Raw genomic sequence first — 72089 nt, forward strand, 5'->3', positions numbered from 1 at the left:
TTGTGAATAAAAACAGAATGCAATGATGTGGAAGTTTCAAATTTCAATATTTTATTTAGAATACAACATAGATGACATATCAATGACATTAATTTTCATGGCATCAACACATCTCAAAAAAGCTGGGACAAGGCCATGTTTACCACTGTGTGGCATCCCCTCTTCTTTTTATAACAGTCTGCAAATGTCTGGGGACTGAGGCTGCAGGCTGGCCATTTCAGTACCCGGATCCTTCTTCTACGCAGCCATGATGTTGTAATTGATGCAGTATGTGGTCTGGCATTGTCATGTTGGAAAATGCAAGGTCTTCCCTGAAAGAGACAACGTCTGGATGGGAGCATATGTTGTTCTAGAACTTGGATATACCTTTCAGCATTGATGGTGCCTTTCCAGATGTGTTGTCCTCTTTAGTCCAGATGACATGGTGTCCCAGTTTTTCAAAAAGAACTTTGATTCTTCTGACCACAGAACAGTTTTCCACTTTGCCACAGTCCATTTTAAATGAGCCTTGGCCCAGAGAAAACGCTTGCGCTTCTGGATCATGTTTAGATATGCCTTCTTTTTTACCTATAGAGATTTAGCTGGCAACAGCGAATGGCACGGTGGATTGTGTTCACCGACAATGTTTGGAAGTATTCCTGAGCCCATGTTGTGATTTCCATTACAGTAGCATTCCTGTATGTGATGCAGTGCCGTCTAAGGGCCCGATGATCACGGGCATCCAGTATGGTTTTCCAGCCTTGACCCTTATGCACAGAGATTGTTCCAGATTCTCTGAATCTTTGGATGATATTATGCACTGTAGATGATGATAACTTCAAACTCTTTGCAATTTTTCTCTGAGAAACTCCTTTTTGATATTGCTCCACTATTTTTCACCGCAGCATTGGTGGAATTGGTGATCCTCTGCCCATCTTGACTTCTGAGAGACACTGCCACTCTGAGAGGCTCTTTTTATACCCAATCATGTTGCCAATTGACCTAATAAGTTGCAAATTGGTCCTCCAGCTGTTCCTTATATGTACATTTAACTTTTCCGGCCTCTTATTGCTTATTTTTTGGAATGTGTAGCTCTCATGAAATCCAAAATGAGCCAATATTTGGCATGACATTTTGAAATGTCTCACTTTCAACATTTGATATGTTATCTATATTCTATTGTGAATAAAATATAAGTTTATGAGATTTGTAAATGATTGCATTCCTTTTTTATTCACAATTTGTACAGTGTCCCAACTTTTTTGGAATCGGGTTTATCAGGTTTGTATTTATTTATCTGGTAATTTATCTCATTTTAATTGTAATTTATCTGGTCTTTAATAGGCTAATGTTCGAAAAAATATTACCACAAAAAATATTATTTAGATATACTGTACATTGTTCTTTTTTTTTCCTGAAACATTCAGAGAACATTCAAATAACGTTTCCATTATGGAATGTGCCGTTGAAAACAAAACAACAACAAAAAACACTTTTTTAAAACTCTTTTTTTTTTTTAAATGGATGTTTTAAAGGTGCAATGTGTAAAGGTGAGGTTGCGAACTGCAACTAATGGCGCACACCCCTCGCACCCCTCCTTTTCGAAGAAGCTACGGTGGCCGTCTGACTGACACTACAAATATGTCATCATCTGAGACAGCAGAGAGTACATTAGTCAGTGAAGCAATGAGGTTTGTTCTTCTAACAAAGAACGATTTCTGCTTCTAATAAACCAGATGACAACTACTACTACTACTACTACTATGTGCATATTCAATGTAGTGACGATGCAAGTTGCCTCTAAAAACACCAATGAACACTGATGAAACGCGATCTGTGAAGCAGTTTGTCCATTTAGGGTTACTGTAGAAACATTCTGCGCATAATGGTGACTTGACATGGAGGGGGGACCCGTGGCGTATGAGATAGAAATGGCTCATTCTAAGGTAATAAAACATAACGGTTCATTATGTAAGGTCTTTATACTGAAAACATAGTTATGTATATTATATTGCATTTCTGTCAATAGATCCTCCCAAATTATAAACACTGCACCTTTATACATTCAGGGCAAATTACAAATATTGTTGAATAATGAGAACATTAGCAAAAAGATCTTAGAATATAGGCTAGTTTTGTTAGCTGAACAGAGATAGATCTAACAAACAGCTGTAGAGTGAACAAAAGCCCTGAATTTATTTTTCTGTTGGCCAAAATGTTCCCTGGTTTAGCTCCTTTTCTCAAGGAAAGATGATACGACCATCACCAGACATCTCACATTCATCCACAGCTTAAAATTCAAAGAACACAGGCTGTGCCGACCACAGTGGAAATGCTTTAAAAAAGATCAATGTTCTTGCTAAAGTGCTGGACTATAAATAAGCTTTAGAGGGACTGTTTTTCCTCTGTGCATTCCAAGCAGCAGTCAGAGAGTGATACCCGTGTCAGGGAGAGGAACCAAAACACTCTTTATTCGAACACCTTTTCCAGCTGTGCTAGAAATTTATCCTCGTTGATTACATACACCCAGGAATAATGAGTCAGGTCAGAAAGCCCGTTGCTTTCCTTTGCTGATAACCACTTAATGTGGACTTGTGAAGCATATGGCTTTTAATCAAGACTCTCCAGCATGATAAATGGAGAGTTTGCATATGGCCGCACATTTTTCAAGCACTGAAAAAATTAGCCCGAGGGCGTAGAGTCCTGTTAATGTGCCTGCTTGCATTCAAAAACAGTCTGTGGCAACAAAGATATTAAAGCTTGAGTGTATCGCTTTGTCTTAAAGACATTGTCCTTTCCAGCCATTGTATAACTGGCAAGGTCAGACCAATGTTAGACAGAAGGAAATCTAATACTTGGTAGACAGGGACTGATGAGAAAAATAATGAAAATTAAATTTGTGTAGTGTTTAGTCTGTTAGGACATTGTCTTAGTACTTAGAACAGTCTATTATTATTCTTAGTACACATTTCCAAGTGTTTATATTTATCCTCCAATGAAAAGGGCTTTTGACATGCAAGTTTTTAATGTAGTATTTTCTATTACTGTTTCAGTTCATCTTTAGGAGGAAATGAAATGGCAAATCTAAATTAAATGTAAAACAGAACAACAAATATTTATAATAACAATATCTAAATCTTTCCATACACTCTAAAAAATGCTGGGTTAAAAACAACCCAAGTTGGGTTGAAAATGGACAAACCCAGCAATTGGGTTGTTTTAACCCAGCGGTTGGGTTAAATGTTTGCCCAACGTGCTGGGTAGTTTTATTTAACTCAACTGTTGTATAAAAATTACTGTATTGCTTGCTTAAAATGAACCCAAAATGTGCTGGAAATTAACATTTATTAATATGTTTAATAAATGAGCATTTATTAATAAGATAATGAATAATAAACAATAAACATTTATTAAATTGCTTATTAATAAATGTACACCTTTTGATTATTATTGTTGCCTCTAGTAATTATGTGTCTGATTTTTCATTTCTCACCTATTTTGGATTCATTTTAAGCCAGCCATATAGTCATTTTTAATCAGTAGTTGGGTTAAATAAAACTACCCAGCAGGTTGGGCAAACATTTAACCCAACCAGTGGGTTAAAACAACCCAATTGCTGGGTTTGTCCATTTTCAACCCAACTTGGGTTGTTTTTAACCAAACATTTTTTAGAGTGTAAGGTGAAGGATACAAAACCACACTCATGCATCAAGCTCTGTACTCTTGCCTGAGAAGCCAGTTGTAATCTGTTCTGCCTGATGCCAGCGATGTGTTTAACAGCGAGTGGAAATTAGTTTCCCAGAATTCCTGTTCATGTCATGTCATTATGTACCACTGCAGCATGTAACACATCTATCCAAGAGATCTTAGACTAAAAATGCTTCACAATCATAGTTACTATACCTTATACACACGTCATTTTAGCTTTTAAAAATGTTATTTTACTTTAAAGTCCAAAGCAGTCTGTCCAAGTTAAATTTACATGATTTGAGATTTGCACTTCTAACAGTGTAATTTCTCACAATGAATCACACATGCTAATGCAAATACCCTGATCTTGCCACACTTTTGTGACTAGTTTTAGCCTGACTGATTGGTTTCTTGAAGATGATTGACAGTGTTGCTTTAGTTGTGTTTCAATCTTATTCTACTCAGTAAATTCATTCAGTAACACACTTGCTCTTGGTATTATCTGATGGCAAACTGCAATGCCTCATTACACATTACAGCTGTGATGTAGCTACCAGCAGTGCAAACAGTTTCACAATTTTAAAACTGAATTCAGCTGTGCTCAGTGAATGAACTCTATCCTGGTATTGTTACACTGTGGATTTATACCTGGGATCCAACCTATATTAACTACTCCTTTTTCTCCTTAAATGGTGCAAAGCATCCATCTATTTGTCTGAATGGAAATGATGTGTCCTAAATGACATACTATACATTATGCTCTTATACTATGCTATATGTACTCAACTGTCTATTGTATGAATTTTAGTTGGAAGCTTTGAACCTTTACAAATCTTTTGTTTCGAATCAGTGGTTCGGACCGCGTATAAAACTGCCAAAATCACGTGAACTATTGAAATTTCGAAACAATTATGATGTAATGAAGCCTCATTTACTGAAATCACATGATTTTGGCACTCCAAAATACTGATTTGAAACAAAAGATTCGTAAAGCTTTGAAGCTTCATGAAGCAGTGTTTTGAAATCGCCTGTCACTGGATATTGTTGAATAAAGTCGTTATTTTGTTTTTTTGCCTCACAAAAAGTATTCTCGTCTCTTTATAATATTAAGGTTGAGCCACTGTACTCACATGAACTGATTTAAATATGTTTTTAGTACCTTTCTGGGCATTGACAAAGGAAATAATCTTGCTGGCAATGCAGGCCTCACTGAGCCATTGGATTTTATCAAAAATATCTTAATTTGTGTTCTGAAGATGAACGAAGGTCTTACGGGTGTGGAACGACATGAGGGTGAGTAATTACTGACTGAATTTTCATTCTTGGGTGAACTAACCCTTTAAAAGCCTAGGCTATTTTCCCCTCACTCCACAACAAATCCTTTATATTTAGGCCTAACGGTTTTCAGTACAGAACAAGAATGAAAAATAAGTAGCTTTAAATTAAATAAAACACAAATTAGGCAATAGTGGCATTCACAACATACAAATATCAAGCCAAAATTTGTTTATTTATAACAAAACTGAAACGACATTGGGCTCACGTCTCATTCGGCAAGAATCCAAATATGTTTCCATATTTGCCATGTAACATTCGTTTGCTAAACTATTATTCATTATGTAAACAAGGCAATACAAATACAATGCGAGTGTCACAAAAACAAGTGTAGCTTATACTACTTGTCGTTGTCACACAGTTTTTTGTTAATCTGTTAATTTAAGTTAAATAAATTTTGTGTAATCCTATTTACTTTTATAGCCTATAAATTTTATTCAGTTTTTCTCCATTCACACAAACACAGCAGGTGCATGATGTGATGATGTGTGAATTCTCATGTTCTGTTGTTATGCTGCTAATTGAGCATATGAAGCTAAACCCCTGGGAAAAAAAAACCCTGGCTGGGTTCTGTATTGGGGGACAGACGCTCTCCTGACATCAGATGATGGCTTCCGTCCAGTTCAGACCGGGGGTGTCTGGGAGGTCAACGGGATGGTGATAGTTCGTCCCACTCAAGAACAATGACTTCAGGGTCACGTCATCGAAGGCGCTGATGAGGGTGAGATGAAAAAAAAAAAAAAAAACTCCCAGAAAAAGACAAAAAGTCATGGCTCTTCTGAGCCACGGCCACAAAATTTGCAGTGTAATCCATTGTCAGCTCGATTGTTCTGTAACACTAAGGATCCACTGAAGACGAAGATGAAATAACATAAGATTTATTACAAACTAGAATAACAAGCTAACGAAACAGTGTCCTATTGCGCAGACACAACAACCAACAATGAACAGAACAAAGGGAGGAACTTAAATACATGGTGATGATTAACTCAAAGGACGAACAGATGTTATGAATGGTTAGTGACCATAGTGACTGATGAGTGGCGGCAAATGAACAAAGAAGGCATGTGACAGAAAACAGAAAATAACAGAAGATAACTGTGACAGTATGGCTATATACACTGCATTCTATGTTTGTTTGTTTGTTTATTTATCCATGTCTTTTTAGATAACGTAAAAATCTCAGACAAAATAATTTGCCAGGTCTATGGAAACCCTACTTGCAATATGGGGAGGAAGAAAAATCTTTCTGAAGGTGAAAAGCATGAAATGGTGCAATGTTGTGCAAAAGGCATGAAAACAACTAATATTGTGTGAAACTGAATGGAGATTATCGAATTATCATAAGATTTGTGAGTAATTTAGAGCACAGCAGAACTCGGTCAGATAAAGGCTTATTAATGAAAGTTCCTATCAAAAAAATTTATTGTATTAAAAGGGCAGCTATAAAAAAAGCCAGTGTTGAGCAGCTTTCCATGCAGGTTGGCAGTTGTGTGTAAAGATGCATTTTAGACACCACTAACCAAACCTAACAAAGAGAAACAGTGGGTGTAGAAATACATTTTCAAACTGTTTTATTGCTGTGTTTTTTTTTTTTTTTTTTTTTTTGCAGCATGGGATAGTGCATAGTGCATTGTACAATAGTGCATTGTACTATGCACTATCCTCCTTTTTATACCATAGCTGAAAATGGCCAGTTATGAACTCCACATATCTTGCAAAAGTCATTTTAATACCCTCCATCTCACTTCCCAGTATTCCAGCCCAAATCATCACCCACCAGCTCCTTGCTGACGTCACAGTCTTGCTGGAATGTGGTGGCCATTCACCAACCATCCAAAAATCCATCCATCCATTGTAGTACGGCATTAGTCAGTGAATAAAACTATTTAAAAATGAGTCTTCATGTATTTCTAAAACCACTGTAAATGTTTCTCTTTGTGAAGTTTGGTTTGGAGTGGCTGAGATGTAGTGATGGGCATTCCGGCTCTTTTTTGTGAGCCGGCTCGTTTGACTCAGCTCACTGAAAAGAGCCGGCTCTTTAAATAATAAATGTTTTAACTATGTCTTGGACTATGATAGGTGTGAAAACTATTTGTGAAATTGTGAGACATTGCGAGTATGATTTCATTTAATAATTTAATTAGAACTGTTTTCACACCTATCATAGTCAAAATCATAGTTTATTATTTAAAGAGCCGGCTCACGAAACGAGCCGGCTCTTCAAACGAGCCGGCTCACGAAAGAGCCGGAATGCCCATCACTAGTGTGTGCGCCTAGGCTTATATAATTATATTTTTTTGTGTTATTCTTTGAATTATTAGTCTATTGTTTTAAATAAAATTTAAATCATTCATTACATAATGATTGAATTTCTATAGGCTTTGTTTTTAAAAATAGAGTCGGCTCTTCAGATATGTGAGCCGGCTCCCGACGTTCACGTAAAAGAGCCGGCTCTTAGAGCCGGCTCGTTCGCGAACGACCCATCACTACTGAGATGCATCTTTATGCACAACTGCCAGCCTGCATGGAGAGCTTCTTGAGACTCCAGAGGCACCAGAAGCTTCAAATACCTGTTTGCTGCTCAACACTGGCTTTTTTTTTTTTATAGCTGCCCTTTTAATACAATTAATTTTTTTGACAGGAACTTTCCTAAATAAGCCTTTATCTGACCGAGTTCTGCTGTGCTTTAAATCACTCACAAATCTTATGATAATTCGATAATCTCCATTCAGTTTCACACAATATTAGTTGTTTTCATGCCTTTTGCACAACATTGCACCATTTCATGCTTTTCATCTTCAGAAAGATCTTTCTTCCTCCCCATATTGCATGAGAACTCTGACTTGCTTAATAATGTGGAACAACCTCTAAGTAGGGTTTCCATAGATCTGGCAAATTATTTTGTCTGAGATTGATACCAGTTATCTAAAAAGACAAAATAATTTGGAACGCAGTGTATTGATACATATAAAATATTTAGAAATGAAGACAAAAATAGCATTACATATAATATTCATAAAGTTTTATCCTTTATTGTGTACATATATTGCACATACATGTTCCCATATAAATGTGAATGTATGGACATACACATATATACACACATTCACAGAATGAGTTACAGCAGATTTTTAGGTCCCAGCATGCTTTGCTTCTGATTGTTAAAGGAGAGTATGTTAAAATGAAGTGTTATTTCATGTGTTTTGCACAACACTAATATAGGGGGAGATCGGTTAGTGTTTAATGTTCTATTATTTTGAAATTTAAAATGTTTTCTGGTATGTCTGAGTTTTTGGGGTTACCATTGTGCTGAAGAGAGCTTACTGGACATACTAGAAACTTCCATGCAGGTGTGTTGAGTGAAGCTGGAACTAAACTCTGCAGGACAGTTACTATAGCTTGAAAATATGAAACATTTATAATGCAAATAATTATAAAATATATTACATTTCTCTCTCTATAATATGTTTTTACTGAATGAGTAAATATATCTGCAATATATTTATACACATGCAGTACCATATTATTCTGTATATTTTCAAATATACCATGAAATGAAATGAAATGAATTATACCATTAACCCAATTTTACCACCTCATTGAATAGTGGAGGCTTTCACTATCTTTCAGAAAATGTAAAAATATAAGGGAATTTGATACTCTATCTTAGCCTTTTAACTAGGTTGCATGTAAAGATATTGTAGGCTATGTAAAGATATTGTGAGAGATTCACAAGTTCATACACTTCCTTCTTAAGCCATAAAATGATTTTGTGTGAGGAACTGGTCCAGATTAGAGTGATTATTCATGGAAAATCTTTTTCTCAGCTCTGCTCATATACTGATACAACCATAAACTTTAGGTGTGTCCCCCATGTACTTACGCACTTAATGCACTTATGCCATTGTTTAGTAGTGTGAGTAGTGTACTGGGTTCTCAGACTCCGATACAGGACGACATAATAACCTAAACAAAGAAACAACTTACAGCTTCCCCTGAAATTCATCAGTCTGGGCTATAAGCAGGAGAAGGTCAGGCTCTTGTTCGAGCTAAGAGACTCAATTGATCCCACAGTCCAGAACTCCAAGGTTCAAGTCTTCCTTACGAAAAGAAAATATATTTCCCTATGTATGAATGATCAATATATTAAATGATTTAATTACACATTGAACTTTCATAGTTTTTGAAAAGACATGCCTTGAGACCACAATCTTGGTTAAGACTGTAAACCGGTGCTATATGTAATCATAGCCTGTAAGGGGTAAGGACTATTAGTTACGAAACTGCATTACATCTTCATACATCCCTTTAAGAATGAGTCCTCAGAAATGTTTTAGTCTTGAATGGCTGTGGTTTTGGTCAGGCCAGCGGGCTTGTGTTAATTTGTCGAGGGGTCTGACACCGTCACTCCAACTGACAGTGATCTGAGACCATGCTTGGCATTAAGCCTATTCTTACTTCATTGGCAACACCTCTGTGCTGTTGTTTGGTTATCTCTCTGTTGTTCTTTATTAGAACGAGACAGATTGCATCAAGGAATTGATCATCCTGAGTGTAAGTGAGAGTCTGAGGGCAAAAGTCTCTGGTACACAATGCATCACCTCAGTGTGCACTGACTGTCAACCATGAAAAACAAACAAACAAATGAAACCCAGTTATGATTCCAATGTCCTGTCCCAGTTCAGGCACTTTCCTTTGTGTCCTTAGATGGGGGTTATAAATGCCCCTGTGCAGCTGACTATAATCGGCAGAAATGGCTTATGAACTGAACACACTGTAATGCAGCAAACCTTGCTCTGAAGTTTTTATCTACTGTAATACTTTGTGTTTCTTGTGTGGAAACAAATTTCTGCCTCGGCTATAGTCCATTGCCGAGATTATCATCTCACCATCTGCTGATAATCCACACATAAATATTACAGCAAGAATCCAATGCATATTACTGTATTTGATCACTTTTCATCACATGCAAACAGTTTAATGAAGCCATTACTCTGTGATACAGCAAGGACATCTTAAAATTGCAATTTTATTTATTGTGGCATATTACTTCAATATTGTGTGCACTGTGTCCAGCGCACATTTTATTTCACCTTATAAAAGCTAAGTCACCACAGTTAAGTACTGGAGCTACTGCATTAACCTCTTCCATCACTTTTTACTGCAGATGTAATATGAATGTGATTTTCTGGACCAAACACGCTTAGATAGCCTACAGTATATATGTAAGGAAAATCTTCTTTGTAATGTGCCATACCATTTCTTTTTAATCTGCAATGTTTAAAATCCAAGGGATATCAGCATTTGGCTGTTCCCATTAGGCACAAGCATATCTGAAGCACACAAAGTTGTCATAAAGCGACAGCATTTTACTTTAGGCTTTCTGCATATTAGATAAGATGATGAATGAGATCTCTTTCATATCTCTGTTGTTTCTCTTAGACAGTAATGCGACCATAATGGAAACCAAAAATGTGTCCTTCTTTTCAGATTTTTATCCTAAGATAAACAACCCTTATAATCTCATGAGTCTCTTCTATATCAGGGGAGATCTCTGTCACAAATTGTTCTCAGATTTGCCTGCATACTGTTAAATTTTTTTTCCTCAAAGTTGTAAATAAAACAAAGATGATCAGAGTACGTCTTACAAGAAAATACTGTTTCAGTCTTTCTACATCAATATTTCATGTTTAATTCAATATGTTATTTGCCGTTTCTGCATTTATTTGAGAAATGTACCTGCAATTTCTGAGTGAAAATTGTTTCAGGATAAATCCTACACTATTTTTTTTTCAGTGTACATCTTTAATATTAATGCAAAACATGTCTGATCATTCTTTCAAAACCAAATCATCTGAAATTTAACAACAAACATTAATTGTATAGCTCTGCACTTGTATTATATGTCAGTTATTGTCTCATTTTATTTTTTCCTAAGCAATTATTTAACCGAATATCTAAGATAAAGTTAAGAAGACCTGAGCTATAAAAGAGCAACCAAATATACATCTTCAATTCTGTGAGGCAATGTCATTTTAATTCTTATTGATGGCCAGAGAAAGAGTGCAAATTAATCAATCAATGACAAAGCAATTATAACCAGTATGCACTTTGTTATTGTCAACTGATGTGTCTTACACGAGTGAATCTGCAACAAATCCACAGCGGGATTTTGCTGTCTATCTCTGATGTTTCCTTGAGAAGTGGATTTTAGAAGGAAGCGGAAATAAGAGGGAGCTGTGTTATTTACTTGAATGAGGGATGATTTACATCGATGGGGAAAGCACTCAGGGCCTTGTTATGTAACACATATAAATGGCCATGTCAAACACTCATTACTTTGATAGGGAGAAGAGGCCTTCACCAAGCAGAATAAAAGCAACCTGGCTCATTTTGTTTTAAAAAAGAAAAATGCTAATGTTGTGGTGGATTCTCATTTTTACCCCTTGGATCCATTTGTTTGTATAAACTGTTATTTATTCCATTGAAAGGAAGATGACTTTTCATTGTGCTTGTTAAATTTAAAGTGAGTGAAAGTCAGTTACTTGGAAGCGATAAACACAATGAATGTCTGAGTCAGTGAGAGTCTGGTTTGTGATGCCTTGCAGGCTTCCATTAAGACAATAGAATGCAGTGCTTTAGCAAGGAACAATGCCTCTGCCATTCATCAGGAGATGTGTTTAGGTAGAGCGGAAGAGAGCGGAGCAGGGTTCAGTGAAGACAGCAGCAGAGAGTTAAGAGTTATTTGACAGGGTGACGTGCATTTGACTAATGAAATGAACCATGAGTTGTACGCCAGCTGTGCTCAGTTGGTGATGCTTGTGAGAGTAATGTGTTTTTCAGCTGGAATTGGGCCTATCCTATTGTGAAGAATACATTACAGTTCATGACACCCGTGGGAGGCTGGAGTGTTTAGCTGAGACACTACCGTCATGCAGCTGCCTGGTGTTAGTGCACCTGAATAAAAAAACAAAAAAACAAAAAAAGTGCTGTTGAGATGTAAAAATCTAAACTTTTTTTTTTTTTTTTTTTTTAAAGAAACAACTTTTATTTCAACTGTGTTGGCAACATACCAATGTTTTTTTTTTTTTCCATTTTTAATTTTATAAATGAATGTTTTTTTTTTTGACCACCATACCTTTAATAAAAATAAACATTATTAGAGGTGACTAACAACCACTATGGTAACATGTGCCTTATTTGATCAAAATATATAAGGTTGCAATTTTATACATTATGAGACAAAAAATGCTTGAGAACTCAGAAGTCAGATGTGAGGGAACAGAATACACAGTATTACACACAGTCTTGTAGAAAGAACTGACATGAGAGAGCGCCTTCTTTCACATTTATGAAATGAAAAATGAGACTGCTGAACAGTTCATGCAAAAGAAAAAAAAAAGTTGATAAAACAAACAAACAAAAAAAAGTTGATAAAAAACAAAAAAAACAAAACAAAAAAAAAAAAACAATGATAAAACAATGTGATCTCAAAAGACCAAGTCATTTATGATTCAACATCAGATACTCCAGTAAGAACAATGCCAAAATTGAAACTGTAGTGAGATGGAAAACAAACAAATAAACAAACCTTATTTGATAATTGAAAAAACAAAAAACAAAAACAAATAATAAATTAAGACAGCCATGCATTTAGCAAGGCAAACACTAGTATTTGGAAACTGGATGCAGCGTTTATGGATGTCAGTTGTGTGTATGACACAGTTGTGAAGCTCTAATTCACATAGACTCATTTTAATTTTTTTGTGTTGTTTTTTTTTCATCATGCTTCATATAGAATCCATTTTACATCCAAATCTGACACAGATCTTCTACACAAGTCCCAGAAAAGAAATTGGCCTTCTCTTTATTATTCTGATATTTTAATTTTCTCCAAAGTCATAGGCTATCCCACTCCTCTCTGTGATGTGCCATAATGGTAGATATATTTATATATATTTATATATACGTAGTTATATTTTCCCTTTGTCGTTTGGTACATAAAGTGAAATCATTGCGAGTTGTTTGGCTGTGGTCTCTTAGTAGGCAAACAGGAAGGGGAGGAGCTTATGCAGGATCAGCAGAGTGATGTAAAGGAGTGGCTCAGTGGCTGCCATGGTTCCGGAACCTGCAAATGTCAGTGAGAGAGACAGAAATGTTTGTTAGATCACAGTGCACTCTAACATATAAAATGAATACCATCAGTTTTTTTTTTTTTTCTTTAAACATTCATTTACCAAGAACATTTGCATTAGTTTGACAAAGAGAGCATTTTCATTGCTTTTAGTCTGAGAACATTTATTGCATCAAAATCTGATTCAGCATGTGGGCCATATTTCACATCATTAAAGTCCTTCAAATGGCTCTTTCATAATAACTGCTCAGCAGTTTTGCTCTTATCGCCTCATGCCTCCATCGAAGTTGACAATCTCATTTTACAAGAAAAAAAATGCACTCAGCTCTGCTGGAGAATTAAAAAAACATGTCGCACAGCTCCTAACATTGTACATAAAAGCCATATTGGGCCTCCATGTAAACTACTTGCCCTTGTGTGGAAACTACATGACATTTCCTCTCTGTGACTGACAGCAAAACAGCAGCTCATGGGCCTTTTGAGCGCTAGCCAACAACGGCACAGCAGAATACAGAAACAGATTGTGACATGAACGCACTTACGCAAACACACAATAAACAAGAAAATGCCAGAAGGATGCATTTATAAGACACATCTCTCCAATATAGAGATGTACGTACATTCTCACATAACATAAACAAAGTAGTAATGATTCATTGCTTAACAGGGCTGCAGTGCCGCTGACTTTTAGAGTGTGAAACGGCCGTCTGTTTTCTGCAGTTCTGATTTTCCCATGGCCATTTCTCACGACGCTCCTTTACTCTTACTCTCCCATTATCCCCAAGCAGATTAGCATGGTGTGCCAGGCTGCTTCGTGACAGGAACATCGCACACGGCATGCTAGCTCGACATCACACTAGCTCTAGGAGCATGTCTTACAGTGGGGTCCTGGAGCGTGTCCATATGTCTTAAGAAACCACATTTATTTTGCTTCCTCTTTTCTATCATCATTATTGCAGAGGGAAGAGGATGTTGTTGTACTCGTGCATGGTTGGTTGAGTTGGTGGAGGGTGGTTGAAGAAACGGTGTGGTTTAATTTCATGCTCTTTCTGAGAAGTCAAACATTACAGCAGGGCTTATTCTTGATTTGACACAAAGAAACGTTCAGATTTTCCTCTTTATACTTTGTTTGAAGCCATAATAGACAACTTTAAAAACCTGATATACTGAAGCTGGGACACACATTTGCTAAAACCAGAGGATCGTCCTTCAAAATGTCACTCTGCACGCAATGAAAATCTCTTACCAAGGGACATTATAGATACACATGAGATTAGACTAAACAAGGGTAAGTGAATACACGAACAGACGTGCAAATCAGCTAAAATGGCAAAGTCATGACCCTGACTGCTGTGGAAATAATTACAGTCAACATCGACGCAGAGGGCTTCTGCGTCCAGCTCATTACTCACATGTCACCAGTAATCTCCTCCTCTTCCTCATTTAACCCTCTAGAAAAGGACATTAATCTGTCTGTTCGCTTAATAACATATTTAATGAACACACCCCAATGATCGAGGTCAGTGCCACTTTTAATAATGTTTTATAACCTTTGAGGGATTATGGTTCTCGTACAGTTATGTAGAAATGGGAAAGGTAAATCACATCCTAGAAAAAAAAAAAGGAGAAGGATTGTTTTTATTATTCAAACAAAGAGTTGCCGGCATCCTTTAGTTCTGGTGAATTGAATTGTAAGGATATTTAAGATATATGTGAATTTAGGCACGTCTTCAGCAGACCGACTGCATGCAGAATATTAAGTCTCTTAGATTCATTTCTGGGTCATTTGTTCCCATTGCCCCTTTTCTCACTATTTTATATATGCTACATGAAGCATCCTGCCTCAGGTCTTGCCACAACCTTGAGATTACATTTTCATGTGGACTAGTCACCATAAAAGCAGAATTCTCTTAACCGACCCTGTTCTTTTCTAGACACAAATGCTTAAATGTATCAGTTCACAGCAATATTCATTTCCGTCCAGCCCTCGGGCCATGCACAAATGACCTGACATTCTCCATTAGCTTCTCCTGATGCAATGCAGATTGTCTTAATGATGGCAAACCATCCTGATCTAAGTCCACTTCTGAATCATTTTTTTTACTGGTAATAGCATTAGTATTACAAATGCAGTGTTCTTGCTACATTTTTAAACAAAAATAAGTCACATGCCATATTTTGCTTTTATCAATTGTTTTTACCCCCTTCTGATCTCAGCAGGTGTTCTTACGTGGAGCTATAATGACCCTTGAGGGCCCACTGGAGGATCAGAAGCAGTGGACTCTAAAGATGAAGGATTAGAGGGTTACAGTGTGATCATATCTGTTGAGCTGAGGCCGTGTTCCTCTCCCTCGGAGGGATAATAGAGTTTCAGCAGCACACTCTGCACACCTCAAAATCCAATTGACTAGGATTGTCGAAACCTTGGTTTATAAGCTACAGGCATATGTTTGGCTGTCCCAGCATGCCTGTGAATGTGGAGGCTGATATAGTAAATCAATGACACCTGCAAATGATTTCTTGTTTCAAGTACTTAAGATGCTGATGGACCTATAATGATTTATAATATCAAAACAGTGGTCCAAATAGCAATGCAATTATGATATCTTCACATACAAAGTAAGCCTATGAAAAGGAAAATAAGAAACATAAAAAAAAAAAAAAGATAATGGAAATGAAAAAGGGTGGGTGACACTTGTTCCAACTGGATAAGAGCGAACAAGAAGATTTAAGCCAGAATAGCTCAAAAAGAGGGAATATTGATAAAGCCAACACACTCAATATACTGTATATTCTGGCAAATAACCTGTTTTTAGCCATTTCAAGTATGAAAAGACACCAAGACTATCAGTTACTGCTTAAATGTTATAGACCTTAGTCAGGGTAATGCTATTTTTAATTTTTGACAGGAACAAAACAAGGAAGTACAGTGCATTCTATACTGTCGTTTAAAAACCAACCGATGTCCAGTTAATGAAACATCTTTCCGAAAAAGAAAAGAAAAAAAGAAGTTCTGTGAGTTCTGAAAATGATGTGATCTTTTTACAGTGCGTGCTCCGTTTACATCCATGTTAAATTCATGTTGCATATTTTTGGCAGCAGCTAAGTACATTTACACTGTGTCCTAACCAGATCTGTGAGATCCCCTGCACTTTAAACAGAATTTTTTTTCTAACCATCCGTTCTCATAATAAACAAATTCTTTTGGTCATTTGCTTGGTTTCTCTTTCTGTAACTATGCTCCATGTGGCCAAACCCACAGCATTTATGGGACTGAAGAAAGTGCTATTAAACACCAAATATGGATGTGTTCTTGGTTTTACTCTTTTCAGCTGTAGCATGTCATGAGAGACAAGCTCTGTTTCCACCTGATATTAATATAGATTTTCCATGAACTAATATTAATATGATTTGACCAAAATTGGGTCAAAAATGTTTTGTGATCAGATCGCTGAAACCACATATGGAAGTAGTCAAAAATGCATGTGACCACATCGCATTTGTAGTGGAAATGCTCATCCATCATGTGTCCCTGACTGCGGTGAAGCACTGCCTACTTAGTCATCTAAAGGTGCAGTCACATTTACCCTTGTTCGCCAAATTTTCAAGGGTAAAATACAGTCATTTCAATAGGAATTCATGCCATCATGAATTTTGCGTTAAGGCAAAAGATTTCCCCATGCAGATTTTGCATCGGTTTCAACAGAAAGCTGCTTGGTTTGATGTACATCTACATTAACATTTAGACAAAATTGTCTATTATCAATAATGTGACCACACCTTAACATGTGAGACTCATTTGAAAAGCATTTTAATACCAGATGGAAACATTAATGTGATCGAATCACCAAAAACACATCGTAATACTAGGTTGAAACAGGGCCTGATAAAATGTCCACACAGAAAGAACTGGTGGCTATTTTGTGATTTATTGTGTTGTGTCACTATTTCTTTTATTATTATGTATTACACTATGTGTTACTATTTCGTTTGGTGTGGATGGACAAATTGCAGCCATTGGCGTAAGTGTAAAACAAAGTAAGATGCTATTTACAGTAGTAAATAGCGGCAGATACTGTGTAGCAAATAGCATCTTGTTTGCACTATGTGCAAATAATAATAGATGCCATCAACACAGGTGTAAATAGAAGTAACATGCTATTTGTCTTAAGGGATTGTCTGAACTACAGTATGATGGGCAGAGTAAGTGAATACTGCACTCATTGAAATAGCTGACAATGAGTCATAAAGCTGACTAATTTTCCTCTGGATTGTCCATTTATTCTGTCACATCCCATTTTTAAACATTTTTTCAACACCGATTTTAGCCAGCTATCATCTATCTATTATGTTCAGGCTTACCTGCATATATATATATATATATATATATATATATATATATATATATATATATATATATATATATATATATATCTCTCTCTCTCTCTCTCTCTCTCTCTCTCTCTCTCTCTCTCTCTCTCTCTCTCTCTCTCTCTCTCTCTCTCTCTCTCTCTCTCTCTCTCTCTCTCTCTCTCTCTCTCTCTCTCTCTCTCTCTCTCTCTCTCTCTCTCTCGCTGTCTATGTAGCCAAACAAAAGCTAGATTGCGACAATGCTCCCCTTGATTTCCCTAGTGGAGTCAGAAGGTACACAACTAAGCGCAGTGTCCCAACATGGCAGAAGCAAAGATGAAACAATTAACACTCGTCTATGAGTGCTGAAGTGCTTCCCACACAGTAACAAAACATATCTAGTGAATAAATGTCTGTGGCGGGGGGCCTGCAGCTGGATGAGGCTCATCAGTTAAGTGTGAAAGCTGTCCAGAAGCACTAAACACTGGGCTTCTCCCCTCAAGCATGCAATCAACCCACCACCACAACCCCCCGTGCTCGCTCTAAGGGGGGGAATGCAATTTGATGACAGGTGTTTTAAGTTTATAAAATGTGTGGGAGGCAAAAATGAGCTTAAAAAATAAGTAAAAATCAACCAGGAATGGGACACATGCATTTTGTATAATTATCACAGGCAAAATAACCAGATTGATGTCAGAGAGCATTAGATGTTGAGAGAACGTAGAGTTCTGATAACACACACGCACGCGCACACACACAAACAGAAACTAGATTAAAACAGCTGTGCAGCTAGAGTGATATAAACTTATCAAGGGCGCCAAGGTCACCTGAGGTGGAGTGATGCATTGTGGGTAGAGACATTGCGTAAGCCTGTTTGTGCCTCTCCTCTTTTCATATCTCTTTCTCTTCATTGTATTAAAAACCTTTATATAAAAAACCTCTAAGGTCAATTTAACCTAAGGACAACCACAAGGAGCTTAATTATACAACCAGAAAGCACTAGCATTAATATGAAATGAGCCACAAACGACAAAAACATCAAAAATAATTTGAATGATTGAATGAATGTTCCTTCATTAGGCAGGAATTGTTCTTTAAATACCTGCATTTTTTTAACCTTTTTGTTTTTGGGAATCTGTATCCATCTCCAACAGTGCAATGAGTTAATCTGCTCTTTCCATTAAGAACAGACATGCCACCAAACTCTGCTGGGAAAAATAACAAAAGAAGCGAAAGCAGCAAGAGGCAATTTGATGCACCTGACAGCGAGAAGGCCAAGCTTATCAGCTCCCGCCCGTGGCATTCCTTTAATATTAATTGTTTCTGCCACTCAATGAGATGACATGTGGAAAAGTGACAGATACATGTTTCCAAAAGAGGAGGTGTGTGAGAGAAAGAAAGTGAGTGCGAGCAGCGAGGGGTGAATTTTCATTCTCTCCTCAAAAGCTGATACTGTGGTCAGAACTGAAAGGTGCAATCCTTCAAATGTGGCAGATGACTCTTTAACCTTCTCACTCCAATGACACAAACTGAGCTCTTAACCAAAAGGGGGAAAGAGAAAGCCAAGATAAATCTGAAATCTTTCTGTCAATGTTAAATTATAGACACATGACAGTATGACTAGAGTTGGTTGGCTGGTTTTGAATCAATTTGTGATTGACAGGCATAAAAATCCTTTTCCACATTCATAAGTGTAATATGGAGGCTCTCCATCATATTAAATGCAAAGGTACACAAGCCCACAAAAAAAAAAAAAAAAAGTCTAAAACATTATTTTAAAATTATTTTTGACCTAAACATTAAAATTGAAATACTTTTGACCAAAATGCCTGTAAAAAAATCTGTTATTGTGAACTGCAATTGTGTAAAATAAGGGAGAAATTAGCATTGACCCAAACCACTAATGATTTTAAACCATGGTTTGTATTTCCAAGCAAAGGCAAATTACCTAATTATATGAAAACATTTTTTTTTTTTTTTTTTTTTTTTTTTAAATAAATATGGTTAATTGATTTTGTATTACAATCCTAAAATTGAACCGATTCTAAAGGGAGAACAATAAAGCATGAATAATAGAGAAATAAGAATGAAATACTGTGGAGGATCAGTGCACCGGTCCTCTTAATGTCCGACATGCTCACTCGCCAAATGGCTGCCTCCATGTCTGGCTGCACTAAAGACAGGGCTGGCTGAGCATGTTGGCACACATACAGTCACTCCCACACACACACAAACATGGATGTATATATACACACACGGTTGTCATGGTCCCAAAACAGCATGTGTCCAGAGATGTTCATAAATACATGAAAATTTATTTAAAATAAAAATACAAAATACTGTGTGGAAAAATGTATTTAAATAAAAATACAGTGTTTTGTATTTTGAAAATACACAAAATACATATGAAACTGTGAAGTATCACACCGTGAATGATAACTATAAAGATCACTATATTAGCCTATTCTAAGCATGTGCTGCAGTTATGTCGTTTGTTGCTTTAAATGCTTGAGCTCTGTAAAGTCCCAGTGTAGTCCATCATTTTATCCCTTAAAAATCATATTTGATAATCAGATTGACATATTTAAACTTTTTTCCTGTGAAGATAATATTTTTATGCTTTCATATAGCTTAAATTTAACTCAATACCCTTGATTTATTTAGTATACGTGGGTCCATGAATGTGTAGGCTAATTTAGTCCCCCGCACTCAATCACACAAGCTCTGACTAGCTAATCCGCTCGGTAATTGTAGAAAATGCTGCTGCTACACAATGGCAAGTGGAACTATTGGTTTAATATTTCCCGGTAGGAGCGGTTTCCTACTGTGTTTTTGTGCCTGTCTTTGGTACTCTGGACTTAAAAATACTCAGAAAAGGTGTTGACTGATGTATTTATACACAGTTTGTCTTACAAGCATATTAAAAATGGCACATAGACATATATTTTCAACAGGGGTCTTTAAATCAGGATTGATTCCGATTGGCTGTTTTTCAGCTCAGCTGGATGAAATCACTCTAAAAGTGATTCGAACAATAGATTTTTTTTTTTTTTTTTTGTGCCATTATCATTATTGCTGTGGTGTGGACTCTGCAAATCATTTAAATTTAGAACAAGTTCTACATTTATGGCATCTTTATTATTATCGATATAGTTATCTTTGTTGTGGGGTGCACAGAAAGCTTTCTGACAGCTTGTGAGTAGGCCTACTTAATTTGAGTTCTCTTTCATGTCATATTGCACTTAAATTAACTCTTTTTAATATCGAGCACTCACTGATTTAAGTTTAATTGGTGTTGGAAGTTTGGAACTAAACTCTGCAGGACACTGGCCCTCCCGAAGCAGGATTGGACACCCCTGCTCTAACATGTCAATTACTCCTGCCCACTAAAAGCGCTAATGCTAATGCTATTTGGGGGCAGAATCACCCATGATATCCTCACCTTATCTTATGCTGCCTTCACATGCTATTGGAATTATTGTGAATACGAGTTCGCTAGTCATTCTGTTACCACAATTCCCAAGTTGGGAGTGCCATAAACTTTAAATATGGCAGAGGGGAAATCAATTTCTGCTGTGACAGATATGCTTTATCACCATTTTTCCACAAAAGCTAGATCACCTTGTTTTGATGTTAAAGTCAAAACAAGCATATCACCATTTCAAGAATTTAGTATGTTTTGTACACAGCAAAATAGCATGTATTTGACTTAATAAATAAACAGAAAAAACAGAATCTTTAGTCAACATGCTGACTAAATAGGGCTGTAAATGCTAATATAGTTGTCAATGAATGGCACACTACATTTTATTCTAAATTAAATATCTTCAATACATTTTGGCTTTAACAAGATTTTCCCAAGAAATACGAATTCCTTCATGATTCCTATTCTTTCTGACAGCAAAGCACTTGAATGCGATGGTAGCATTATTCCTTATTTCCTTACAGGAATCCAGATAATTTGTTCACCCAATTGTAGATGCACTCATACTGCTGCAGCTCACATGTATGAAAAAGGCACATCTTGAACTAGAAATTAGCTGCCTAATAGTAAAAAGTATTTTATGTATTTTGAAAATACAAAAATACTAAGCTTAAAAGTATTTAAATACAAAATACATATATACATATTATTTCATATTTCAAATACGTATTTCAAATACATTTATTTGAAATACTGCCCATCCCTGCATGCATCACAGTTTTATATATCATCACATGCATCCTGCTGCTTTGTACTAGTTTTTTAAACATTTGAAATGTTTTATTTTATTTTCACTAGGAAATTTACTATATTGAGATCAGTAAGATTTTCTTGTTTTAAAGTAATTAATATTTTCACTCAGCAAGGACACATTAAATTGATCATAAATAACAGTAAACATTTATAATGTTATAAAATATTTCTATTTCAACTAAACACTGTTCTTTTGAACTTTCTTTTCAACAAGGTATCAAAAAGGATTCTTTTGCTTCAACAAAAATATTAAAATGGAACAAGCACTCACAACATTTATAATAATAATAAATGTTTCTTGAGCACCTAATCATCATATTAGAATGATTTCTGAAGGATCATGTGACACTGAAGACTGGAGTAATGATGCAGAAAATATTTTTTGCCATCACAGGAATAATATAATATAATATAATATAATATAATATAATATAATATAATATAATATAATATAATATAATATAATATAATATAATAATTTGTAATATTTCACATTAATACCGTTATAAATACAGCTTTGGTGAGCATAAGAGACTTAAAAAACAAACAAACTTAAAAATCATACTGACCTCAAACATTTGAACAATAGTGCATCTGTGAATTGAAAATAAATTATAATAGAATTACCTTGCTGGTCAGGCTTGTAGAATCTCCAACATGTTTTAACTAAATATCTTGTTATGAGAATCTAAAAATATAACTTACAGTCATAAAACGGGATGATCTGTTCTTGTTCACCATTGGAGTCCTAGAACGCAACTATTGACATCGACATGATACTTCACTGTGTCATTTCTTCTGAATTCACTGTAGTCCACAGTGTTCAGAAGTCACTGCATGGTAATGCATCCCTGCCACAAACTCCTCTGGCTCAGTTAGAGACTTGATGTAATCGCCCTCAGTTGTCTGCAGGAATCACTCCCGCAGTGACAGAAGCGAGAGTCAGAACACACCCAAGCCTCTAAATCGCCACTGAAGCCCCCAATAAATAAAGGCCCTGACCCTGAGGCCAGAGTTAAAGAGACAAGGTGATATCTTGATAACCTTTCTGTCACACTGTACCATGGTCATAAAGAGACAAGAAGGGTCGAGACTGATGCTCTGAGGCTGGACAGATCGAAATGCCACTTCCTGCTTAAGACAGACATGGTGTCGCCAACAGCTTTAATAACGCTTTTGTTGCTTTCATTTTCTCACACAGAGCATAGAATGTACGATAAATAAAGTCACACACACACACACACACACACACACACACACACACACACACACACACACACACACGCAGACACTCAGACACACACACGCACGCACACACACGCACACACAATTTTCTCCTAGACTGCCTACTGAGCAGACAGAGGTTTGAAAAGGCAGGGTGACAAATTAAACCTTCCAGCAAATGTGATTATTCTGAGATGCGCTTCACTGATAAGTGTGTGTGTGGGTCAACAATCTCCTACATCATGGCGACCAAATGTCCCCACTGTGATACTAAAACCTGAAAGCACCAATCCTGAGCAGGATTTTGGCAGCCAACTGTCCCCAGTGGGAAAACAGCTTAATAAACATACTAAATAATGTCCTAATGAAAATCTATATAAATGCAGAGACAATTCTGGGAGGGTTATGCTTAGGGCTAAGAGAAATAAAATATCATTAGCTCAATATAAAAACAAAAAAGTCAATGCAAGTCCAACCATGATAGAAAAGCAATGTGTAAATGGACCTACGGGATTTGCCTACACTGTTTAGGGGTAGGGCAATAAAAGTTAAATCTATTCCCATCACACACACATAATTTTTCAAACATATATCAGAAATAGACAGCTCTCTCTAGAGGTATGTCAACAGCAAAATCTGCTCAATGATATCATGGCAATAACATCAGAATTAAAGGCCTTAAGCGTAGCCAATATATCAGTAATTTGATTTAAAAAAAAAAAAAAAAAGTTCTGCATTTCAATATGAGCCCAATTACAGTATACACTAAGAACTCCAAATCAATTTATTTTACATTAAACAAATACGTAGTTGGCTTCATAATTTAATTCAATTAAAAAATATATATATAAAAAAATCTCACAAACACAAAACACCTGATTATTTTTCCTCACTCGACCGCTCGGTGTCGCTGTTGCACTGTCACTCACCGGATCCGTGCTGTTGTCTCAGGATAGATGAATTGCCTGGCCGAGGAGAAGCTGACGACTTGACTGCAGATCCCGCAGTAGTCGGTGAGGCGGGAGCGGGTCCCATTCCAACCGGCGGAGGCACGCGGGGTTTTCCCTGCCCCTGGCCTGGTTCAGAAGTAGCCCGTCCACCTGTCGCTGTGTTGCTGTTCCTCAGTGGCCATCGGTTCTGGATGTGAGACACGGCCTCCTCGGCCAGCATTCCCTCGCGCGGTGTCACGCGCAGAGTGGCCTGCACCTTGTATTCCTGAGTCTCATCAGAGTACAAGTCCAAAACCCGACACTCATACACTCCCTCATCCTCCTTCCGCACACTCGAAAGGCTGAGCTTGTGGGAAATGGCGTTGCCTTGGACCCTCACCGTCTGCTCACGAAGAGACAACAACAGGTTTTGTTGACATGTATCCATTTTTTGCAACCCAATGTTTCATATTATTTACCATTAAACAAAACATGTTCAAAATATGGGGGTGGCGGACAAATTGTTGTTATACAAAAGTACATTTTACATGCTACAATGAGCAAATAGCTACAAGCAAAATGGTAGGCCTATCATATTTTCATGTGCCGCCAAATTTCCTAGTTCTGTTCGAAATAGCGTCCGCCCGTGGAAGTAACCATAGCAACAGTATGCCGCTCGAGAACTTTGAGAACTACCAAACGCTTCATTTGTCAATCAGCCGACTGCCATTACTATCGCTTTATTATAGATTCACATCTTACATGCAGGCTAAAAGTAGCCTACTAGTCTTGAGCAATACGATTTGAGCGGGTCCAACCTCAGAAGACAAAGCCCCAAGAAATAGGCTACCTGTTGAGTTTTATTTTATTTTATTTTATTTTATTTTAGAAATAGTTGACTTCTCTGAAAGCCATTAAATTCCCTTAAGTTAACAAATTTGAAAGATGTCTATTAATCATTCTAACAAAACATGTCAGCTGAATCAGTAGGCTAATGTCATCAGATCAGTTTGAGCAATTTAAGGAATGACATAGTAGCGTTCTTTTGCCTGTTATCTGTTGAAAGGTCCTATTAAGTATTTTTATATTTTCGTTTCTTTCTTTAATCGAGATTCTGATTCTACTAAACATCACACAGCCTAATACAATTACTGTCAATACGAATTGTTGTACTCACGCTTATTTTCGTGGCGTCCCGGTGGGCAACCTGTAATAGATCACATAAAAAATAAACATGAGTAGCCATCAAGAGCAGTTTAATCAGGCTACTCGTGTCACAGTATCAATGGGCAACTTTTATTGAAGCTTGAAAGAGCATACAATTAACAACGAACGAGAGGCCCACTTATTGGCAGTAGCACCATGGACAGCAACAGTTCCCGTTCATCTTTCGGATGTCAGAACTTTTTTGTTGATTCGTATTAACGGTTCAACTGACATCTATAGTGTTTCATGTCACTGTCAATATAAAAAAAGTGCTTCATCGATAAAAGTGGAGATGCACAAGAACATTTATTTATTTATTTTGGTTTGTCTGTCCGTAATTGAAAGTTCTGATCATTGTTTTCTCGTACTACACAATGAACCATCTCAGGGTAAAATAGATTTATTTATTTACTTGTGTTTCTCTCTCTCTCTCTCTCTCTCTCTCTCTCTCTCTCTCTCTCTCTATCATTAGGCATGACATCACACTCGTATCCTTCTTGTGAATGCCCACCCACAAACACACAACCCAACTTGATTCAAAGACATAAATTAATAATTAATCGCCTCAGTGCGTTTAATTGGGATCGCTCATCACTAGGGATCCATCTGGATGCAACTGGACACGTGAAGCCCAGCCACATCCCACTGCGGCCATCAAACAGCACTCCTGGTACTCAAATAGGAACTTAAAACTAAAAATGCCTGTTTAGGCTTTGAAAACAACGAAAGCCCCGTTACCTTGGCTCTGTTGGCCGGAGCGCTAATTTGCAGTTCGTGAGCGAGCTCTTTAGGGGCCGCTTCCTTGAGGTACCACCATTGAATCTCCAGAGAGAACGGCGAGACTCCGACGGCTCGAAAAGCGCACGGCATCTCTATATCCTCGCCCTCACCGACACTCACATCTTTGGGCACTTCAGTAAATGTGGCTTATGAAGAAAACACACCAACAACAGATAGTTTGGTTAAATGAAACCCCTCAAATAGATACACTAAAATGTCTTTTTTCTCCAAAAATGTGACACATCTAGGCTACATTTTGTGTTTTAAAAGCTTTGTTATAAATTGTATCTGACTTTCTCTATGCGTAATCATAATTCATTTGCATTCAATAACAGGCTTAACATGCAACGATATGGCATGAAAAAAAAAAAAATGTTAAACTTAACCAAGTAGGCTACAGTGCGTTAATTTCACACAAGTAAATTAATAAATATAAAAAAACTAATAGATTTAAGTGGAGCATCTCAACAGATTGTGCTCCTGCTGAGTAAATACGCAACATGGGAGAGACTAAAAATCTGCCCAAGTTTACTCACCATTTACACAGAATAGCAGGGGCGCATTCAGAATGAAATAATAAAGGACGCTGTGGAGTCCCCGTTTTTCCATGTCATATATAAGGTGGTTAGATTGGAGAACGAGTGAAAGCGGTCATTTGACCTGGATATACAGGTTTTATATCATTGGCATCTCCATAACTTCGTCTCGTCCGGGTTTATTCTTTTAAAGATTGTTTCTTCCCAGAAATGTAGAATAAAAGGACTGAAATCTCCAAATAAGATACTCCAAAACGATGCTGCGTCAGTCAAACAAAATGTAAAATCCAATGTTGCGAACCAGAAAACCCCTTTTCAGTTGAGAAAACTGTGTGGAAAGTGTTAATCTCTTGAGTAAGTATCCTTTGCCACTAAAGAATCCTCTGTTCCACCATTTGCTTCTTATCAAGATAAAACTTGCTTTCAACAGTATAAAATCGGCTCACTCTGGTCTCCATAAAAAGAGAAAAAATCCGTGATTCGCTTCCACCACCCATCACAAAACAATCCTGTGTCTAAATCCGCAAACCAAATGAAAGAAAGAAAACAAAACTAAAAAAAAAAAAAAAAATCCCAACGTCGGAGGACAAGAGATTCCCTCGACGTTTTTAAGGAGCAGTTAAGCACCTAAACGAAGAAGCGGCATCAGTGGATCGTTCCAGCTCGCACCACCGGAACCCTCTGCTTTGTGTGTGAGCGCGTGAGCAGCGAGGAGGCGCTTTGGCATTTCCAGACCACTGACAGACTGACGGGGTTTGGGAGCAAACTAACAGTCTCTGTCTGTCAAATCAGCATACGGCTCGACCAATAAGAGCCAGCGGACGTACAAAGCAAATCAGGAAATAAAAGGCGCTTCTTGCGGTTCTCTCTATGGGATCAACAAGCGACTATTAAATTAACAGCCGTTGCGTCATGACCAGAATTATTTCATTTTAATACGAAACTCCGATACCTCAGATTAAGCGTATACCCTTAATCTCCCTCTCCCAACATTCGACTCTGGTTACTGATAATAATACCATGGAGGTAATCTGCATTTCTTCTCTCCCTGATGGAAAATCCAGATTAAGCTGGCAACTGTTTTGGAACATGGTAACTGTTTTTTAGCTGGTCTAAGATAGACATTAGCTAAAGCAAGACCATCTTGGACCAAACCAACTTCCATTTGGTCAAACTGATTTTAAAAGATGGTGGCTGTTCAACTGTCCATTGACCTGCTAGCACCAGCTAATGACCATCTTAGAGCAGAAGCTGCTACTGCAGTACATGTTCCAAAACACAGATTAACTGTATTTTCCAATAGGGATGGCAGTCAGTCAAAATAAATATCTGCACACTTCCTTTAGCCTTGTACATCACAGGATTCCAAGAAGTGCTTAGTGTTCAGAGCTCAGGGACATCCTGCCTTAGCAGGGATACACTAATTGGAACGAAGCTATAGGAGCAAGGTGGCCAGTGGTCAATATAAGCCAGATAAACTGTACATAAATGCAATTTCATGATGGAAAATTAGACGTTTTAAAAACAGAAAAATATCAGCTGATATGCTGGTCGATAAATATGGCTGTAATAATAATATTATCATTAGTAATAGTAGTAGTATTTGGCTGAAGTATTTAATGTAAAGATTATTAAAAAGATATAAGCAAGCATGATATAAAATCAAGATCGTTGTCAATCCATATTCTAACATTGTAAGGCATGTGTGCTACAAGTCAAATACAAACATGTTCATTCAAATGGAATTGAAGGATGCCACCATATCTGACCACTAATCCAGCGTTGTCCCTGGAGTCACAGGCTTGTGCAGCAGAGTGCTTCCCTGGCTGAATCCTAAAACAGCCCTCCCTCCCAGCTGCCTGCCTGCCAATAATGTAGCACTTGTTCACCCCTACACTCCCATTAGCACTTCACCAACACAGAAAGGAAGAGAGAAACTGAAAGAGAGAGAGAGAGAGATAAAGGGAGAAATTGGGCGAGGGCGCTATTGAAATTAGGCTTTTGCCCATTATCGAAGTATTGATACTCAAGAGATGGTGAGAAAGAGAACAGAGTGCTCAGTTTGGTTGAAAAAAAAATAAAAAAATATGACAAAGTATATGAGATTGAGAGTGAGAAATCGAGAGACTGTAAGAGGCGGAATATCAGACAGAGAGGGATTGAACAGTAATCTGTCCTTCTGTTGTAGGAAGATACTCATCAGTCAAGGGCTTTGAAAACAGTCCAATATATTTTATAAGAGGAGTCTGATATCCGTGATTAACCCATGCTGCAAAGCTGGTGTTTTTGTCTCTCTTTTCGGTCCATCCCATTATAGCTCTCTCCCCATTTTTTTTGTAAAGACACAGTCTGGTCAGCTTCTTATACTTGACAACAAGACATGTGCCAATGTGTTTACCTTTACTGTCACAATCCAAACCTTCACACAGGATAATGTTTCAGTGAATACACTTAGTACAGTATTGTACAGTATGTCCACAAACAAACACACATAATGAGCACATACTGCTAGTGTTTCTTATATGGATGTAAATATAAATATACAAATATAGTATACACACATTACTGTTCATATGTTTGGTGTCAGTAAGAGTTTTTTTTTTTTTTTGTGAGTACTTTTCTTCAGCAAGAATGCATTAAGTGTATCAAAAATGACTGTAGTTCCATTTCAAGATTTCAATTTCAAATAAATTTGGTTCTTTTGTACTTTCTATTCATCAGCAAACATTGAAATTAATAATAAATGTTTCTTGAGCACCAAATAAGCATATTAAAATGATTTCTGAAGGATCATGTGACACTGAAGACTGCTAAAAATTCAGCTTTGCAATCACAGAAATAAATTAACATTTTAAATTATATTCAAATTAAAAACGGTTATATTAAATTGCAATATTTCACATTATGACTGTTTTTTATTGTATTTTCAATCAAATAAATGCACAACATAAACACATTATATGGATGTATATAAAAAAAGATAATTAAATTATAGATATGTGAATAATTGTTAATAAATAAGTGTTTTGACAAAGATAGTGCAGAGGCATGATTATGAATGTTTCTTTAAGCCCGGGACACACTTAACGATTGTAAGGCCGATTATGAATGTAAATTGATACTTATGACTGATCGCGCTCAAATGCGTCCAGTCAGAGCCAGTTGCGTTCAGTCGGCGATTACAGTCGGTGTGTAAGTATTTAAATCTGCTTCAGTCGAAGGAAATAGTCTTTGTGTGTTGAGCTGTCTTAGAATGATTCAGCTAGTAGTTAAGTGTGTCCCCTGCTTTAGTTGCATAAAATACTTCTACATCCATGTGAGGAAATATCAGATATGCAACTGTACAGCACTAAATAATGTTGATCACAGTCACTCAGTAAATCCCCCTATATGGCACTAAGCAGAGTTGGATCTCACCAGTCTGTCACTAAAAATGAGGGCCTTTTATGGTCCTTTCGGTTTGAACCATCTGTACCCGTCACTCCTTAGGATGGAACAGAAGCCCTTTTTGATAGAGTGACAGCAGGGTACATCTAATTCCTGCTTTAATAATGACCATTATACACCACTGTCGATTTAAAATACAAGTAAATGACTAAACTATATAATGGCATGCATTATCTGCTGGCATTAATTTCTAGGTAATTCCATAATCCCAAAGATAAACCGTTACATTCAGAAAGCTGTTAAAGGATTAGTTCACTTTCAAATTAAAATTTCCTGATAATTTACTCACCCCCATGTCATCCAAGATGTTCATGTCTTTCTCTCTTCAGTCGAAAAGAAATTAAGGTTTTTGATGAAAACATTCCAGGATTTTTCTCCATATAGTGGACTTCAGTGGCCTCCAAAGGGTTGAAGGTCAAAATTACAGTTTACAGCGATCCCAGACGAGGAATAAGGGTCTTATTTTGAGAAACCATCACTTATTTTCTAAAAAATTTTTTTAAAAAAATTTAAAAAATTATACGATTTAACCATAAATGCTCACCTTGAACTAGCTCTCTTCTTCTTCTTCTCTATTTGAATTAGAGCAGTGTAGACACTGCTAAGTGTATTACTGCCCTCCACAGGTCAAAGAACTAAATTGTCATATACAATATGTTAGTGCAAGTATTTAACTATTAGTTCAAACTTTGACCTGTGGAGGGCAGTAATACACTTAGCAGTGTCTACACTGCCAGAATTCTAATAGAGAAGAAGAGAGCTAGTTCAAGATGAGCATTTATGGTTAAAATGTAACTGTATGCTTGAACAAATGCTTGAAACTGTAATTTTAACCTTAAACCTTTTGGAGGCCACTGAAGTCCACTATATGGAGTGTTTTCATCAAAAACCTTCATTTCTTTTCGACTGAAGAAAGAAAGACATGAACATCTTGGATGACATGGGGGTGAGTAAATTATCAGGAAATTTTAATTTGAAAGTGAACTAGTCCTTTAAAGATAAACAATGGTTTTATATGAATTTGTGAACAAAATACTTAATGGAGAGATTGTGTGAAACTAAACTCGGCTTGATATACTTGGTATTCAGAGTTGGACAATTGTGTCACCTTCAGTAAGAAAAGCAGAAAAGTACGCTGCAGGAGCCTATTTTCTTATATTCATGGTGAGTCGTGACGTTCTAGTGACGCCTGGAACAAGGTCTCCTCAGGTTCCCCTGTCAGCTGGCCGATGCCATCTAAAATCTCAATTCTTTTGTGCTGTTGCACAGCATTTAGCAGGAAGCACAATGAGATATTTATGATCTCTGGGAGGCTGCGTCTGCTGCTGGCCAGTCTCGAGAGTAAGAAAGCTAGTTATGCCAGGGTGACAGCAATTCTGTCTAATTCATGAGCAAGCAATGTGATATTAATGCATATGGCATGGTAGATGTAGCCTGCAGTGCAATTTAAAGCAACACAGCTGATGGAATTCTGACATTTTCATCATTTCCATGCTATTTTTCCTCCATTGAAACTTATGGGTTGAAATTTTTCTCTTATTCCCAATCTGTCTGCTTTCCTTGAGTAACCTGGTGTTAAACTCCTTGCAACTTAGCTCAGAAACTGTAGGTTCTTCCAGTGTTATAGTTTGCATGACATTACAGAGAAAAGGGCATAACATCTTATATTAGCAGACAGAAGCTTTGAGAAAACCACATTTCTTCAGTTACATTCTGTCTAATTGAATTCTACAAATTGCTTTCCAACATTCTTGCCTTGACAAATATGCAGCTACACTTAAACAAATAAGGCTGACTAATGTGTTCAACTCTGTTGGTTTTTGAACATCCAGTCTTTGGCCCTCATTAATATACTATGAAATATATAGATGAGAAAGCCTTGACCCTTTCACAAATACTCACAATATAAAGATTTATGTCAACAGATCAAAATATAATTTCATTTGCCATGGAGAAACAGGTATGCACTGATTAAGAGCACAAGTTTTTCTAACACGGTTCACATTGTGAACTAATAAAGCTTTATCTTGCTTGTTTCCTGATATTCTTTACTACCGTTCAAAAGTTTGGAGTTTTAATGTATTTGAAAGAAGCCTCTTTGCTCACCATGGCTGAATTTATTTGATAAAAAAATACAGTGATAGTAACAGTAATATTGTGAATTATTATTACAATTGAATAACTGATTTCTATTTTAATATAATTTAAAATGTAATTTATTCTTGTGATGGCAAAGCTGAATTTTCAGCATCATTACTTCAGTCTTCAGTGTCACATGATCCTTCAGAAATCAATCTAATATGCTGATTTGCTGCTCAATAAACATGTATTATTACTATTAATGTTGAAAACAGTTGTGCTGCTTAAAGGGTTAGTTCACCCAAAAATATTGTGAATTATTACTCACCCTCATGTCCTTCTACACCCGTAACACCTTTGTTCATCTTCGGAGCACAAATTAAGATATTTTTGATGAAATCCGATGGCTCAGTGAGGCCTCTATTGCCAGCAATGTCACCTAACCTCTCAAGATCCAGAAAGGTACTAAAGACATATTCAAAACAGTTCATATGAGTTCAATGGTTCTATTATAAATTCTAAAGCAACGAGAATAATTTTTGTGCACCAAAAACAAAATAACATTTTAACAGTATCTAGTGATGGCCGATTTCAAAACACTGCTTCAAAGCTTTAGGAATCATTTGTTTCGAATCAGTGATTCGGATCGCATATCAAACCGCCAAACTGCTGAAATCACGTGACTTTGTGGAAACTGATACTGTAACGATCAGCCAAATTGGTTAAATTTCAAGATTTAAAAGGGGTCAGATTTTACTGTGTGAGGTTGTTAGTGGTTAAAAGATTGAGACATAAAACAGAGATAAGTTTAATTCACATGAGACTTAAAAAACAACACAATAAAACCAGGAAAACTCAGTCTGTTAAAAGCATACAGTCCAAAGTGCCATACCCTAAAACAGTCCAAGAATCCTAGAGTGATAAGTCCCAATGTGAGTGATCACCAGTGTATATACAAATGTCCACGGTAGTGATAATCCAAGTTTGCAATATATTCTGGAAAGGTAAGTCCACAAGTAGGTATAGCTCCACAATCCAAGTTAGTGGTGTCAGTTAATGAGTGTCTGTTTGTTTGCCATGCTGCTTTCTCTATATGCATTTCTAGCTTCCTGTCATGTGACTCGCCAACCATTCATTTCTTAAAGTCATACACACTTAAAATGGTAAGAGGAATAAAATGGACTAAAAAACATGTAAACCAATTAAAACTCTATTATACATAAAATCATTGTCATAAATAGAGCGGTAAAACATGTCTTTTATGTGACAGTGTCACAATACATTTTTTTTTCCGGATTCTTTAACAACCTGTCTTTACTGTAATTTTGATCAATTTAATGCACTTGTTGATTAAAAAACAAAAAAACAAAAAACTGACCCCAAACCTTTGAGCAGTAGTGTATATTTCAACAACCTTGCAAAATGCAAATGATTTACCACATAGAGGACAGCATAATTCAAAGCCTGAGCCTTCCTTTTGCAAATTTCAGTGTAGTAGATTTGGTATATGGGTGGAGGGAGGAGAAAAAAAAGACTCAATTTATCTGCTTGTGTATCTCTTCATACTATATGCTGTTTCCCTGGATGAGATAAAAAAATAAAAAATAAAAATAAAATGAATAAATAAATAAATAAAAAGAAGAGAGCACTAATAATTTTGATGTATCACACGTTGCAGCCAGATGGTTTCATGTTCTGTCTTGAGGATGGCTCTCTACTTCTTTTGTTATGCTAAATTGAACAAGGTTGAGTACAACACTATCCCTTTCCCATTGTGACACAGGCAAATTTATTTTGTTGGCATCATTCTCCAGACAACTGTTTGATATCAAAAGATACCGAAAAGGGAAGGTATGTGTGTTTTGGTTTTTGTATTGTTCTCAGAATGCCAGATTCACACGTGTATTTTAGTTTTAGATTTATATCAGTATTGTGGAGTACATTTTGTATAACTGCAGTGATGTCAGGTGTACCAGCAATTAGGACTCGTCCATACTCATGTTTCATTCAACAGGAATATCTGAATCTGCAATAAACATTCTCAGGAAACAGAGGTCACTGTGGTAATGTAACCCTGTCGCCAGCACAAAATCCGCTGAGAGAGAAAGATAGAGAGTGAGAGACAACAGGGATTAAGGCATCTTAAAGGAATAGTTCACCAAATAATACAAATTCTGTCATCATTTACTCACCATCATGTAATTCCAAACCTGTGACATTTTTAGTTTCTCTGTGGAACAGAAAATAATATATTTATTTTGGAAGTAAAAGTAGAAGGGTTTCATAACCCCAGGTAAAAAGTAGTGCTAAACCCACTTCTAAATTAAAAAGGGAATGACGATAACCTGGGGTTAAGTGCAGTGTGTAAAGACCAATAAAAAACAACAACATGGAGACATTTTTCTTAAAAATGTCTTCTTTTGTGTTCCACAAAAGAAAGAAAGTCATATAGATTTGGAATGACATGAGTGAATAACTTTTGCGATGCCATAGAAGAACCATTAGCCGCTTTTCCACCATCGAGCCGAACAGTTCTTATTGCGTAACAGTTCCAGCCAGGCCAGCTGGTACGGTTACGGTTTCATTTTCCACTGTGGGGCTGATAACGGCCGCTCTTTGGAATGACATTTGTCTTGGTAATGCAATGGTTTACTTATGATATGAGATGTAAATAACGACCGCGTTATGGAGGATGATTAGATATTTCTTTTAATTTTATTATTAATATGTGTTTACGTCACACAAATAGAGCGCTTAACCAGCTATGGAGAAACTGGTAGCCATGCAGGCAAAAGACAAGTGACCAATCCAATGTGGCGATGTCACTTCACGGTTAGACAAACAACCGTGCCGAGAATTCCGGGCCGAGAACAGTTTATAATCGTGTCGTGCCGTACCAGGCTCCAGTGGAAACACAACTGGATCCGTTCTTTACCATTCCAAGAACCGTTCAGCCCGACGGTGGAAAAGCGGCTATTGTGGGTTCCCCAAAGAATTCACTAAACAGAAAAATAGACATTTTTTATTACCTTTTATACTACGGGGCTGTTGAATGCTCGAATCTGACTGGTTGAATAACGTTCTGAGGTGTGCAAGTATTTTAAGGGAAACGCACGCTATAGTTCTATAGGCAGGTCTTGACCGCATTACAGTGCCATATCACTTTGCCAGTTATTTCAAAATTTCAGTTATTTCAAATGTTCCTCACAGCCTTACAGCAAAAGAAACAAAACCCACAATGACACCGACCAAGCAAATAAATATAGTAAACTATAGGATGAAAACGACAAATTAGTGTCATGGTTTTTGCCATAAAATATGTTTTATTGTGTCCTGAAAGTGCATTCTCTCTCTCTTTCAAACGTACACACATACTTTATAATGTTTGTACATGGTCGCATTACCACCTTGGGTGTGCATTATTTTCTAAGAATTCAATGGCTCGTCGTCAATTATTGCTTACTTGTGCAATGTGAAGGTTCCAAAGAACAGATGCCATAAAGAACCATTATTTTAAGAGTGTTTCGCTTTAACACATCATTTCCCTATTTAAATAAGACATTCTCTGAATCCTGATTGATTTGATTAACAGGACCTGAGATTGGACAGAATGTGTGGATCTCGGTGGATGGAGACCCAGACCTCTGCTTTAGTGTGCAGACTGAGGTTTTTAGCATCTTTAAATTAGCACGTTTAAGCTGGGAGTAGAGAGCCATAGCACCCTGCTGCAAGCTCCCCAATCATCCAAAATAACAGCCACAGGAAGGAAAAAAATCACTCTGACATTAAGATGAAGAGAGATGAGAAAGAGGGTCATTAATTAATAAATAAATAGAAATTACTGCTCACTCAGTGAGGAGACTGGGTGTGCAGGGTTTTGAAGCAGCTTGCAGTTGCCAAGGTGGATTCTAGGACACATTATGAACATTACGTTCCCTCTCTCTGCCTTGATGTCAAAATACACTAGATTCATTTTCACCTGTGGCATTATAAATCCACGCAAGCAGCAGAGTTTGAATGTAGCTTGATGCTGTGTACAGCATCATCGAAGTGTCTTTAAGTGCTTTATGGACACTTAAAACGGGGCTGCATGCTGAGAGATGACATGATGACTCTTTTAGACGCTGAATTTGAAAGCTGCTTATTAATGAAGGGATGCCTCAGAAGTGCTTCGCTAGGATGTATGTGCCAAGTACAAGGTGTCCTGTTGACAGAGACTTCTTTAAATGATTAGGGAAACCATCATTTGCCATTTGTTTAGTCGTTCCATGGTGTCTCTTGTGCTTTTTTTCTTTTCCTCTCTCTTTAGAGAAAGGAAACATCATGGTATTTATTTGCACTGGAGAGGCTCAGATTACTACCATTTATTCTCAGCATGGTGAAACTAAAACAGCGGGTCCCCCTTCAAAGCCTTTTATCAGCGTCATTCAATCTCTCTCTCTCTCATTGTCCTCTTCCCTGACATTCTTTCTCTTTGTACATCAAAATCTTGCTCACATTGCTCTCTGTGTATCCCAGCAAGCAACCGTTCTCTCCTATTTTCCAGAATGCTCTGAGAAGTAACAATTTGTAGACCATGGCTTTATTTAAAAAAATATATATATAATAATAATAAATAAATAAATACTGGTACTTTATTAAAATATTCTGACAGAATTTTCTTCGATATTTATTTAAAGGTTTAGTCCACTTTCAAATAAAATTTCCCTGATAATTTACTCACCCCCATGTCATCCAGGATGTTCATGTCTTTCTTTCATCAGTCGAAAAGAAATTAAGGTTTTTGATGAAAACATTCCAGGATTTTTCTCCTTATAGTGGACTTCAATGGCCTCCAAATGGTTGAAGGTCAAAATTACAGTTTCAGCGCAGCTTCAAAGGGCTTTAAACGATACCAGACAAGGAATTAGGGTCTTATATAATGAAATTATCTGCCATTTTCAAAAAAATAAATACAACTGTACTGCTGTATATGCTCGTCTGGTATCATTTAAAGCCCTTTGAAGCTGCACTGCAAAAAAAAAAAAAAAAAAAGAAAGTTTTTATTTATTTATTTTATTGAACATTGGTGCAACAGATTGTTTGTGATAATAAAAAATCGTAAAAGTGGTTTGTTTGTTAAAACATCTTATAAATGTATGAGCCAAACTAATTTTGAAAAGTAAAGATCCTGAAAGCATTAATCCCATAATAATTTCATATATATTTACAGTAACAATAAATGATATTTTATTAGGCTATTAATATCATAACTATGATGGTTTCATTATAAATATGGTGATTATCCCAACTTTATGATATTTCTTATCTGAATCTAACCATGTCATGTCAACAAATGGAAAAGTCAGCCAGCTAATATCATGTTAATTATTGTGCCTTTAGCCTCAACAGCAGGGGCACTATTTACCCCAAATACTTTTACATATTCTTCTGTTATTGAAAAACTTTTGCTTTAATTACCTTGAACAAAACTGAAAATCATAAACAAGACCTTTGTTTCAAAATATATTCAATAATTTTAATGATTCTCATTTGCTACTTAAATCTACAACATTTTTAAAAACATCAAATATTAGATCACATTAGCACAGAATCAACTTTGCTGCTGTCAAGTGGCCTTTTACCCTGGAGCACCTTTCGCCCTGTTGTACCCTAACATACATGAAATGACCCTCTAGCAGATCTATACAGGTGGAGCTGGGGAAGGTGGAGGGTTTCTGAAAATGTGCTGCAGACTACTAACAGCAAACAAAGCCAAGTATTTGAATGTTGAGCAGCAAGCTCATTGGCTGTTGATGCGCAGCTGATTTGTTGCTGTTGCTATGTACGTAACGATGTGATCACTAACAAATGATTTAAGGAGCTGTCAGCCTGTGCTATCTGAGTGACAGAACTTATATATATTTAAAAATAAATTGAAGACAATTTTTGCAAAGGTTTTGCACCTTGGACTTTTTAGAGGTGTTAAGGAACCAGAACTGTTAAAAAGAATCAGAACCAGAATAAATTCTTTAAGATTCTCATCCCTATACAACAATATTCAGTTTATACAATTTTATTTTGTTCATTACCCTGTATTTGTTCATTTTATCATATGACAAACAAAAGGAACATCTGGGGTATGAACACATAGGGAGACATCGCTAATTAGTGGTTACCTGTTGCTGAAATTGGAAGAGTCCCACTGCAGCCTCAACCCAGAAACACACTGTCACCACTAGCCTATCCCTGTCCTCCCTGCTGTGTCCATCTGGAGAAAGGCTGGGGAGAACAGACCAAATTGAGGAGCTTCTGTTTACAGAGGCATATGGAGATGACTTCCTTTTTCATTTCAGTCATCATCAGACTAACCAGGAAATGGATGACAGAGAAGAGAGAGAGAGAGAGAGAGAGAGAGAGAGAGAGAGAGAGAAAGAAAGAGAAAGAGAATATGGGGAAGTGGTCCAGCCCTTGAGAGCAGAGCTGTGAGAGGCTCCTGGTTGTTTGTGTCATTTAGGCTTCAGTGCCCAGAAGAGTGTACAGTACGTGCAACAGCTCCGAGTTCTAAATATAATCCTTTTAGAGGATGGTGCCCATGTTGCCACTGGCTCCTCGAGTCCCTCAAGCACAGCAGTCAGAGGTCATACATAACTGAAATTAATTTACTGGGATAGGGGTGCTGTCGTCATAAGTGATGAGTTTGTTGTCATGAGGATTAGTGCCATTCAAATGGTGAAAACAACACAGGGGAACAGCGGGGGGCAAGGGTTTAGTATCTGATTAACTGTTTCACCTCTCTTATATCCGCTTCCACCCACTCAGACCTCAAATGCTCACTTCTTTGTATGTATATCAGAAACTGCTTTCAATCTATTTTCATCAGCTGTCAACCCCTAACTTCTACCTAACACTGCCCTCAATCTCTTTATAGTGCATAGACAGCCCAGACAGTAAGGAAGATTAAAGCGAACAGACATTAACCCTCAGGGGTCTGAGGATTTTTGGGACCCTGAAGAAGTTTTGACATGCCCTGACATTTGTGCTTTTTTCAGTTGTTCATAAACATATTAATGGAAAAAGTGTCATTACACTGTATTCAGCACAAACTAGGCTACAATAATATGTGAGGAACATGTATGTACATGTTTGTGTTTTTGAAGGAATAACGTTTATGCGTGGTTATTGAAAAAACAAAAAACTTAAGTCACTGAAATAAAGCCAAAAAATATATATGAAATATATTAAAGACTTTTGGGTATTGGAGGTTGTAGACTAGAGTTTTTGCTTCAGAATGATGTAAAAATTATGCTGCCTGCTTGTTCATATAAATAAATAGAGAGATTTAAATTTTCTAAAACATCTTTGGTCAAGAAACACAGTATGCGTGGAGGCGTGAATCCTCATGTATAATGGGTGATTCTCATCTGAGAAGACAAAAGAATCACATAATAATGACCTGAAATGACTTGCATAATAATGAGCTCTTTCAGTCAGGTAGGCTGTGAAAAAACCCTGTGATCATGATTCAAATCTCATCATGGTGTAAATCAAACATACAGAAAAAACAGCAATACTGTGAAATATTATTACAGTATAAAATAATGGTATTCTATTATATACTTTAAAATATAATGTATTTCTGTGATGCAAAGTGTCTGAACAATTATGTTACCTCTATGGCATTTCATATAGGCTTTTAGCTTAAAAGCATGCACATTTGGAGAAATATTGATGGATTCTCATATGTTTGTCAATTTTCTATACAGAAGAGTAATATTTATTCAGGATTTATTGTCATTACTATGAGTTCTGGATACTGTCAATTCATACTTGCAGCCGGAGGGCGCTCTGTACACCTTTAGTCCACAAATGCCTGAGCACTAAAGAAGAACAGGCAATCCAGGAACTAACCGAACTAACAGAGGACAGAGATCGCTAACTATGGCTATTCAAAACACTTTTCAAGACAATAAATACACGATTGAGACGATGAATGCATGTATTGACTGAATTTACGTCTGAATAGCGCTCCCTCCGTGGGCGTGGCCGCATTAGCGGATAATGAGCTGAATCACGGATTTCTGACATGGCTCTCTTTTCATACAGATTACATAAACACAGAATGTTTGTTTTCGATTTGGCTTACACGATTTAAAACCTGACATTTCAACGTTTTTTAGACACAAGTCAAATTTTTTTGTGATTAGTATTCACCAAGTTACAGTTCATTTTCTGAGAACTATCAGATTGGACTTCGTTCAGAGGGAGACGAGAGATCACGCATCATGTTAGTTTTCTTTATTTTACAAAAAGCACAACATTTTGTTTTTACTCTGAGTGTACACAAATAAAAGAAGATATTCCACAGATTAAAATGGTGTATAACTCTTAATTGTATGTGCAACATTGACGGAGTATTTTGAGTCTCTTTCACACTGGTAAGAAAAAAACCGCGGTGGTATCGCCGGCGATACCCTCAGACCTCAGAGTGTTAAAAAGATAAGAATGGGGTGATTTTACTCCAAAGTTTCAATAACTGTTTCTACTCTTTCTGACAAGCACCTACTGAGTCCGAAACAGTAGAATCAAGAACTGTAGTTGCTGCATTCTCTCTGGAAATGTTTTTTGAAAACAATGGATAGTCATCCCAAATGATATGGTGCTGTATGTTGGACCAGGGTTGCAGTTTTGCACCCCTGGTCTAGAGGCTTTCTCAAATCTGGCTCTCGAGGTCCACTGTCCTTTAGAATTTAGCTGCAACCCTAATCAAGCACACATAAACAAGCTAATTAAGGTCTTCAGGATTACTAGAAAGTTATAGGCTGGTGAGTTTGATCAAGGTTGGAGCAAAACTCTGCAGGACAGTGGACCTTGAGGGGAGACACCCTGCTCTAGAGCTGTTCTCTAGTCAGTCTCTGCAGCACTGCCCGCAAGGCAATCAAGGCCCAGGGGATTTGGGTCTCCAAAGCTGAAATGTCTGAAAATCACCCTGGTAATGGGATGGCCTTCAGCAAGGTTTTTTGTCAAACCGCCTGAATTGGCACAATAGTACGGCACCCTTTGCCATCGATCTATCACAGTAATTGAAAGTAGTGGTCAATTACATGCACCTGACAGTGCATGAAAGGGAAGTTTGAATGGGACAGCTCATTACAGTTCAAATCCTAGAATGAAAATCATACGAACGTTTGTTTCAGAAGTCTAATGAAACAGAGGAAGCAGCTGTGTTTTATAGTAAGCAAATGATGGAACCTGGCAAACACCAAACAATGCATATTCACAAATAGGTGCATTCTATTAACTTTCACCTCCATTCCTTGCAAACTTCAAAAGCTTCTTCTCTGCTGCTTTGTAAATACAGACATTGACATACATGCCTATTTATTCAGACCGAAAAGATAAACCCCGCCTTAGGGTGTTTTCTATTTGCCTGTATTTACTTGGGGTATCCTAGCATGCACCTCTATTCTAAAACGTGCCAAATGAAAGGAGGGGGCGCTGCCTCTTTATGACTTTAAGACAACATGCCCACACCTTTTTATATGGCCCCACTTTAGAAAATGCGCCTTAGATCTTCAAAGCCTAAGGCATCATACACAGCTCAATACCTGATCCAGCACCTCTCTCCATTGCAAGCCAGATATTATCATGACAAAACCATTCTGCAGCCTCTCGGAGCCCTGATCTTCATTTGCATTTAAATTGATGATGGCGACAGGCAGCTCTGCTAAAGCTCACCTCGCCATGAAGCATCATTCCTAAAGGTGACGGGGAAACTTGGATGGTAGGTGACAGAAATACCTATGTAAAAGGAAATGCCATTTGAACAGAGCTTCCAGAGCATTGCTCAAGGGAATATCGCAACCCATGCACATTGGAAAATGTGCCTGTGGTGGCATTTCTGCAAAGTGATATTACTTTGATTCTTGCACATATCGCAATACGTTCAAAGTGAAATGTCCAGTGAGTGGCGCTAAAAGCATGTGCAGTTTGATCAAAAACAGATCAACTTGATTCTGGCAACATTTCTTTAAAGGGTTAGTTCACCCAAAAATGAATGTTATGAAGCGACGAGAATACTTTTTGTGTGCAAAAAGAAAAATAACTTTATTCAACAATTTGAACCGTTGTCATATGTAGTGAACTCAATGCAGGGTTCCTCGTTTACATCCGAACGCCAACTCAGTATTGGCCGAAGTTGAACATGTGAGCAGCACGACGCATGCATGTGATGCTGACAAGGGATCCGGCCAATAATGAGCCGGCATTCGGACGTAAACAAGGAAGCCTGCACTGAGTTCACTACATATGACAACAGTTCAAATTGTTGAATAAAGTTATTTTTGTTTTGTTTTTGCACACAAAAAGTATTTTCATCGCTTCATAACATTAAGGTAAGTTTTCAATTACCTTTCTGGACACCAAAAGGTGCAATGATGTTGCTGCCTATGTGTGGATCAGATACCCTTTATCAAAAATATCTTAATTTGTGTTCTAAAAATGAACGAAGGTCTTACGAGTGTGGAAAAACATGAGGGTGAGTAAATCATGACAGAAATTTCATTTTTGGGCGAACTAACTCTTTTAGTTGGTTGTTGTGCATATTGTAGAAGTTCAGAGAAGAAAGGCCCGGTGAGAGGCACCAAAAGGTTGATGCTCTATTGCATTTGAAAATAACATACAATACCACATACAATAAACCCTATCCCTATTATATTGTATGGAGGGCCTGTTTTTTGGAGTTTTGCAAAAAATATATAAAGAGGCACATTTTTCCAATTAGTTAAGGTAGCAACATCGACAACCTGGAAAAAGCATACTGTACAAACTGATTCCTGAAGAAATCAGGTTCTCATTGCTTGCAAAAAAATATAATAAAGATCTTTTAATTAATTTTCTAAATATTAAAAGCAATGTGGTGTTAGTGGGCTGCTGATTGTGAAACTGAATGTCCAATTATGGCATACACTTTATTTCTGCTTTAGACATTCTACTATCTATAAGTAACTTTGCAAATACGTCAACTAACACTCATAAGAGTATTAGTAGACTGTTAGTATAGGGTTAGTAGAACAAGTTGGCATAGTTACCCTTTTTTTGGTGGTGGTGGGGGCAATAAGGTCTGGACAAAGGGATATAGGAAGTCAAGGCTCATCTTGATTAGTTGCTTTTCACTAGCGATGAACACTCAAACATACTGCTGTCTCATCAGACAAGTGTTACCATGGCACTCAATCTCCATTCAATTTGCACTGAAATTGAGTGATGCAAAGATATTGTACAACATTAGCAAATGAGGCATCTTTAGCCTAGTCTTATCTACTATTGATAGGTGTTATATGTAGAGAAAGAAAATGGGAACATATGGAACATATTTCCAATAGTGATTCTATATTATTTGTTAAAATGTGATTTTTTTCTTTCTTTTAAATTCTCAATCACCCAAGTTGCAAGAGCCTTTTAGGGTCACACAATGATCTTCTATCCCTTTGAAATTACAAGCGCGTTTTTGTGAATTGTGGGGACATTGCATAGGTGTAATGGTTTTTATAGTGTACAAACCGTATTTTCTATCGCTCTACACCAACCCTACCCAAACCTACCCATCACAGGAAACTGTGCACATTTTTAATTTCTTACAAAAACTCATTTTGTATGATTTATAAGCCTTTTGAAAAATGGGGACATGGAGAGGATGACTTATAAGGGACATTACCCCTTGTAATACCTATGTCATACCCATGTCATTATTTGTGTACCAAATTTGTGTACCAATGTGTCACAAAAACGTGCGCACACACACGCTTTTGTTTTACTATCCTTGTAGAAACTCTCCATAGATGTAATGGTTTTTATACTGTACAAACTGTATATTCTATCCCCTAACCCTAAAACTACCCCTGAACCTACCCATCACAGAAAACTTCCAGAATTACATTTGGAGAAAAAAAAAAAAAACATAAAAAAAACAAAAAAACAAAACATCATTTAGTATGTTTATTAATCCATTTCCCCCATGGGGACTGCTGACTGTTCCCCACAATGTAGGTAATCTCAGGTTTTACTATCCTTGTGGTCCCCACAATGTAATATAAACCTGTACATACACACAATGAGCCCAAATTTGTCTGTTTATACACAAAACAATTTAGTCAAATTATTTCCCTTGGTCCCACTAAAGCCTACTCATCCACAGCCTTCTATTGCAAAGCTGCCCAAGAGCCCAGATGACTCAAACCCAGTGAAGTCCAGGGTCTGCTTAGCCTGGTTTACCACCTTCTGTTTCAACAAATTTCAGCTGCTTACAAGCATCCGGTGGGATAAAACTATAGCTGCTGTAAACAAGCATGTTCCTACATCTGAATGGAAGCACTTCACATCTGTTGAGAATCTATTTTACTCCTTCAGACAGATCCCAAAGACCAAAACTGGTCTTCTCAGGTTTATAGGAACTGTTGAGAATTTTACAAATATGTTGCATCTCTGCTTCCAATTCAAAGATAATATAAGTTGATACCTATTGACTGCAATGTAAAGACAAACATCATTCACTGGACACACAAATCCTTAAAAGAGAAACAAAATACATTGTACTTATAGGCACAAGCTTCTAAAGCACTGACAGCTTTCTATGTGTGGCAGTGAGTAAATGGGAGAAGTGTAAAAGGCTAGAATCATTAACATTAAATTTCATCACTTCCCAATTACAGTTTTTTTTTCAGTTGCTAACAAGCATTGTTCAATCCCGAAACCACATTCAATACCGAAATCACAACTCTTCACACAGTCTGCATTACCAGCATGAATGTTGGCCAAACAGTTAATCTCACCTACAAAACTCACTCAGACCAACATAACACTGGCAACAATTCTCATTCAGAAAACACACATTTCATTCACAACACACTGACCTAAAAAAACACTAACAACAGGAAGCATTACATTGATGAACTTTTCTTTTATTAAAGTTTCAGTGATTTTCCACATAAATCAGTTCTTCATATAGAATACTGTAACACAATTTCACTTTATTGAAAGCATTTGTAACACGAATGAATCAGAAATTAATCAAAATTTCATTTTTTTATATGAATTTAGTACTTGAAAATTATAACGAAAAGGTGAAAAAGAGGGAAAAAACTCCAGGGCTGCAATGATAATAAAAAAGAATAAATAAAATACATTCTACACATTACTGTAACAACATGTGTAGTTGTTCATTATAGTGAATTACAGTGACGGTTCTAGTCTGCTCTCTCTCTTGCACTGGAGTGGGTGGAATTTCAGCTAAAATTGCAATTAGCTTGTAATGATTATTTTTTAATTTTTGGCTATAAAATTGAGAATATTTTAAAATAATTACTGCATAAATGCTTGGAATTTGCCATCATTCTGTTTTGAATGTGTTTTTAATCATTTTGAATGCAGTGTGTTAGCATTAGAAAAATGTGCTGAAAATACATAGTATTTTGCATGTTGTGGAGTACGAATGGGAAAAGAGTTCCTGACTTTTGATAAGTGTGGTCACTGAATGCATTTTGTCTGAAAGCAAAGAAAAATGGTTCACAGTTTGGTCTGCATTGACTTCTGTTTCGCTGACTGTGTGAAGAGTTTTGAAAATGTGGTTTCAGTATTGAACAATGCTTGTTAGCACCTTGAAAAAACTGTAAAGAGGAAAAGTCAACTGTGTCTAGGGAACAACCCTAAGTGACCAACTCTGCCACCCCGGGGGCCTACTACCAGGGATCGGCCTTCACTGTAAAATATATAGGCTCACAGGTTCATTAAGGCCGAGTCAGATACCAGACAAGGAGAAGTCAATTTCAACCATAATCTTTATTTGGAAAGAGTAGAAAATACCACATTAGTTCAATAAAACCAGTCACTCACACACAGTTTACCAAATTCAGAATTGGGGTTGGCTGCACTAGTTCAAGAAACCCAGCAGTCACGTGTGTACACTCACACCACACCGTGAACACTGCATTCAGGCAAAAGACCCACCACAGCAGCAACGAGAGACACCACCCCAATTCTGAAGAGAAAAAAAAAAAAAAAAACCAACATGCAAAAACAATCTCACAAAAAGAATACTAACAAAAACCACTTAAATCAATCACAGAAAATAAAGTAATATGTATAAATATCAAACTCAGATCACAACACAATTTATTATTATTATTATTATTATATATAAACTTAGAAATAAAACAAAGACACAAAACAGCGAAAAGCTTGGTGATCGCTAGGTGGCTGATCGTCCATTTAACACCACTTTAAGACTTTAATTGAAGTTTGTTCCTCACGCAATTACAATTGATAGTAACCACGTCACAAGCCCAAACCACAGTCCTGCTGATTCAGCGGGTGTTAGACGCTGTAAATGTAAATGGTTAGCAGAAATAGACACCATGTGATGACACACGACCTAAAACTAGTTTACAGCGTGGAGAGATGTGTCCAGTCCAGCAGCAGAACCATAAGCTACGACAGGGCTGGGGAGTAACGAAATACAAGTAACAACGTAATGTATTTAAAATACAAAATCTGAGTAACGGTATTTCGTTACAGTTACATTTTAAATAGATGGTAATCAAATTACAGTTACATTCAAAAAGTATTTTAGATTACCAAAGTGATTAATTTTAATTTTAATGTCATTTATTTCATTTAATATGCTATTAACTTAAGCTGTTTGAGGATTTTTAACCAACGAACCAATTGTTGATGATTCTCCGACTCTGTTTAAATAAAAAAACATATAAACATGTACAGTAACATCATAGTAAATAAATATAAATGTTTAGGTAGTATATGGCGTTTACGCGAGTTCATGATCAAAAATATGATGGCTTTTCCTCTTATCTCCAGCGCAGCGCTGCTGTGTATATAATGGTAACCATGGAAACGCTATATCGCTGCTGTTCCACAAGTGCCACCTTGTCACGATCACGTCTGTTCCTGTCACATCCCGGACTACATTTCCCATGATCCTCCATTGCTCATCACCTGCACTCACTTCACAATCACTCCACACTAATCACCACACCCAGCTGCCACACATTACCTGGACTATAAAAGACTCATACACACACCACCTCACCGCGAAGTCTTGTTTCCTCAGTGTACAATTCCAAGCGTTATTTCCCTGTTTACCTGTTTGTTACTGTTCCTGCCTGATTCCTGTTTTATGACCCATTGCTGCCTGCCTCGATCCTTGCCTGTACCCTGACTACGACTCTGCCTGTTCCTTATTGCTCCTGTTTGTTCCTGTTTGACCCTGCCTGTACGACCACGCTCACTTCAAATAAAACGCTGCATTTGGATCTTACTCTGAGTCCTGCCTTCGTTACACACCTACTGTCAGAGAGTGACTTTGCATTTCATTCAGTCCGTCTGCTAATTGTGTTTTGAGCAGGTGTCTTATTTAGCATAATTTCACAAAGCTAAAGTCAGACCATGCTGTTTTTGCTGTTAATCTTGAAATTATACAATAATTTAAATTAAAAACAACTGATCATGCTCATGTTCATAATATCTTTGTTGGGATTGTGATAAAAATGCAGTGTTTGCCTCTAATATCAAAGAGCTACACATTTTTTAAACAAACAAACAAACAAACAAACAACAAATAAATTTGCTTTAAAAAAAATCAGCAAACACCGCATTTGTATCACTGCATTTGTATCAGAATCAGCCAATTTGCTTCTGTTGGCCATGAAAAATCAAAATAGGTGCATCACTAATAATAATTAAAACAATTAAATAAAGGATTATTTAAAGTCCCCGTGAACCGGAAGTTGCAAATGAGTTTTCTTCAGTGTTGTGATGTATTTCCAAGTGAAACGGAATATTGAATAGAGGGCAGAGTTTTATTTTAGCGCTCCTCCTCTCCATCTCTCGCTCATAGCAGTTTAAGTAGCAGTTCATAGTTTAAGCGTTTTCAACCCAAGCAGTCAAACTGACGTCATCATAGAAGGGGCACCGTTGCAGAGGGGAGGAGCATTTTCAGATTTTGATTAGCTAAATATTGACTTGCACGGATTAATTGTTCACCACAAAACTAGCAATTTGAGATAACAAATACATAAGGTCAATTTTGATTTCATGTGTACCGATTCAGCTTTGAATATAGGCCTTCTGGAGATTATTGGGTAGATAATTTCATTTCATTTTCTTTATAAACATTCTAAATGTTACAAACAAACTTTGTTAATAAAACAATTTAAACCACTGTGTTAATTCGACTCTACACCTATAAAACAACCTATATTATTAACAATATTTTATTGTTGTTATTTAATATTTTGTTATCCCTCTGATGCACATCTTTACAAATATAAAAATATAATTTAGGAATGATGATGTTAAAACAAACACATATTTTCTTAATTTGTTTATCAAGATATTGAAATTCTTTACCAACACACAGGTTATGTCTAATAAACTGCAGATATATATTTTGTAACTGATGTTAAAAATACAATTTAGTGGAAAACCAAATCCTGGTGGGTAGAGGTCATTTTTATTTACAGGTTGTAAACTTAAAACAGAACATCAAGTTAAAGGTGCTAAAGAGGATCTTTTCGTTGACTGAGAAACCAAAGACTGTTAGTGAGTTTTTGAAATGAGCGCCTGCGTAAGAACAACCCCCCTCCTTCTCAGCTCATTTCGAGGGAATGCCTCCCAAAACTCGTGCACGTGTATTGGAACACGAGTGTTTACCGCCGGCATTCACTGTGTCGTGTTAGTGGATTCATTATGTCGGACTCACCGCAGGTGACTCATAATCTGCAGTTGTTATTCCTGTCTCCTGACAAAAACATTTCATGCGGCACCTGTGGAGTGTGGAAAGTTACTGGAGCGCGCAGCCGCGCACGTCTCTCACAAGGAACGTCATTGATTGACAAGCCAGAGGGCCAATCATTTACGCGATGAGCATAGGGATGGATAGGCTCACCCCCAGGGTTTACCCTCCGGAGTGAGAGCTTTGAAGGGATGAAAGGTGTAGGGGTGTAAAAAAAAAAAAAAAAAAAAAAAAAAAAACACCTCCTTTTGGAACGCAAGTTGCGCCATTTGTTAAGCGTTAGTTTATTTATTTATGGTTTATCGCATGTAGGCTATATTGTGTCTATGTATTTTAAACATTTGAATGGACTGATAAAGGGAGCTGTAAAGTATTTTTGTTGAAGTATGTCGTTTTGACCATAATAATGTACCAAGTCTAACTCGTATAAATATTACAGTATAGAAAAATACTATATATATATATATATATATATATATACACACTTATCGGTAAAATCGAACTCCTGTAACCTCCTGTACCCATTCTGTGACATCAAAGAACTTCCCTGTGCAAAGGATCATGGGGGCCCGAAGTGTCCATCAGTTGTACCCTTCAAAATCCTTCATTCCAAAGGGCCCTTTGAAGTGGCCAGTTTTGACCACTTTGGTTTGGAACGACCCTTCAACATGGCGGCCATGATTATTTTCACTAAGAAGTGCCCTTCTGAGGGCGATATATCCCGTTTGGAACGCACCGCCAGTCTCCCTTGATTCACAGAAACAGGATAATGATCGCAGTGACAAAAGTACGATGACACATAGCATAGTAGAGGAAGTAAAGCGAAGCAACCAGCACGACAGGCATCCAAGCGGTGGTTTAAATGATACACAAAGCCCACCGTAAGTCACTTGCATGTTGGCCCGCACCTTAAACATAAAAATTCAACATTTTCATTTTCAAACATGAATTTAAGCAGCCAGGCCGCTAACGATCATACGGTTATATGCTGTAATACGACTCACGTGGCACAGAAACGGTTGCATGCTAAACGCATTTCCGTAAAAACAGATGATGGCATCCCACAAAGCTCCTCAGTCCACCCTTTAACAAAAAATAAACTCATGAAATTCTGTATGATAAACCCACAAACAGACCGCAATCAGTGCCAACAGCTCCTACCCATAGAGCGCCTACCTCGCAAACACCCACACGCCCCTCTGGAAGTAAGGTGACTCGCTACCTGAGGCAGAGAAGATGCACACACATAGCAACACTACAGACACTTTTATACACCACTAAACAAGCGTAATTAAAAGGCACTCCCCTCTTATTCATGGATTACGTCAGAGGTAGACAGAACTGCTACATACATGTGGTTTAAGAATAGTTCTGAATGTGCCTTCGATAGTCGATGGAAAATGGCTTTTAAATTCCATTTCAGTTCTTGAATTGAGGTAGAAAACAGGATGAAGAATACTGTTCAGTTTAATTTTAATTTAATTCAAAAGCAGTACTGAAATGGAATTAATAAAAAGAAATACATAAAACTTCTGTAAGTGTAGATTCAATTTTCCTATGAATAAATGTTATCATACTATATTAAGATCAGCCCAGAACATTTCCTAAAAGGCTCTGATTTACTTTGTAAATCGTAACTGCAATTCAAAAATTCTTCTACTTGTCATTCAAAATCTAATTCCAATTTTCTGTGGAGTATAACATTTCAATTTAAATTCACACTGATGGAGTGAAAGCTTAAATTCTGAATTTTGCACCATCAATCAACAACAAATGTCTATGGTTACCAACTATAAGTCAGAGGACAAAAATTCAGAATTACTGATGAGGCCATCAAACAGAGGGGCAATTCAAGTGGTGAGTTGGTTTGAGCCATGATACACTCTTGTTTCCTGTGTGCCATTAAGGATGGCTCTCTGTAAAGCTCATCTGCTATGCACTACACTTCCCCTCTTAATGTAATATCACTCATTGAACATCACCTGAAGTATAAATTATCCTCCTTCTCCCCTGACACTGTTGGTTTCGCCGAAGTCATGGTGGCGATGCATACACTCAAATATGGGAAGGTGCACAGGCATGGACGAGATTGATGCTGAGATGCTTAAAAACAGAGGGCGGGAGCTAATGCAAGCACTTACCGATCTGGTCAAGGCCTGTTGGGTGGATGCAAAAGTCCCTGAAGACTGGCAGGAAGGGGTGATTGTCCGCTTGCCTAAGAAAGACTACTTGGCTGATTGTAACAACTGGTGCGGCATCACCTTACTAAATTGTCCCTAAAATCAGAGGGAAATGAATAACTCAGATGTAGAAGCCCCTAACCTTGGTTGTAAGCCTAAACTTGACATAAACTTTAAATTTGTCCCTCAAATCTGATTGGTAGATTGGAATGTTGTTCTAGGAACTTGTTGCACTTGATAAAATCAGGTTCTTCCACCTGGCAGCCTGTTGTTGAATTACTGTCCTATACTTTAACCTACTGAACATAATATGACAAAGCCCAAATACTTTGTTTATTTTTTTAATATGTATTTATTTATTTTACTTAAATGTTTAACACTTATTCAGAAGTTAAAAGTTAAACACCAATTCATAGCTTACACCGTGTTGTGGCAGACCAATCTATATATCTCACAATGAGTAGAACTGAGTGTTATTGTGATACAAAGATGTCAACACCCTGGCAGTGAGACAAAACTCCCTGCCCACAATTGTGAGAGCTAAAAGCTTCCTCTCTCCTTGCTACATAATAGTTTTCCTTTCAACCATCCACCATCCACCTGTTTACTTCCTACTCTCCTTTTCTTTGCTCTAAGAGCTCATACTCCTTATTACCAGTCATTGAAAAAAAAGACCTGTCATTACCTCTTCAGAGTTGGCAGGCAGAAGCACAGCAAAACCATTGGGAGAGAAAACAAGGCAGTCATTACTGACCTGGATTTCAAGTGCTATACCATCCTGCTTGTGGAGCTTCTGATATACCTGCAAAAACAAGCGAAGGAGACCATGGGTGAAGACTGTATCACAGAATCACATTCGGAAATGAACAGCAGTCCACTCCAAACCAACAATAAGTGTACAGATTCTAAGAAAAATAGGTTTTGTTTTACTTTAGTTTTAAGATTTTACTGAGAATAACAAAACACCATGGGGGAGAAGAACAATATCATGCAGAGAAGAACAGTTCAGAGTGAGATAAACGTAGACTCACCATGACCTTTGCAACACTGGCAGTGTTTACAAAATCCTGGAGTGCTTCTCTCCAAGCTGAGTACAGCTTTAGTTTAGCCTTGCGATCCCCGACACACTCAAGGAAATCATGGTACTTTCTTTTTCTCTCTTCTGAACTAGAATAAAAAAGGTCAGAGAGCACAAGGATATCCAGCTGCTCCTCCAGAGCTTTAGTCCAAGGTCTCAACTCGGAGCAGACCTGGGCCATGTGAAACCTCCTTGTGTAAGACCTGTCCACAGGTGTACAGCCTAAATCCTCTGACCCACTTCCATCATCCTCTCTTTTTTACTCGAAGAGGACACGAGAAGGAACCGAGAGACCCAGCTTTCTGTAACATGACAACCATCATTTAGAACTCTGCATAATTCATAAATGTAAAATGTGGCATTTAAACATGTACTTATTTATTAAAAGTGGTCAACTGTCAGTTAAATTTTAAATTTAGTGTCACAGGAAACATGGCAGGTCTTTGATTCTGCTTACACCTACAGCATGTTCTTATGGTGTGCGTTTCAAAACCCATGGGCATTTTTGTGCATAAGAATATGGATGGGGACAGGGTTCACCTAAAGGCAAAATGCTGTTGAGAGAAAGCACTAGAATTATGCTGGAATGTCATAACATGCAGACACATCATTAAACTTGTCTGACTAAACTTTTTTTTTTTTTTTTTCCCAGACAGGCAAATGGAACACAAAGGCTGACATGCAATAACAAAAATAGATAGTATTTCACAGCAAAGTATGAAGCCCCAGGTAAATATGCTGCTGATTTAGAAGTCATTTTCACAGTGCAATGTTCTGCCCATGGATCTGCCTGTCTTCTGTAGATTATCTCCCTGTGTTGTTTGCCCAATAATAATCTTAGAAAGATATGTCTAAGTATTTCTCAACACAAATGCTGCAATGCACAGTAGTGGATGTTTCTTCAACTATAGACACTTTGGGCCATGTGGACCACAATAAACTCTTTAAAATATACTTTTCACTTCCTCCCAGATGACATTGTTTCCTAACAATATGGATATACATGCATCACAAGAGATTTGGGTTATTTTTGTCATGATTTTTACTTAATGGAATTTTTGGAAAAAAAAAAAAAAAAAACAAACAAAAAAAAATTGGCAGACTGACCAAAATTTAGACTTGTTAATAGTTCCCGTTTTATGTATTCTAAATACAAATTAAATAATATTTTCACGCTTTATGCCCAATTAATAACACATAACTCAAAATAAAAGCATTGTTCACAAGTCACACTTCTTCACAATTCTTCACACATTAAAGGTGCACTAGAACCAGTTTTAACAAGATGTAATATAAGTCTAAGGTGTCCCCTGGACGTGTCTGAAGGTTCAGCTCAAAATACCCCATAGATTTTTTTTCATTATTTTTTTTAACCACCTATTTGAGCCATAATTATATATGCACCGATTCAGCACGCGGCCCCTTTAAATCTCGTGCTCCCCCACCCCCGAGCTCTCGACTGCCTTAACCAGCATAATTTTATGTTGAGATTTGCCTGTTTTTCGGAGGTCTTTTAAACAAATAAGATTTACATAAGAAGGAGGAAACAATGGAGTTTGAGACTCACTGTATGTCATTTCCATGTACTGAACTCTTGTTATTCAACTATGCCAAGGTAAATTCAATTTTTCATTCGATGGCACCTTTAAATGTCTCATATTTCATCTCAAGCATGCTATTCTCAATCACAGTTTTCTCCATATATATTAAATGAGTAAAAAAAAAAAAAAGTTCTTTTGGGGATTGGAAATGATTAAGTAAAAATTGATTTAAAAATAATTTCCACACAATGCATTTTGTTTGTTTACAGTATTTTAATCTGTTTAGATTATCAAAAAAGGCAAATAAGGCATTGTAAACGTTTCCAAGGCAGCTTCAAGACAACATCTATATAACAATAACAACAAAACGTTTTAAGTTTTAATAAAACAAGTTGTATATTTTAAAACACCCACACATAATAAATCATCCCTTATTGCGTAAGGGAGCTCAGTTTGACAGTTATAGTGTGGGAAAAAGAAGAAAAAGAAAGGCTTTCTACTACATTCGCAACATTATCAATAGCTGAATTAATACAAGACAAACAGAAGAACATGTGACTGATAGAAACAGGAGATGTGCTCCAGAAGATCATTTATCATGTGAATAATTGGAGATTTAAATAACCAGGGGCAGGACCACTTAAACTAAATTCATATCATAACTTACAATCAGAAGCAATTCTTTTAGTGTTAGCGTGGTATGGTTCTGCTTTGGGCACATTCATACAGCCATGACCGAATGGGGAGAACAGTGATTAAACTCCCCCAGGGGTAACAGAGCAGATCCAGCAGAATAAGAACTACTGGAAAAATGTACATTCAAATCATTAACATGAGATACGGTAACACATGATGTTAATAAGAAATCTCTGGGGGCACAATTTAACAAGACAGTTGTTAGTAAGGGCTAGAGGTTAAGAGCTTGTCTGATAACAAGCTGGTTGCTTGATTTCAGACAAAATCACTTTATATCATAATTGACTATCTGTAAAACTTTGGTCTGTGTTTGGTTTGGTTTGCCGGGACAGAGCAGGGAGAGCAACCCCCAAAACTAAACCATATTGCAAACATCCCTCAACCATTAAAATGATCAACACATCACTATAAACAGCCTGCTGGAGAAGCCTCAATGCATTAGGAAATCCTTGATCAGGGAGAGTTGAAGGGAACATACCCAACATGGGGAAAAACACACTCCAGACAGCAACAAGCAGAGGCATAACTAAAGGAACAACCAAAATACTTTAAAATGCACCCCAAAGACCAACCAAAATAGCACCTTAGGTATCTCACCTTTTCTGGAAAAAAATAAATTATTCTAGCATCCCCTTAATAGGGCTTTACACTGTGTTCCAAATTATAATGCAAGTGACGTACCAGTGGGATTTCAGTACAATAAACTGAATAGTAGGCCTACCTAACTACATACAACTACTTTTTCTTGCGACGGTTCTGATAAGTAAAAAATCCTTGCTTCAAATAGCATATCAAATACTGGATATTATATTAAGTAGCCTACTTACATTTAAGGTGAAACTTGAGCTTACGTCACAATAAGGTCATATAGGTAGCCATATGATGTTGTTGGTGTTGATTAAACAAATTTATATCGTCGCTGCTGGGTGGAAAACTCGTAGTAGGCCTATTTTTAAAATAAACACTGTGTCGTAAAGAGTTGAACATTTTATGAAAATCAAGCTCAAATGGAGTTATGAAGTTTTTGACCTGAGAATGAAAGAGCTGTTTTTGTCCGTCACTGGAACAGCTACATCTGAGGCAGTAAATGCATCGCATTGCGTTTTCATCAACTTACAGGTTATAAAGTTTATTGCAGCTATATGTGCACTCAGTACCACATTAGCTTTTAGACATAGTGTTTCTTGAATACAACAATACTTAGGTATTTAGCAGTGATATTAATATTGTCAGGATTTTCTTTTTACAATGAAGTAAGCTAATTGCCTGCACAAAAAGTGATTTGAAAGTACTGCCCTCGTAAACACGACTTCCCAACTCCCAACTTCCCAGGAGGACTTGAACGCACCATGGGTGCTTCTCATTTCTTATTTGTGCATCATTTCCTTTCCTCGCGTCTCAGCTCCACCCCCATAGGATGCAGGGGGAGGATGAAAGGAAAAAAAAAAAGAGGATGGAGGAATCGAAGGAAATGTTATTTGTATATTGTAATGTTCTTGATCACTCGAGCATCACTTCTGCCTTCATTTAGTTAAATTTTGGTTATTTAAAAAAATCATAATAAATATTAATAACGCAAGATGCCCCCTTGAAATATGTGAGATGTAAAGTTTATTTAAACTGCAAAAGTAAAGCATAGCCTACATTTAAATTATTGTGACAGATAAGAAGGGGGAGGAGAATGTACAGGTGCATCAGGTTACTCAATGGGAAAGACTTCCGCAAAGGATACACCTGTGTATCCTCTCTCATAACTCCTCGGGAAGCTTCCTCACTCCTCGTTCCTAGCCTCCTCGTGGTGGTATTAGAGAACTGAGATGTCCTTCAGTCTTTTTTTTTTTTTTTTTCATTTTGTTTATCAGTATAGAATGGCACAGTGGTTGGGAAACGGTTAGATCTCGCATAGAAAGACCTTCTGACTGACGGCAGAAGGTCTGGATTCTATCACAGCTTTCATTGGCCAAGGACCATGACTGACATGTAACGCAACCAATTTCAGTTTGTTTTGTTAAGCGTCATTGTGCAAGTTTACTGCAACAATGGAGCCGCAAACATCACATACTTTTGAAAATCCAGCGTTTAGCTGATCCTGGTACGCACTCTTTGTCACAGTTGTAAACATGACGGCGTTCTTCTCCCACTAGAGGGTTTGGCGTCACGCCATTTGTTTCCAGGTGGACCGTTAAAGAACTTGACACACCTGTCTCCCAGACATCCTGTTGAATTCAACCAACCGGGGGTGCGTTTCCCAAAGCGAACTATGGTCGCAAGTTCCGTCGTTACCAATAGAGTTCAATGGGACTTATGACCATGGTTCACCAACGATGCTTTCGGGAAACGCACCCCAGATGACGACTTCCTTAAGTGTTTCCAATTACGTGTACCATATGCATCAGATGTCCAGCCAACGGTCCGTGGGTGTGACGTCTGAGGCTGAGACTAGGAAACACTGGGCTACCCACACGTTTACCCTGCGATGCATTGGCGATTACTGCAACTCCGCGAATAAGTGCGCCGACCGTTATAACCACAGTTAACCACAATATGCAATCTCATTGCATCAGACAAGCTACGGCATATTATCAGTATTTAGCAACAAGCATGTTGAGGACACTTAAATCCAGTAAAAATACAAGGAAAAAAAAAAAACATCAAACATGATGCTAGGCCAAAATAATCATAATTGCGTCAGTTCAGAAGGTCGAAAGAGTTGAGAAACAGATCGCCTAATTGACTATATGCACGGAACTTCCACAATAATATAAGCCAGCTGGAAAACTGTCACTTGCTGGTGTGTTGAGCATCAATAGTGTAATACCAGAATTTATAACCAGAATATAGTCACTTAAATAGTCAGGCATAGCATTAATTTAGTTATTCAAATGTAAAATGCCAAAAATAAATAAATAAATAAGTAAGTAAGTAAGTAAGTAGCCTATGTATGTAGGCTACTTCAGTGTTCCTCCTCAGCGAAATTCAATCCGACCATCAGTTTCACACTTTCATGTGAAAAAAAGCATCAAAAATAAATATTTATTGTGCACTTTAGTTAGATTTATTGAATAAAATGTGAGTTTTAACAAGTGTGCCAAAATCATGAGCTTGCGCTGCACTGACTGACAGCTGCTGTGATTACAAAGCAAAAGTGCGTAATTCATTCACAAGAAAAGTTATTGTTTTTCATGAGATTTTGTGAGTACTTCATACTTCACATTGACAAAATTTATTTTTAAACCTAGTCATTTTATAATGTTTAATATTTATTCAAAAGCAAAACTAAGTGAAAAACTATTACAGGAAATGGCTAATATATGCGCAAATAAATACTACTCTGCTGCCACCTGCTGATTATAGTGGTAATTAATGTCTTTTTAAATTAAAGTGTTTTCTATCAAATGTTGCATTTCTTACATTTTGAATCGTTCGTTTTACAAATGCGGACAATCTCAGAAGGATGAACAAATAATGTTTGTGGTCATCACATTAAAAATAACATTTGAAGTGCTGGAAAAAAATGCGTGTGCGTGTCTAATTACAGACACGGCATTTCATAATAGCTTCGTCTTTGTTGCAATCAATAAAACTGGTTTATTGGCAAATTAGGTAAATGTGATAACTGCATTAAAATATGAATACAACATTAAAAAGTCAACCACTGATGGTTATCGATGTATATGCAGCGAGTACAGAATGAAGCATATAGTCAATTCTGCTAGACAGGGACGGGATGGGATGTTGTCCCATCAAATCTAGTAATTTTCCACAGCGTTACCCAGGAGGAGGAGCTGAATTTCTTCTGGCTTTATGGCAGATGTGGTAAGTATGTTGCTATGAAAATACAATTTTGACAAGAATACCTGGATTCTCATAAACAGTAGAGGCAAGAGTGTTAAAAACTGCTCGCTCAAAATCCTTTTTGACTCCAAGGCCTTTGTCCAATAATTGATGGCCTTCCTATCTAAACTATTTATTCAGGCCTACTCCTATTGTAATAAAAAAGACATATTTGCCATACAAGACATTTTATTGTTGTACATTTTATTATTATTACTATTTGGAAGTTTGCTTAAGAGATTACTTTTGAATAAGACTACTCTGAAAAGTGTCTGAATTGTATTGGTTGATGAATCATGAATCAGTTGCTATAACTGACTCTGGCTGGACATTTTATATACAACAAAATGTGTCCTTTGAATAAATATCATTTGCAAATATTTTCCATGTCCCTCAAGCTGAAAAAACAAAACAAACAAACAATAAAATGATTTTAAACTCTAAACTCCAGAATCATAACACTATTTATTCCACAGGGACTATAGGTCCTATTAGTTGCTGGCTTTTTACAAGACTAGTAAACACTTAGGCTTAATTAAGAAAGTGCAGAGGGCCAGTAAATGCATTTAGTGTGAAATATTATAGACTTGGTCATTATTGGAGAACTGCCACAGGCACCTATCTTGAAGCTGTTTACCAAGAACTAAGAGCTGTGTGGCTGATAAAACCTCAACATTCAAGAAAATCTTTAGAGTGTACGATAGACAAATGTCTCCAACATTTAATTAGCTTTCATGTGTTGATCTTTCATTTGATGCATTCGCCCCATACATCACCTTACCCTTTGGTCTTTGAATTCTTAAAAAACATGACGTTTCGGCCGTCCAAGGCCTTCATCAGATAACAAGAATAACAATCTCACACAGCTATGTTCACTCTGATAATCACCAACAAGTGTGCAACTCCACTAATTGAGAGGTATAGGGGAGAAAAGGCAAGGAAGCAGTTCAATGAATCAAACTTTAAAGAAAACATAAGAAAACTTTAAAGAAAACATAGAAACTCAATGAAACAAGCTAATCAGTTTTCAAATAATAATGAAAAATTTACACCTTTGGGAAACAATGTATTCAAAGTAAAAATGCAAATCCAAAGTAAAAAGTTTCTCTAGATTTAAGCTTCACATCAATGTCTCCCCCTTGACCTGCTGAATGGATTTGTTCAAAACCAAAGTAAAATAACTCACAAATAGAATGAGAATAATGTTTAAAATGTTGTTCTACAGGGTTACTCTCATCCATATTATGGCACTATGTTCACAAATGCGGGTTGTCAGTTCTCTTGATGTTTCACCAACATACAACATTCCGCATGGACAACGTATAGCATAAATAGCGTTACATGAATTAAACGTGATGACAGTTTTTATACATATATTTTAACCTGTTCTAGGATGTGGAAAACATTTCAACCTTCTAGTGAACTGACATTGAGTGCAGTTTCCACATTTGTAGTTACCCGGAGGGATTGCAAATGGTGGAGGCTTTAAAGGACCTTTACATACATCAGCCTTAACCAATGAGTTCTTCAAATTCTTTGCTCTGCGAAATGACACCATTGGAGAATGTTCAAAAGTTTTAGAGAGATCTGGGTCTGACTGTAATACATACCAATATTTCTTTATAATATTACGAAATGCTGAAACTTGAGGAGTATAAGTGGTGATAAACTGCACAGAAGCATTCCTTTTAATATTTCGAGTTGTATTAGCAGAAGCCAATAATTGTTCCCTTTGGATTGTTTTTAATTTATCCTCTGCACAGTCCAACCAGCTATCTCTATAGCCTTTTTCTTTAAATTTCTCCCACATTTCCCTTTTTCTTGTCTCAAGTGAAAGGTCTGTAGAACAAATACGCTTAATTCTATGCAACTGACTAACACGTAGACCTTTCTTAAGCGAAGGTGGGTTACAGCTGTGGGCATCCAAAAAATCCAAAGTTTCCTCACTAAATGACATTGTGAACTTAAGATGATCCATTATAGAATTCAAGTACTGATGAAAGGAGTTAAGAGATCTTAAGTCCCCCTGAAAAGTACAAAAATGTCATCAATGTAATGCTTGTACAGCAATATTTGATGAAAAAATGTTTTTAGTTCCATCAAGATCCTGAAATTTCTCAACAAAGCCAAGATGTAAATTTGCGGAATTAGGAGCCATTCGAGTATCCATAGTTGTGCCACATTGCTGTAAGAAAAAGTAATTATCAAACCTGAAGTAATTCTTGGTTAAAACAAGTCTCATCAGAGTACTAGTAAAAAACATGATGGAGGTTCTTGTTAGATCTCAAATCAAGGAAATGCATACAATGTTCAATGCCAACATCATGTGGAATAACAGTATACAAAGACTGAACATCAAAAGGTACTAACAAACATTGGTCTGGGATGACAGTCTTATCTAAAAGTCTCAGGAAGTCTCCAGTGTCCTTTAAAAAGGATGGAAGTGTGGTAACTAAAGGTTTAAGATGATAGTCCACATACTGAGAAATCTTTTCTGTAACACTTCCAATTCCTGAAACAATAGGTCTACCAACAGGGTTTTCCAAACTTTTATGAATCTTAGGTTATGTATAGAAAAGTGGAACCCGTGGAGGTTGAATATATAAAAAGGCAAAAGTGGACTTATCAATGACATTGTGGCTCACTGCATCTTCTAAAATCTCTTTTATCTGTCTATTATAAATGACAGTTGGATCAGAAGGTAGACGGGTATAAAAAACATCATCCAATAATTGTCTTTTACACTCTACTTCATAATTTCTCAGTGTCCATGATTACTATCGCTCCACCTTTATCTGCCTGTTTGATCATTATAGTGGGATCTGATTGTAGAGACTTTTTTCCCCCTCATTATTATATATATTTTTTTTCATTATGTAGCGTCTGAATTTCTATCTTATATCTTTTTGTATATTGTTCTTTGGTATATTGTAAAGTGTTATAAATGCATGTGATGATACTTCTTGATAATGTATTTCATCTAGGTGATGTATAGGCCCACTATCAAATTACTCCTTGTTTAATGACTCACATTTTGGTGGACATCAATATATCATAGAATGCATTGCATTTTTGTTATATTTATCAGAGTATAAATGGATACAAACCTACAAACCCAGGCAAATGAACTCACTTTCAAACAAAGGAAATCCCCTGCCAGAGAACTGTACCTTTCTCACTGGTCAATCCATGACTGGAAGGTGTCGACTGTCTGGAGAGTTCAAAAGCCCCCACAAAAATCACACTCAGTTAGCTCTCGCTTCTGGTCCTTCTCTTTGTTCCTGTTGATACCACGGATTGCGCAACGTGAGGGCCACCCGGCATGAGCCGGGCTGGTAGGCCTCCATTTCAGTTCAAGCCATTCACAACTGCAGCGACCACAAAAGAGTCAAATTAACCGCGCAAAGTTTGTCTTCATTTTCTTCATCAACGCCGAAGATATTGATTACAACTTCCACACCAGCGGACCGAACCATCAAGGATTTCTCCTGAGCCTGCAGATCCGGACAGCTAAGGCATTTGCAAGTATCGTTTGCCAATTTAGTATTTAGATTGTGAACCCTTTTTAACAAAGGTGCTTTATAGTATTGAAACTGAGATTGAGACTGTGTATTTCAAACTTTTCCTGAAGCTAGCCTGTCAAGGAGTCATTGTGGGGACCTAAACATGCAGGAGTACTTGAACTTTGCCATGGAACACAATCAGTTACTGAAGCCAGAGAACTGGGAGTCTGCATCAGAACTGTACATGAAACTAAAAGAAATGGCTCAGCTATGAAATAATAAAAAAGGGAGGGGTTTTTGTAGTGGGGGAATACTGCTGTCTGTCTGAACACAATGTTTATGAATCTGTCACCCACAGCTTAATTGTTTTTAAGTGTGAAGTAATTATTATTATTTGATTAAGTATTTATTAAATTTTTGTAGTACAGAAAACAAAACTTCTTGAACTACTTGTTTCTTTATTTAAAACAGTGATTCACAAAGGGATCTCAGTTTAAGAGTCGCGAATCTAAAACATTTTCAAAATGTTAACGGTGAGAAAAAAAACAACACGCTCACATACTGTTACATTATAAAAACAATTTTGGTAACTGCACTTTAAAGTGAACCTTTAACAAAAACAATGTTTTCAGAGTCTTAACTCTAGGGGTCATCCATCATTTAGCTTAAAAACAGCCAAATTCTGGACTATTTTAAATTCCAAAGTCCATTTGTGACTTAAAGTGTATTAGTCTAGGAGTGGTAATTTCAAGGAGTTTGTACATGTATTTGCCATTGGGAACGCGGTCATCCAGGAACTCTGTTTGTGGCAGTGGTTCCAAGCCAGATGGGGGAAGTGAAGACAGCCCAGTAGCCTTGGCCTTCTGCGAAGAAAAACAATTCAGATACATAGTTAGGGGTTCAAAAAAAGGATTGAAACCCTATTGTAATTGTACTGATTTTTATTACAGTGAAAATAGGAGTGCTATTAGTCAAAAGCTGTCATAATTACGTTGCTGTGTGTTGGAAATTCTTCACATTGACAGCAACCGGCTCTTCGTCCTCTTGCTCAACATTTGGTGAATACAGGTCTGTGTATTTACTGTTGGGAAATTATCATTTCCATGTTAAAACATCTTACAAACAAAAATGTCCTCCCCATGTAATCAGTTAAATAAATTTAGATGTCAGTCATTATGATTTTTTTTTAATTATTATTATTTACCTGTAGCAACAAGTTTTTTCTGGATTTTTTTTTTTTTTTTTTTTTTTCAGGTGGATCCAGATCCTCAGCATCAGATATTACTATCTGAAAAAAAAAAGATTCAAATGTCTGAAACAACAACACTGAAAGCAAGAAATGTCATGGTGCCAGTCTGCCTTATTACCTGTCCTGGCTGAATTGTTGATGAATGTCCTGGTGCATCTCTGAAACATGATAAAACATAAAAATGATTAGCTCCATGATAAAGGCTATAATGTAGTTTTGAGTAAAAGGTAGTAGTAGAGGGAACAGAAAGATTTATAAAAAAAGATCATTTTGTTATAAATCACATTACACATATGGTATTTTCTGTTTCAAGTTCATCAGAGCGAATTCTTCACCGAATTGTTTCAGTAGATCAGGTGCTGCTACCTCCGGGTCTGTAAATAACGGGAGTGTTTTCCCTCTTGGAGGTTTTAAATAGGTTCCATCAGTTTCATGTGATGCCATCAATACTACATTTATCTAGTAAAATAACAAAGATATATAATTAATGTATACATATGTAAAATAAATATACACACAAATACATATAGAGCATTGCAAAATTGTATAGGACGGTCAGTACAACTTACCTGGATGTGTTTTCTTTCTTTAGGCTTAAATCTTCCTTTTGGCCCATAGTTAAAAGTAGGGCTGGGCGATACATCGCATGCGATTTTCACGCGCATTTTGTCAGTAAAGCCGGTTCCCTGATTACCGCTAAATCACCATCACCTGCTTTCAAATGGAGCGGCATTTAATAGACAGAGCCGTAGTTCACTGATAAGCTACGCAATATCGCGCTCATTATCGAAGGCGATTCATCTGCGATATGAACGCGATATTGCGTAGCTTATCAGTGATCTACGGCTCTGTCTATTAAATGCCGCTCCATTTGAAAGCAGGTGATGGTGATTTAGCGGTAATCAGGGAACCGGCTTTACTGACAAAATGCGCGTGACAATCGCATGCGATGTATCGCCCAGCCCTAGTTAAAAGACTGCCGTTCTTTTGACTTCGAGCTTCTGTACTCCATGAACTGTTTGTATGATGGGCATGGTTGTTCTGCTGAAATGGACAGAGTTCCGTTTCAAAACTGAAAATTATAAGCCACTTAAAAAATCATTATTAGCATTACTGATTTTTATTCACAGGGCCTGAGATAGTTAGCGTTTTGCTACACTAAAAAGAACAAATAACAACTTACTTTGCGTAGCACTGTCCGGCTGTCGAGACATCCCCTGTGTTTCCGTCTGGCCCACATCCTTTAGAAACTCCAAACACCGACCACACGTAAAGCAAAACCGCGTTAAGCTGCTCATGTGTTTGCCACAAAACATCCCTCGGCCGCAGTCCGTGTTCGGTCACCATAAACTTTATTTACGCCATTTACTCCACAACCACAACACGAATTTACCGCGCTCACCAACAGCAACAACACCTTTCACCGCGTCACTTCCGGTGCATGGTACATTCCCTTTCCGTGAAGATTCTGTCATTGTAAATTTGTTTCGGGACTGGTAAAAGTGTTTTGCGTCTTGTTAATTTGTTTTCTAAAATGTAAATTTGTTTCGTCCTTGGTAAAAGTGTTTTGCGTCTTGTTAATTTGTTTTCTAAAATGTAAATTTGTTTCGTCCTTGGTAAAAGTGTTTTTCTCATGTAATTGTGTTTTATTATAGGTAAAAATGTTTTCCAAAATGTAAATTTGTCTCGAGCTTCGTAAAAGTGTTTCACACTTTGTGATGTTGTTTTGCACTTCCCGGCCACCGTATGTATCCTTAGCTGCCTTTGATATCCCACAATCCTGTGCTTTCCATTCTGTGACAGTTGAGCTAGAAAAATAAAGATGGCATCCGAAAGTTGCGTTTGCTGCTCAGTTTGTGTATAAATGTACGATTTTGACCAACATATTTCAATTTTGATATCATTTCTATCGAGAAATTACTACTGTAGTAATTAAATATTTGTTTAGTTCTCACCAAAGCTCGCGCTATATAAGTCTGTCCGAAATCAATTTCGTGAGGTACCTTCATGCACAAATGCTGCCGTACACGTCATTCTCTTATAAGATAGCGAGGCAGCAAGACAGCTACCTAGGTTTTCGGATGCAGCCTGTTACTCTTGTTATCTGATGAAGGTCTCGGATGGCCAAAACGTCATGTTTTTTTAAGTAATAAAGTTTGAGCTCTTAAGAGTGAGTGTTGCACCTTTGTTCAGCTCAACTGAATTTTGATTTTCAGTTGCACCTCCTTGTATTGGTACAGCACCTTTTTTCATATTTGTCTTCGAATTCTTGCCATTTTGAAATGAGTGTCCAAGTGGTTGATTATCTCAAACAATTAGGCTAGCCAACATGCCACATTGAAAGCTAGAAGAGGCCTTGGGAAGCCTTTCTAATTAGAATCGTAAGACAGTTGGTGTGTATCATGTTAGATAAGATTCAACCAATGATTTCAGCAGGGGACTCATCCTGAGCCAAAATTAATCATGTTTTGCAAGGCTTCTTCGTGGCAGCTCTGTAAGCCCATAGAGTCAAAGTCTGGATGAACTTCCCTTCTGTCAGACACCAACAACGACTTTTCATCTTCGTTTTTCTCCCTCTTACTCTCCCTGGTGAACCTCTCCACATGGAGTTTACTGTGGATAGTGGTTCTCATGGCACATCTTGCAGCATATGGCCAGGGCCTTTCAGATTACTCTGAAAGACTCGGTGGAAAACAAGTAAGAGAGTGCAGGTGAAAAAAGAAAGACTACGTTTTTTTTTTTTTTTTTTTTTTTTTAATAAATTCTAGATCTCATGTCTTTTTCATCCATTCCCTGTTGTCTCTGTTTTCACAGAGTCTTAACTGAGCTCCTTTTCCTCTCCTATTGAGATATTTGACATTGATCATCTGTATAGCCAGTTAACTGGGCATTTAAGGGGCACTGGAAGGTCTATTGCAGCTAATGAGGTCAGGCAGTAAAGTTAGAGCGGAATTAATTGCTTGCATAATTCTGTCTTTTTCTGTCCATCCTCTTTTTCAATAAAACATGCTTCAGAGGAAGCTCCTCCATAAGGACAGACATCCTTCTTGCCCACTGATGCACAAAAACCCTAATGCTCCTTAATATCTCAGAGATATAAACGAATATGAAAATGAAAAATTGATCTCCTTGCAGCTGATGTAAAATGATACATTGAATAGGCTTCACAGATATGTTTTTTTTCTTTCTTTCTTTTTTTTTTTTTTTTTCAATACCAAACTTTGCGAATTGTAATGTAGAGAAGGGAATCGTAAAGAATTTAACAATTCTGATTCTGGTTCCTCTTAACAATGTCGTTTTCATTAACAGTTATTTTAGTACATAGGAAATAAATCTTAAATATATAAATATAAATAAATAATCAACTGAAGCCCACTGGCAACTATAATCAATATTATGAAGCTGCAGACTTGGAGCCTGCTGCATCTACAGTCCCGCATTCTCAGTCCCCTCGTTTTTCGAGACAGTGCCTACTGCTGTTCGGAAGATCGTATAACTCCCTTATCCAAATGCCATTGAAAACATTATAGGATGCAATATTACGGCCTCTTCTTTTAAAGTTATCCAAATAAATACTTGCGTTCCCTGCTTAATGCATGTGCCAAAAAAACTCATTGTGTTCTCAAACTAACAAATTACCCAGTAGTTATTTTTTGAGCGTGGGTGTAATTGAAAGAAAATTACTGATGTAAGGGATACAATTACAGATTGAACTATCTTCTGAAAAATATTATGTGATATTAAATTGCTACAATGTTTTTTTTTTTTTTTATTCAAATTCCAATTTTTCTTTCAGTTCAACCTATAATGGTCTAATTAACATTATACCATGCTAACATTATAAAACCTTTTTTTTTACATTTTGAATGTGAAGCAAAACTCAAATAAGAATAGACAAAACACCAATAATAAACAATTCTGTACTTTATTTAACGATCACCTTGATCACCATCATCTTGCTGTAAACAGGACAAAGCAAAGAAAAAAGGAAGAAAGAATTATGTTAGTGACTTTACTTTTTGTCTTCAATTGCATTAAAAAAAAACTCATTTATAAGTCGCTTTGGATAAAAGCATCTGCTAAATGAATAAATGTAAAATGTAATGTAAATGCATAAGGTAAAAGAATTACTTTCTGGTAGGCGAATGTTGCTTCTTTTCTCATTCGTTTTGCAATCGCCCTGTCAAATTCCTCAACTTCACTAAAATAAAAGATGAATGCCATTTTCAAAAATATTGTGTAATAATAAATAATATTTTTTTTGCAAATTCAAATTACAAGCATATAGGGTGATAATAATGCCAGGATAATGCCTGCAGCTCACATAGGCCATGAATGATAGCCTGTCCATATAAATAAATACATGAATTAATTAATGTATAAAACATTGCATATATGGCAATAATTGAAACAATCCAATTGACAAACATGTTCGGGCCTACCTCAGGAAAAAGAAAACTACAAATGAACTCCACTTCATCTATGAAGCTTTGAGGTGTTCAAAAAGAATGGCACACTGCTGCTCACTGTCCATGTATACTGGAACACGTGGCTTTAGGGGGAACCACTTTGATGGTTTCCCATTGGGAACATACTGCGGGGCAAACAAAAAGTGTTGTTTTATATATACACAAGCCATCAATGAATAATTGGCATAACCACTAAAAATATAGCTAAGAGCATATTGGATAATCAATTGACAATGTTGAAGTTGACAATGATCACAGCCCTGGGTGAGTCATTTAGGAATGCTAATCTTTAAATGGTGAAAAAGGACCATTTCAGTACCACTAAATGCTGCTCTGTTCCCTTTGAAGTCACAATGCAGTCCACCGGTGCTTCTTCGGTTCTTGTGCTGTGGGACATCATGTGTGGTGCTTCTGCTTCTTTTTATCCTTCTGTTTGCAGAGCTCATCTCTCAGACGATCCTCTGAGACAGTTATCTCAGAGACCTCTGCTGCTTTTGCTGGACGGATCTTCTCAAATTCTGTGTTAAGAACACAGTCTGAGCGGCGTGTTTTTCTCCCTATCCAGGGTGCCCAAAAGTGAAAACTTGGAGGAACACTGAATGGATTATTTTTTTACCTTTGGGAAACAAAACATGTCAGTATATCGTAGAAATCAGCATTTTACCTTTTGTCTTATCTTATTAAATACAAATCTACATAGGTGTAACATTTAATAATTGCTGGTAGACAGTACAAGCAATGATAATGTTGCTGGGTGTGGCAGAGGCGACCGCATCGATGTTTGGTGTACCCTGGAATACAACAGCATACGATTGCACTGTCACACACAGTCTTATGATCTTTCAAAAAAAAAAAAAAAAAAAGATGTTTGCAAACGTTACCTTCATGTTGCACTGCTCTGTTGAAGTGTCCCTTAACATGTTTCTGAACTTTGGACAACTTTGTCGATTTCAAATATATCGGGGCACAGAATGGGCAGTGAAAATCACTGCAGCATCTTTAAAAAAAAAGAGTCAAATTCAAAATTTAAGACCACCCCACAGAGCCCATACAGTCAAATTTCAGTCAATACAAATTAAAACAAGGAACCCAAAAAAAAGTCCAAATGACACATTCTAGCTCACATGTTAATACCATAGACTGGTTAATACATAGTGAAGGCATCGTAAATTTGATTATTGGGCAATTGTATGAGTTGTAAATGGCTGGCAACAACTTCATATCACAGTTAAATTAATATTGATCCATTTTAATACTTACGTTTTATAAGAACTAATTTAAGTAGTCTACATAAATTATATAAAGTAAAATAATTACTCTGGAATTAATTAATTCAATTTATAGTTTTAGGAGAAAAGGTCCGATAATTAAAAAAGGGTAAAACGGTAAATCTGATTAAATAATTAATGATGGCATTTTTTGATATGAACACACTTAATGTATTTAATTGGTCTACTTTAATGTCAACTAATTTTAATCAAATTTTTACAATGGCTTGTCTACAAAAAGTCCAAGGTTAAAGGCTAACGTTAGCTATCAAAATATTTTCGGGGGGAAAAAGGCGAAAAAACATACATTAACGGCTCAAATTTTGTTACAAACTATCTTTACAAATATTAAATAGACTATTCATATGTTGGTGTATTGATGAGCTATAAAGTAGTTTGATTAAAAAAGAAATCATTGAATAAAATTGACGATACTCACGTTTCGGTTCTTCACGTGTTTATCCACGTGTTTATCCGATCCAATTTGATAGGAGGCACTGTCTCGAAAAACGAGGGGACTGAGAATGCGGGACTCTAGGTACGGGACTGTAGATGCAGCAGTCTCCGAGTCTGCAGCTTCCTACTAATCAATATAATTGCCGCAGGTATAGTTTTCATTATCTTATGAAAGTATTTTTCTAGGTATTATCCATATTTTATATCTCAATTACATGCAAGCAAACAACCAAATAAAGGATTTCAAGAACAGAAAAAAAAAAAAAAAAAAAAAAAAAGGAATTCACTTCCTGTCACATGAGACTTTCAACTTCCTACCCCTACTTCCAGGAAGCATGGCAAAGGCAAACCCAAAGAAAGGTAATTTTCATGTTACTAAGAAGTATTTTTAGTAAATTCTGTAGTCATGAAGGTCTCTAGAGTCATCCAGACAAAACAAATCTTACAAGAGATCACTTTTTTTTGTATACTTAGTCAAAAGTCCAAGTGGCAACTATAGTTGCCGGTGGACAAATGACTTGTAAGTACACATATCATGGGGAAATGGGGTATACTTTGTTAATAGGATAATAAATCAAGATTATTTGTCTTGTTTAATGCTTTTTGCTTTCATAATATCCCACCTAAAACATAACTTAAAGGGATAGTTCACCCAAAAATGAAAATTCTGTCATCATTTACTCACCCTCAAGTTGTTCCAAACCTGTATAAATTTCTTTGTTCTTCTGAGCACAAAGGAAGATATTTTGCTGAAAGTTTGTAACCAGGCCACTTTGGGTCACCATTGACTTCCATAGTAGAAAAAGAAATACTATGGCAGTCAATGGTGCCCCAGAACTGTTCAGTTACCCACATTCTTCAGAATATCTTCTTTTGTGTTCAACAGAACAAAGAAATTTATACAGGTTTGGAACAATTTGAGGGTGAGTAAATGATGACAGAATTTTCATTTTTGGGTGAACTATCCCTTTAAAGCATGTGATTATTTGCTGTAGAGTATCTTTTTCTCCCTTTTATGATATTATGTCTTGTAAGGGGCAAAATATGGAGGCCCCTTCATCCAGTTTGGATTCGTTCCATTCTAATCAGTCAAGGAACCTAATTCTTTTTATGACTAGTAGCTTATGATTCCATTATAATGTTGAAATTCAAACAAGTAATGAGTTTACATTTACATTATTATATGAAATCCCATACTACAGTCAGCCATTGAATACTATGGGCCTACCTTTGCAGAGCTTTTGGATTTTCTTGATGCAGATAATCTCCCTGCAACAATCTCTAATGTTACAGTTGTGCTGGAGTCTGAGAAGAAAGCCCATGACACAGATTGTGACAGCGATGGATCTGATGATGAGGTGGCATGCGATTACAAATGCCTACCATCAAGGTTGCTGAAAGGAGAGGGTTTAATCTCTGATGATGCTTTTAAACTACCCATCCTTGACATGGGAGATATACCTGAATGTCATGTGGCCTAAGTGAATGCTTCTACAGAGCCAAACATCATCAATGATGTTGAGGAAAAAGAAAATAGCCCAACAACCCCTGGACCCATGCTTAAAAACAAAAAACAAAAACAAAGAGCAGAAGTTCAAGAAAATTACGGAAGATACCAAAAAAACCCAATACAGGCTAAGCGTCATCACCCAGGTGAAAAAAAGTACACTTCTATAATGTACTTAAAGTGCTCTATTTCGCGCGCTAATTTTGTACTTAATATACTAAAAATTCTTCTTTAGTACTTCTTAAAATTATCTTAAGAACATCTAAGTGTACTCAACTGTGCTATTTTGAGACACCATGAAATATGAACTAAAATGTGCTTTTATTTAGTTACCACTTATAGTACACTATGGGTTCAATTGTACTATAAGTAGTATCTAAATACATTTTTAATGTACAGCCACCAGGGAATACCGTTTCTATAAAAGGGTGTACATGGTCTGCAACAACACTTAGGTAGGACCCAAGGTTTTCCAGCAGAACATTGCCCAAAGCATCACACTGCCTCCACCAGCTTGCCTTCTTCCCATAGTGCATCCTGGTGCTATGTGTTCCCCAGGTAAGTGATGCACACGCACCCAGCCATCCACATGACGTAAAAGAAAACATGATTCATCAGACCAGGCCACCTTCTTCCATTGCTCCGTGGTCCAGTTCTGATGCTCACGTGCCCACTGTTGGTGCTTTTGGCGGTGGACAGGGGTGAGCATGTGCACCCTGACTAGTCTGCGTCTATGCAGCCCCATACGCAACAAACTGCAATGCACTGTGTATTCTGACACATTTCTATCAGAACCAGCATTAACATGAGCAATTTGAGCTACAGCAGCTTATGTGTTGGATCGTACCACACAGGTCAGCCTTCGCTCCCCACGTGATCTAACACATCAACTTTGAGAACAAAATGTTCACTTCCTGCCTAATAGGCTACTGTGTATCCCACCCACTAACAGTTGCCCTGATGAAGAGATAATCAGTGTTATTCACTTCACCTGTCAGTGGTCATAATGTTATGCCTGATCGGTTTATACAGTATATCACCAAGACCACTATATCGGCCGTTATTTGGTATTTTTTTAATTATCGCCATTGGCTGATAAGTTTTTTCTATTTGGCTGATGTGTCATAATCAATAATAAAAGTGGTCTAGCTATTAAAAAAATTATACCTTCTGTGGAAGTTCCAAAACCATTCAGACTACCTGCCTGTCAACATATCCATTTCCATACCCCCACGCACCCTTCACACCTACCATCACACGTCATTAGCAGGATCCGTGAGGCTATGCAGTGTTGTAGACACACAGTCACTGAGCGGCACAAACAAACAGCAGCCACCTTTTACAGTTCTTCCTGAACCAAAACAACAAGTTCATGCTGTGTTCACGCCATGTCGTAATTACTATAATTAAGAGATGGCAACCTGTGACGTTCTACTCGGAGCTGTGTATACTTTATATGCGGACGTGTATGACCGAGCACTCGCTTCTTGCATCTTTGCATCGTCTCACACATGACACAGCGTTCTAAAAACACGGTGCTCAGTTCAGGTGTCTCGAGACCTTGCGTTTTTTCCTCATTCCACTGCCTGCGTC

At 37.0% G+C, this 72089-nt stretch overlaps 1 protein-coding gene across 1 annotated transcript; it reads right to left on the reverse strand.

The window, feature by feature from the left end:
• Positions 1-8071: 8071 nt before the first annotated feature.
• On the reverse strand, positions 8072-28829 carry vstm2b (V-set and transmembrane domain containing 2B). The gene is made up of 5 exons (XM_048184680.1): positions 26404-28829; positions 25826-26013; positions 25059-25088; positions 23882-24284; positions 8072-13135 (listed from the first exon to the last, which is right to left on the reverse strand). The coding sequence occupies exons 1-5, from the start codon at positions 26474-26476 to the stop codon at positions 13047-13049; spliced, it is 783 nt and encodes a 260-aa protein (XP_048040637.1). The 5' UTR covers positions 26477-28829; the 3' UTR covers positions 8072-13046.
• Positions 28830-72089: the final 43260 nt, after the last annotated feature.

This window comes from Megalobrama amblycephala, linkage group LG3, assembly GCF_018812025.1.
Source record: "Megalobrama amblycephala isolate DHTTF-2021 linkage group LG3, ASM1881202v1, whole genome shotgun sequence".
In the NCBI taxonomy this organism is placed as follows: Eukaryota; Metazoa; Chordata; class Actinopteri; order Cypriniformes; family Xenocyprididae; genus Megalobrama; species Megalobrama amblycephala.

What these genes read in the sequence shown, in the direction of transcription:
- vstm2b (XM_048184680.1), bottom strand. Translation starts at nt 26,476, where the DNA reads ATGGAAAAACGGGGACTCCACAGCGTCCTTTATTATTTCATTCTGAAT. An exon ending in CCTGCTATTCTGTGTAAATG is followed by an intron (nt 26,014 to 26,403) that starts GTGAGTAAACTT and finishes TTTCTTCATAAG; the next exon opens with CCACATTTACTGAAGTGCCC. An exon ending in GGGACGCCACGAAAATAAGC is followed by an intron (nt 24,285 to 25,058) that starts GTGAGTACAACA and finishes CTTCGTGAGCAG; the next exon opens with ACGGTGAGGGTCCAAGGCAA.